The sequence below is a fragment of the Trachurus japonicus genome, chromosome 4, assembly GCF_045865225.1.
Source record: "Trachurus japonicus isolate A0001 chromosome 4, Traja_1.0".
In the NCBI taxonomy this organism is placed as follows: Eukaryota; Metazoa; Chordata; class Actinopteri; order Carangiformes; family Carangidae; genus Trachurus; species Trachurus japonicus.
The window spans coordinates 11,693,798-11,765,886 of record NC_140910.1 but is presented as its reverse complement, the minus strand read 5'-3'; the positions used below and the strand labels follow the sequence as shown (position 1 = coordinate 11,765,886).

At 42.1% G+C, this 72,089-nt stretch overlaps 2 protein-coding genes and 1 long non-coding RNA gene across 6 annotated transcripts; 2 read left to right on the top strand and 1 right to left on the bottom strand.

Annotated features, from left to right (window-relative positions):
• Positions 1–719: 719 nt before the first annotated feature.
• Positions 720–5,164, top strand: LOC146988517 (uncharacterized). Its single transcript, XR_015035761.1, has 3 exons — positions 720–839; positions 1,160–1,227; positions 5,088–5,164. It is a non-coding gene; the product is annotated as an uncharacterized LOC146988517 (long non-coding RNA).
• Positions 5,165–27,300: 22,136 nt separating this feature from the next.
• cbarpb (CACN subunit beta associated regulatory protein b) lies at positions 27,301–46,310 on the bottom strand. 4 transcript variants are annotated; one of them, XM_085773920.1, is made up of 11 exons: positions 46,183–46,251; positions 45,024–45,226; positions 44,008–44,080; positions 41,218–41,357; positions 37,016–37,077; positions 35,204–35,366; positions 34,608–34,779; positions 34,033–34,185; positions 32,263–32,500; positions 30,817–31,006; positions 27,301–29,649 (listed from the first exon to the last, which is right to left on the bottom strand). In XM_085773920.1, the coding sequence occupies exons 3-11, from the start codon at positions 44,053–44,055 to the stop codon at positions 28,137–28,139; spliced, it is 2,679 nt and encodes an 892-aa protein (XP_085630046.1). In that variant the 5' UTR covers positions 44,056–44,080; positions 45,024–45,226; positions 46,183–46,251; the 3' UTR covers positions 27,301–28,136. The 4 variants fall into 4 exon arrangements, with proteins under 4 accessions (XP_085630046.1, XP_085630047.1, XP_085630050.1 ...); XM_085773921.1 differs by lacking the exon at positions 45,024–45,226 and having other exon boundaries at positions 46,183–46,310; XM_085773924.1 differs by lacking the exon at positions 45,024–45,226 and having other exon boundaries at positions 41,218–41,354; positions 44,004–44,080; positions 46,183–46,259.
• A 5,091-nt stretch (positions 46,311–51,401) lies between these two features.
• atp5f1d (ATP synthase F1 subunit delta) lies at positions 51,402–58,326 on the top strand. The gene is made up of 5 exons (XM_085773935.1): positions 51,402–51,601; positions 52,283–52,443; positions 53,689–53,777; positions 57,887–58,016; positions 58,192–58,326. Exons 1-4 carry the CDS (start codon positions 51,492–51,494, stop codon positions 58,007–58,009), a joined length of 483 nt encoding a protein of 160 aa, XP_085630061.1. The 5' UTR covers positions 51,402–51,491; the 3' UTR covers positions 58,010–58,016; positions 58,192–58,326.
• The last annotated feature ends 13,763 nt before the right edge of the window (positions 58,327–72,089 follow it).

The following is a 72,089-nucleotide window of genomic DNA, read 5'->3' as shown; positions in this document are numbered from 1 at the left end:
TCGAATCAAGGATTGAAAAGCAACATTTGCAATTTTACATGAAGAAATATGCGTTTACATGCTTGTGATTGTGAATCATATGCCAGCAACCATCTGCCGTCTTTACACTCTAACTTGCCTTATGTTGCCTTGACATCTTATTATACAAACAGTGATTGTCAGACCTCATTGAAAGCTGCCACATTCTGTACTGCTAATTGGTATTCAACTGGTTATGAGTCACTTTCTGTAGGCAGCAGCCACCACTTTCTGTAGTTGTTCCCTGGTTTGCTGGCACATCAGTCGCAGACACTGCAAAATTATGTAATGTGGCAAGGTAAGAAGACTTGAAAGTCACGGTGATGTATAACAAACACAGAAAAGTGTATCGGAAGATCATGGATCACAAATAGACTTTTTGGCTCTTTCCCAACACTGACTGAAGGATACTTTGTAGAAGATGTAGTTTCAACAGCACAAACTTTTTGTTTGACACCACAGGCAGTTTGAAGAGAGAAACTTGAGCTTGATCTTCTTGAGATACTGTAAAAGTTGAAGTTTGCCCACTCCTTGGAAAAGTTAGTCAAAGTCAATTAAACGTATGAATGTATGGCGTGCTGCTGTTTTATGAGATGTCCTTCAGGTATTCATAAAAGTCAGATGTGCAGTATAATAGCATTATATAGTGGTATTAAAAATCTATGTATGTGCTGTGTTTTTATTTTATTTTCAGATACATCACAACCAGTTTGGACCCTTTGAAGCTATAACATTCACAACCGCCATGGTCAAGTTCAACCTCCTTCTAAATCCATCCATGGTGATAGTGGCGTGTCATACCCTTATCAGTCAGCATCTTGGTGAGAATAAAAAAAATCTATCTTAGCACATATGTAATGCATTTTGAATGTTGTTGTGAATGGAGTCAGCCAAAGTCACCCCAGGATGCCATCAGGATATGAGTCACAGCTGTAAAACAAGACAAGTGCCTTCCAGTCGTTCTGGTGTGAAGGCTTCACTTTCGCTTATGTTGCATTATTTCATCACCAAAGGATTGTATATCAGTACATTTTGAGATTTGTCTTTCCCTTGGGTGTGTGTATCAGGTATTAAAGAAAACCAAATAACTGCAAACAAATGTTTGTTGCTTGAATTACATTAGAAACTGTTACCCCTCCAGGCGTGACGTTGCTTTAGGATGGCCATGTGGAGAAGTTCTTCATACAGCACATCACACAACGTACGTAGGTAGGTAATGATTCTCCTGTTTGCCTGTGTGTATGTGTTTGTGTGTGAACATGAGCTCTTGTTTTGTCACTTGAAAGTATACGCAGTACATTTTGGGATCTTTTTTTTGGTCTCTGTTAAAGTGAAGTAGATTTGTTTTGAGCCTTTCATCATCATCTGATGCGTTTGTCTTACCTGTTTTGTCCGATTCATTGCACTGGCAGCACGGATTGAATTGCTGTCAGACTTGTTCTCATCAGACCTCATGCAGAGCTTACACCCTGTAAAACGGGACATAACGTGCAAGATCATGTAGAGAACAACATAAAAAAAAATGACACTATGTAGTTGGTAATACCTACTGTTATAAAATAAAAAAAATAGTAAAAAGAAAACAAACAGAGAACATTACTTTTATTTACCTTACTAGTTTGTTCATGCATGCATACAGTTGTTTAAAGTTTGTAGATGCTACAGTGAAACTTGAACTCTGAAAATAATTTTTCTCAGACTTGTTGGACCTAAAAAAAACCCACCTTCGTACTGTTTAGCCTCCTCCAACTTCCCAGTCTGTCTCACTGCAAGCTAGCCCTTTAAAGACTCTTGACTGCACAAGCACGGATGCTCATGCTGGCAGCAGTTGCCACGGCAACAAATGACTGAAGTGTATCTGTTGCCACTGTTGCGTTGAAAGCTGTCACAAACAGACAAATATAACGAAACAGAGGAGGGAAAGTTTTGATTCTGTCTTTCAAAATTGAGGGCCATGTGACAGCTGTGAAACCGTCTGACTCTGATTCACTGCATTCAGGCTAAAAATGAATCAGTCAGACATTGAAACAGGCTCAAGTATGCATTGACTAACATAACTATTGATTACTGTCAGTGTCACTGTGGTTTTTACAATGCCACTCTTGATATTTGCAGCTTTTTTGTTGTTGTTGCATAATGTTTTCTAGTTGATTAATGCGCTTCCTTGCCTATATCTCTCTGATCATCAAGACTGATGAATTATAGCAGAGAAATAAATCAATCCCTCTGCCATATATGGGAGCTGTTCTCTTGCAATGCCAGGCAAAACAGGCAACAGTGGATGGGAATAAATGGTGACTGAAAAAAGACTGACTGCTGTATAAATATTTAAACAAGCAAAAGGGCAGATGGGTCTTTAGAATTAATTACCCCGCTCAGTGTAAATATGAACATTAGGGGTGACTTACAATGAGTAGAGGCATCACGCTGGAGTCTATGCAGTATTAATGACCAACAGCAAAAGGCTCCTCAGCTCTTAAAGTGGAATATGCCTACTGGACTACAGACTTAGGCCTTGCAAGGTGATTGTTGCTATCCAGAGAAATGCAACATGCAAAACAACAAGACTCAAGGGGTCTTTATTATAAGTCCTTATAATGTTGTGAAGAGCCTTATGCCATTTTATCAGCCCTCTTAGGCCATGCCTATGTACAGTGGTGGTTTAAACTAAATGTACTAACATGCTCACAGTGACATATACAGTAGCCTAATATTCCTGCAGTTATAACTAAGGCTTACCATGTAGTCTTACCATGTGTACCATCTTATCTGAGCATTTTACCATGCTTATTTACTAATTAGCAATAAGTGCAAAGTAAAACCCAGTACAGTGTCAGTGGCATAAACTTTGCAGATATTTGGTCACAAAACAAAGTCCTGTTCTGGACAAAGTGAAAGTTTAACAACAGAGGAGCGCTACAAGAAAGGTCAAACTACATATGTGTAATAGTGTAATTCATCCTCTGGGGGACTTGAATGTGTGTATACTGTAAGTTGTATGGAAGATTGTCATTGGTGGCACCAAAACTTCATGGCCAACCATCAAATTGTTGTTGAGAGTAAAGATCTGCAAAATACTCCATTATCTGATTAAAATGTGAAATTATGAAATATATCAGGTTACAATCAATAATACAAATACATGTAAAAAAGTATGCACTTAATTGAAAAGAAAGGTGCAAACAGTATAAATGGAGAAAATAAATAACCTATTCAAAATCAGCATTCTTACATATATTAATACACAAAAATTATATCAGTTGAGTTTGATTCATTATTGTCAGAATGTAATCCAATATTGTAACAATAATACAACTTGACAACTCTAGCTGGTGGCGTCGTGCAATTTTGAACATAAAATGCACCGGAAAAGATAGAGGAACAAGGTTATATATAGTCAAAGACCTCTAAACCCTGAAGTCGTAGGTACAGCATGACATAAGTCCAAAAACCACTCTGCTAAAAACCCTTTCTATTCATTGTTGAACTTGTTGAAAGTTGCACATAATTGCCCCTTTTAATGTTTTTTTATATAACCGCAGTGGTGGAGGTGGCAGGGTAAGAGCTGTTAAATGTTGGAGACGTTAGGAGTGGGTAGAAGAGCTTTCAGTAGCAAAAGGGAAGAAAAAGTAATTTCTGGAAATAATGGATATCGATGATTACAGGAAGAAATGAAGCGCAGACAGTAACAAGGTAAGCAAACATGGACTGTCCATGTGACAAAAGCACAAAGCAACCAATATTTCCCTGTGTGTGTCTCTATCTACAATGCAGGAAAGTACACACATACCTCCCACACATCACACACTCTTCACTACACACACACCCTCCACACTTGTGCCCACACATCCACACATTCTAGTTCATGCAGTTAGGTTATAAAAACGCTCTCTCTACACACACACACACACACACACACACACACACACACACACACACACACACACACACACACACACACACACACACACATAGCAGTCACAGTCACAGCTACCTACCTCATGCCCCTGTGGCTCAGCTGGCATCACTCATGCTCTGTGAGCTGTTACAAAACAAAAGGTCTTCATCCCCCCATTGCCAAACATTACTCACTGCTCTCACAGAGAGAGGATGCTGTGTGTTACATGTAGTGGGCCGCTCTATTCAGTATTTCTGGAAATAGGAAGGACATGTGGGCCATTTTGTCTCCTGGACGATACGTAATCTTAACAGAGAAGAAAGCCACCTACTGAGGACACTGAGAATTTTAGTGACAGCGAATACAACTATTTTGAAACAGTCTATTATAAACTCCCCCTCTTTCTTTTGTGTGAGATCTTGTCTTTTTTGTATTGGGTGAGGGCAAGTAGTTTTTTAACCACATTTTTCTTACATAGTGTGTTTCCTGTGTGTTGTCACATATAGCTCTAGGGGTTGTGAGGGAAAATCACATCAATATTTGTCCAAATGACAATTTTGTGCTCACTGTGTCATATTACTGTAGAGTAATATTTGATGCAGGGAATGAAACTATCTTGTGCTGCAGCGATGAAGTTCCACCATTGTTCAGATTTTAAAATGTATTTTTATGTTAATGAATGACGAGCTTAATATTCATACTAATGGGGAGGGTGAATCTGAATGGGTGCCAATTGTTTCCACCAGGCCCTAATTACAGTAAGAAGACCAGAGAAGCTCCATTACTGTGTGTGTGTGTGTGTGTGTGTGTCATGAGTGGACTGATTGAAATGTGTGAAAGGGAAAGGGCACACTCCATAATGAGATTACACTTGTCACGACCACCCCCTGCCCCCCCCCCCCCTTTTTTGTATGTAACAGCATCCCCCACAATACACATATACACACGTACACCCTCGCACTCATGCACATCTTCACCTCATGTTTATAAGTATGTGCTTTGTAGAACTGTGGGCTTATTACTTATCTTCTAACAAGCTGTCAGAGGGTTGACGTATTGTCTTTGTCCATGTTGATCTAAAAAAAAAAAAAAAAATGACAGGGTGGCACTTTATACTGTTTAAAATATGTCATTTTTTCCCCAATTTGTTTTGTTGTGTGCTTTCCCTCAGGATGTTTGCTTGCGGTTTGGATGAGGAAGAGGAGGAAGATGAGCCCGTCTCTTGGGAGACAGATGTCATCTACCCCCCAGGTAAGCATGTGCTATATAAAGCCTATCCTGGAGAGTAACGAGAGGATAAGGCCAGAGGGGGCTGAAAGACCTCAGATTGACACAACAGATGTTATGTTAGCATGAGACTGGAAATACACACCACTACTAAATGATTAACAACCACTATTTATCAAAATCAGGGAGAAAATAATGTGCACATTAAGTTTTTATGACCCATCACTACATGCATGTTCATACTGGTGACTAAGATTGCCCCTCTTCAGTTTACATAACAAAATATGTTATATAAAACAATAATATATATAACAAATTGATTTTTTTCTTTTTTTACTTTCTGTCTGGGATTCTTTGTCTTACATCAGTTACAGTATCTTCAAACATGTAAATAATGCTGAGAGAGTATTCGGTAGCAGTTCACAGTGAAATGGGATATATTATATATTAACACAAAATCAAATGTGCCTGTTATACAACATGACCTTATTTTTGCTGAATGCTGTCTAGACCTGCTGTTTGTACCAAACATGTTTCTGGGATAAATTAAGTGTGTCTGCTGCCCATATTCAGCTCCCACATTCATCTTTCACTCAGCTAGCCTGTGACACACACAGTAATACACCTCCTCAGTCCCTTTTCAGTCTTGCCTGACTCCACTGCTCAGTCTCATCGCTTTTTGCTCGAGTCTTTTTACTCTCTTCTCTTGGCTGTACTCTCTTACCTCGGCCCTTATTTAGCCACCTTTTGTCCTTGTCACAGACTCCTTTAGGAAAATAGCCTTTCTCCCCCGTGTGATGAGGTACTTCACCATGGCAGGGTTGGGTGGTAGAGGATGATGATCATTACCTTGTAATGATGGTCTGTTCCATTTGTAATCATGGGGGTTTTGTGGTCTGTATGTCTCCCTCTTTATTACAGTATTTTCCTGTTCAATTTGATGCGGCTACATTAGACAACACAGGTTAGAAATAACAAGAGGCATAATGTGTTACGGGTTACTCAAAAGCTTTGCGTCTACAGGTTGTGCTGGTTTCAAGACATACAAAACAAACAGGAACAAAACACAGTGGATATGTGACAGTAAGATTACACCTGATTCAAAGAAAATTTTGGGTAGTTTGAATGTGATAGTGACCATTGTTGTCAGTATACAAATATGTCTCTGTAATCTGTGAATCCTGATTGTTAAAGGTTAAAGAATTGGACTGAGAAATATGGAGTTACATGGGTTGTCTGTAATTATGTCTGTGCTGGGATGCTGTTGTAACGGCATAATGGCTGATACTGAATTTTATAGGTGTTTGTTGGTGGAAGCTTATTAGGGATTGTGTTCTTGTTGCAGCTGTAGCAAGTTCAACTATGGTCAAATCTTAAGTACAAGCAGGGATGAAATAGCTTGAAGCTCATCATGATGAATGAGTACATGACTATGCTTTCAAAGGTACAAATGATAGGGAATATGGAAAGTAATTTACTCCTATGACTATGATATTGGAATTCAACACATTTTCCTCCACTTATCTGAGTTTGGGTCACAGTAGCAGCAGGTCCAGATGTCACTACCTCCAGCAATGTTCCAGCTCTTCCCGGGGATCCTGAGGCATTACAAGGCCAGATAAGATACACTGTTTATCTCTCCAGCATGTCGTGGGTCCACCCCAAGGCCTCCTGCCTGCTAAACATGCCTGAAACTTGGGTTCACTTGGGTTAGAAACTCCAAACCTGTTAAGAGCAAGCAACTAAGCAAGAGAGCAGAGAAGCATGGCCTCAGACTCTCATAAAGTGGCAGAGTGCATGCTGGAGGCTCTGGTGACGAGGTCAACACAACTACAATCTCTGCAAATTGCAGGAAGGGAATTCTGAGGTTCTCAAACCCGACACATTCCCCTTTACTTGGCTGCACCTTCAGACTGATGACCAAGGACAACCCTGGCAGAAATCAACACTTCCCGGGCCGGGACTTTAACGCATTCATTACGATTAATTAATTACACAAAAATTAACGCGTTAAAAAAATTAACGCATTTTAATCGCACTCATAAATTTTTTTTTTTTTTTTTTTTCTCACGTGTGTCTACGTGCGGTGCGCCCGCACGCGAGAGAGGTGGCAGTTTGAGAGGCTGACTGGCAGGGATGAGAGCTGGTGAAACGCTAGCATGGTTATTTAAAACACCATCTCTGATCTCTGCCTGCACATAGATACACAGACACGGGCGCACGCTAAATGCGCTATATAGCGCTGATTGCTCAGCTGCAGCGCTATATCTATGACCTGTCCCTGTCACAGGTGCATCTCATCTCATTATGATAGGACTTCACCCTCAGAGCTGTCTGTCTTCAGACTGTCCTGACCTGTCCCTGAACATCACACAGGGACAACATGGAGCTGTTTTATTAATGTTTACATCAGGCTGAGTTCAACAAATTAGTTTATGCTACTGTGATTTAAGTAGCCTAGTTAAATACTGCAGTAATCATCATAGTGTGTTGGAAGGAAAGACCATTTAATCTGTATGTATCAAATATCGATTAATCAATTAATCGATAATTTGCATCCCTAGTCTGTTGGTCTTGGTTAAGTACCACCTTGAATGTATTCAGTCATTCAATGGTATACTACAATCCATGTGAAAAAAAAATGCTTCTCACTGTTCTCAGGTCAAATATTTATATGCGATTAAAATGTGATTAATTGCGATTAATTAATTACAAAGCCTCTAATTAATTCGATTAATTTTTTTAATCGAGTCCCGGCCCTACTTTCTGCGAATAACATGGATACAATTCTCACTTAAAGGGATAGTTCACCCAAAATTCAAATTTCACTCATTATCTACTCACCCTCATGTCAACTAAGAGCTGTGAGAATTTTCAGAGTCCTCCGTCCCTTCTCTGAGTTATGGGGGGGTCCGTGCAGCAGTATTTGTCCATATAATGGTTGTCAATGGATACCAACTTTCTTCGTCCAAAAAGACACACCAAAAAACATCCAAATATCTCCATACTGCTCGTCTGTAATGTCCCTCTTGTATTGAAGCCCCAACATGAGAAATTGTTCCGAAAAAAATTAAATAAGTATTATGTTTTAAGCTTGTTTGTAGCGGAAGCTCCCAGTGTCTCAGTTCACTGCTCTTCCTGTGTCAGTGCAAATCACCGGCGGAACAATTTCTCATGTCGAGGCTTCAATACCAGAGGGACATTACAGACGAGCAGTATGGAGGTATTTGGATGTTTTTTGGTGTGTCTTTTTGGACGAAGAAAGTTGGTATCCATTGACAACCATTATATGGACAAATACTGCTGCGCGGACCCCACCGTAACTCAGAGAAGGCACGGAGGACTCTGAAAATTCTCACAGCTCTTAGTCGACATGAGGGTGAGTAGATAATGAGTGAAATTTGAATTTAGGGTGAACTATCCCTTTAAGTTATTCAGGCACCGGATAAGTTGTAGCAATGACCCCAGCACCCTGTATGCCAAATGTCCACACAATATCCCTTGAGGGACAATGGATACAAAGCACATGTAGACTGTTAGGACACACTCCCATAACTTATCAAGTAACCCTGTCAGGTTGATGAGGTGGCCCACTGTTGAATGTTCCATTTTGAGTGTTGAATCCGAGGCTCCTTTGACCTTTACGTTCCAAAAAATGAACCTCGACCCAGGTCTGCCAGTCCACAGACCCTGTCTCCAAGTCTCCATGCAACATTGAGGCGGTGCGGCAACAAAGGGAAATCTCATCTAATTGAGGAGGTTCTTGATCGCCTCAGCAACCTCTGCCAAAGAAATGGCAAGGTCTTCCCAGAGTCATCAGACTTCGGCCTTCTCCTCAGAAAACATGTTGGTTAGTTGCAGGAATTCCAACACAGTGCTTCCTCTACTGGCTGGCATCCCTGGTTTCTCTGTAATTAGTACCAAATCACATACTTCTTTCTTCTTCCTCAGACATTCCCTTGAAATGATTTGAAAAGTCAAAATGCCTTTGCAGTGGGGGGTCACGCCAGCCATTACATGCCCAAGAATGTATGAACTTTCTTTTTTTTTAATTATGACATACAGCAACATGAAATAGTGTGTGATGCTGCTCAGGATGATACTGTTGTTGTGTCAGCAGTTATGGCCTGAAGAGGGATTTGCAGGCTGACTAACAGAAGGTGCTAGCAGCGCTCAATATGTCATTGTCTCTTGTTTGGCTAATTGCAGCATGGTCCTGGTGTCAGCCCTCTAGCAAGCCAACACTAACACACACACACACACACACACACACACACACTCTCTCACAGACACACACACGATCAATGTACGATGGACATTAATTTGTGGAGGCTCAAATTCTAATTCATGTTAGGAAATTAAATAGTTGTGACACTGACAGTAAATCATAAAAATAATATAATTTTTTTTTAAAAGTATGGTTTAGAAAAGATGTCCTTTTTTTGAAAAATGCCTCAAAACAAATGTTGGTTGTGATTTGGTGCTATATAAATAATATTACTTGACTTGACTTGACTCTACTATTATCTTGTGCGCAAGTTGTTTTTTTGCTTCAAAATAATAATCCGTTTTGACATTTACATTTAATTATATGCAAATTGTCATTAGACATTAGTGTCTTCACTAAAACCCTCTCCACTGTAATGGCTCTTCAGCATTTTAGAGTGAAAGTTTTTGTTTTGACATAAAGGGATAGTTCAATATTTTGGCAAATCGCCTTGCCATAATCCCTGTAGTCATAGGGGTAGGTTAATTACGTTTAATTATCAGTGCATGTTGTTTTGAGATCTGCAGGACAGATACACAAGCTGCTCAGCAAACACAATGGAGGTGAACGGTACAAGGTCCCCTGTCCCTCATCAAACTCATCAAATACACAATCCAACAACTCCAAAATGCTCTTGTTGAGAAGTTTTGACCTGCACATTCACCACGCTATGAAATAATCATGTATAATTATGTAACATTACGACACACAAAGAAAATACTCTAAACTACTTGCGCTTTTGAAATCACTCCACCCAGCAGCCATGTCTGAAATATAATTCCAGCTATGCATTTGCCCCGAAAAACAACTCTGTCTTGTAATGTTACATGATAATTTCATAGCACGGCAAATGTGCAGGTTGCAACTTCTCCACAAAAAGCTTTTGGAGATGTTGGACTGTGTATTTGATGAGTTTGATGAGGGACGGGGGACCCTGTACCGTTCACCTCCATTGTGTTCACTGAGCAGCTCAAAACAACATGCACTGATAATTAAAGATAATGAACCTACTCCAATGACTATAGGGATTATGGCAATTGGCGAATTTGCCAAACTGTTGAACTATCCTTTTAAGTTGCACTCTCGTCCGTTGTCATTCATATTAAACAACTTTTTTTGTTGTGACACTTTTATTGCAAGGGCTTCCTGGTGAGTCAAACAATGTATCAAAAGGCTACAGCTCAGCAGCCTCGTTGGAGCTGTAATAACCAAGCCCCTCAGTCACAGGCTGCCTGTTCCTGTGGCAAACAGTCGTATGTTAGAAGAGAAGAGTTTTCATTTTCTGTTATTACATGTTTGTCTGACTGCTGTACAGTATACCATCTACTTCTCTCAAAGTTAAACCTGTCTCTGGGGTCACAGGGGAAATTATATCTATTTATCAGCCTACTGTACCTTGTTTTATTGTGTTAGTCTTCGAATTGGAACATTTAGTTTTACATAGTGGAGCTTAATGAGCTGCCTGCAACTGTGACTGTGTCCACAAAGGACCCAATTAAATTAAACATGAGGACCATCATTCTTCCATCCCTTCTCTTGCTTGTGTGTTTTGTGATTCTCCCACCTCTACAATGGTAGGACGTGGAGAGGGGAATGGTCTGATTCATTCTCTGTTTGCCAATTAATTGTGGGTTAATTATGTCAGACCAGGCTCTTGTTTGTGTGTTGTAGGAAATTAGATTACTTCCTCTTAACTGAGACATATTATTTTAGCACAACTTAGTGACTGTACACAAATTATTTAGGGGGGAGGGTAGGTCAAAAAATGCGGAGGGTTTTAACTAAGAGCAGGGCAACGTGACATCTTCTGGATAATGGAGAATCCTTTATATTTCAGCAGGGTCTTGTGAGATTAATAAAATAAAACAGATTCTTGAGCACACAAAATGCACTTTGAGATAGAAAGAGGACAACAATCCTGTCTCACTTTTATTTCTCAGTCTACATGAAGTTCCCTACTAACTTCTTCTGCATCAGTACAATAAGTTTGAAATGTTAATAGCCTATTATAAATAACATTGACATATATTATAATTCCAATTCACCCATTTGAACCGGTCTGTATTTTGAACCATTTGGAAGAGGAAGTTGCAGTGAAGGGTTGGGCAAAATGAAATGCTGATAATCCTTTGAAGCATTGTGCAGTTTAAAAAAAAACATAAGCTTGAACCTGCCTCGCCACAATTAGAATTCTAGTTGTTATCTCAGCATTTCTGCTGTCTGTGATCTGTGTTCAATATTCATTATAATCATTTTGTTACCATCACTTATTATTTCCCAATTCCCTATCCACTATTCGAGCACCCTCAAATTATGTTTGCCATCAGATAAGTGAGAGATCAGAGGGTTTTCATTTATATTTCTGTCGTTTTTATGCAATATTTGCACTTGGACATGACTATAATTGAGGACGGGAAATGTAAGATGTAATCACAGGAGGACCATGAGTAACTGGAACAATCACAACTTTGGCTTATAATGAATCCTAAAGGGCTTTTGTTTTAGTTTTGTGGTGGGAGGCCAGACTTTCTCCTACATGGCTTTTACTTACCAAGGGCATTTGTGCCTAACACCCACACATCAGTCCACTACGGTGGAGAAGAAGAAGCCGCTGGGTATACCGCAGTGTAGAGAGAGAGAGAGAGAGAGAGAGGGAGAGAGGTGCGGTGGTAGTGGAGTATTGTGTCTCTGTTTTTGTTAATGCCTCTGTTTTCTTGTTAAATGCTCACCTTGTGCACCCGTACACTGCCCTCTGCCTGCCCCGTTCCCTCAGTCATTTCCAGAAACATACGTTTCATCCCCTTATGCCGCCGCTCCACCGGCAGTTGAAATTGCACATCAGAGTGGAGCGGTTTCTTTAGGTTGCCATAGCAACAGGGTGAGTCATTCTGCTGCAGTCAGTTTAGTCATACTCGCACTGAGTGTATGTTTCCCTCTCTCTTCCACACACACACACACACACACACACACAAGCAGAGAGAGAGCGAGAGAGAGGGAGAGAGAGAAACTGTGTCTGAGTTTGTTGTAAAACACACAAAGAGTGCTTGTAGAGTTTTTGTGAAGTAGTCTATTAATAACAGGCCTTCGTTCAACTTTCGGCTCCAGATTTGATTGGCAGTGATATAGGCTAAACACAACTCTCTTTTCCATGCTGTGAAGACTTTCAGATTACTACAAACTCTGTCAACAGACCTGTTACCTGCCCAGCACAGTGCTGTTAAACAAGAAGCCCCGACGTTAGTTTTAAAAACACCTAATCAGTGAAGGGCACCAGCACGGATCCATTTTACCACTGCATGACAGCAAGCATCCAGCTCTTTTCATCTTGGTCACTGGCAACCAGTTTAGAGCTTGTGTAGTCTATAAAAATGAAAATCTAAATGCTTAAGATCTTGTTGTTGATGTTGATGGCCCATATCATCATCTCTGATAGTTTCTCAGAAACCATGACTAATGAAATATATTAAATTAAGATTTAACTGGCTTTGAAAGTCAGCAAGTTCTTTGATCTGCATTCTTAAACAGCTTAAACTATCTCATGAGATAGTTCTGGCCTCGAACCTTCAGGAAGCCCCAAGGCAATGAAATGTGGTCCCATTTAGTATAAATTAAAATATTATTGGTTCATTTAGATGTCCCTTCTAAAATAACAATGCTTCTGGTCTGCTGTCCCAGTTAATCCAAATCCAAACCAATGAGTGAGTCAGGTAAAACCTTTTGTCTGGCTAGGCAACAAAAAGGAAAGTCGATTTTCTTGGTCTTTCTTGGTCAAAACCAAAATTAAAAATTACATTAGATGTAACATTTAAAATGCTTATATGTTCTCTGAAGGACTAAAGCCCTCAGGGTTCTCCACTAGTGTGTGCATTTGTGATGTGCATGTGTGTGTGTGTGTGTGTGTGTGTGTGTGTGTGTGTGTGTGTGTGTGTGTGTGTGTGAGCGATAGAGCAGGCTGATAATAAGGGCGAGCGGAATGTCGCTGCTCTCGCTTTGATTACTTATTTATGGATCAGGCTAATCAGTAAACCCACAGCTGAGAAGCAAACTGTGAGGAAGAGATGAGAGAACCACGAAGAGGAAGTCGCCACCTAACACTCATTTTCATCCAAAAACAATCTTGTTTTGATTAAATCAGCACAATTTACTGCTGGTAGACTTTTTTTCTTTTATGGCCATCACACGAAGATGTTTCCTGTTTTCCAATAATAAGCCTCTGCAAGTGTACAGCTGTGTCTCTCCAGCATTAGCAGTTTGCCCATGCTTTAGAAATGAATCATCACACACATGATTGTCTATGAGTAGCCTACATAAGTGTTTGAAAACCATATAAATATGGTTGCACTGCCTTAAGGGGCGTTCACACCGGACGCGATAGACGCGAATGGAGCGGCAACTCTACATTGAAAATCAATATAAATGGCGCGATGACACGCGATTCAGGCGGAGGCGGCGCGAATGGAGCGTCTGGCGCGATGAGACGCGGCGCGAATGAAGCGGCGCGTCTGAAGCGTCTGGAGCGGCGCGAATAAAGTTGAAAATATTGAACTTTTCAGGCGGCATCGCGCCACGACATCCAATCAGCGACGAGTTCAAGCCGACGACGTCACTTCTCTGTACGGTTGTTTACACTGAACAACACATGAAGGAGAAGCTAATTGTATATGAGCTGTGTGTGGGCACCGCTGCCGTCTTCTACACAGAGTGAACAAAAAACCCCCCAAAAAAACCACACACACACACAGTGAACCCAGGCACTACGGCGGGTGGTTTTCCGGTGTTTCTGAGACTTGTACAGCAAGTACAGTGCAGCAACGGTGGTGATATCACCCACGATCGACGTGGAAAGAGAGCAGGTTGAGTACCGGTTTTCAAATGAACGGGCGGAGCGTCTAGAGCATCTAGTGCGAATGACGCGATGGACGCGAATGATCCAAAATGACCAAGCGGCGCGAATGAAGCGTCTGGCGCGATTGTATTCGCGTCTATCGCGTCCGGTGTGAACGCCGCTTTAAAGGTACAGTATATTGTGTAAGAATTCCTCTCATCTAGCGTTGCGGTTGTAGATCGCAAGCAAGTCGTATTTTTCATGCTGCATTCACGTGAAATCGGTTAGATGGCAGATGGACAACAGCTGCTGCAGGTAACGGCTTAAACAAGCCTCTATGTAAACAAGTGGTCCGTCAGCACCAGGCAATACAATACACGTGACAATATGTTGTCATGGCGATGCCGTATTGTTGACCTGACCCACGTTTTACCGGCTTTCTCTCCACTTCTGTGACTAAAATGACATCTGGTTTGTTACCGATGGCCGTTCTTCCGACTGCACCTGAATGCAGCATTCACGTGCAGTCCTCAGAGTCCTCACTGCGTTACCGTGGTGACTTTTCACAGACGCCACCTCGACCTGAGCCGACAGCTCCGGTGTCTCCACTGAGTTTCCGTGGTTTCCTACCGTCACGCTGCCACTGAAGGTAAAAACATGGAGACACCACATGGCAGCAGCACCGAGCTTACCCGCTCCATGTAGATATGAATGATATGAACGGCTAATTCAGAGCTGAAAGGAACACTTCACTTTGTTGATGGGGGGAATTATTATTAAAGCAGAAGTAAGTGGTCCGGTCGTTTTCGCTAATGCTGCGTTCCACGCAAATTACAGCTTCAAGTCACGACTTACGACTTTGTAGCGTTCCAGGCAACCCACTCGTGTTTTTCCGACCTGTTTTACCGGTGAAAGTCACTATAACGGCCACTCGTAACTTCCGACCGGTGAACTCGTACCAGATCGAACTGGTACGACTTCACGGTCGGAAAAATACGAGTTTCCTTGAACGCACCATAACAGTCCTCGTCCCTACGTCGCCACATTCACGGCGTCCCTTGGCTGCACACACAGCCCTGCATGCCGTTCTCTCTCCTCATTGGATAAAAACTGTAGGATACGATAAATGTTTTCTCCTCGGCTCAGAGCAGAGCAGAGGGACTGACAGACCCGTGTTTCGGTCCAAACACTCTATGTAAGTGATTGCTGTCGGAAGATATAACTATTTAAGTCTTATATTAACACAAATATATCACTTACTTCTGCTTTAATAAAAAAACATACTTTTGAATGAAATAATTGATTTTCATGAATAGATAACAGGAGAACTTACACAATGTCCCTTTAACTAAAGACTTATTGACCTGTTATTGTATAGTCAAGTCAAGTCAAGTCATTTTTATTTCTAGAGCACATTTAAAAACAACAGATGTTGACCAAAGTGTTTTATATACAAGATTAGTTCAAACAAAGACAGGACAGACACAAAGAAACATTAAAACAACAAGTGAGTGGGGATGATGGTCGGCCTATGGGAGGTTCTCATGAGACTGAATAAAAGCCAGAGAGAAGAGATAAGTTTTTAGCTGAGTTTTAAAGATGTCTATGGAGGGTGAAGATCTGATTGTTTGTGGGAGACTATCCCATAGTTTGGGACCAATAGCTGAAAAGGCTCTGTCACCTCTTGTTTTTAGTTTTGTAGGTGGGATGAACAGCAGTGACTTGTCAGTGGATCTGAGCAGACGAGAAGTGGAATAGGGGGTGAGGAGTTCTGTGATGTAATCAGGTGCTAATCCATGCAATGCTTTAAAAACAAATAAAAGTATCTTAAACTGAATTCTATATTTAACTGGTAACCAGTGAAGAGTGGCCAATACAGGTGAGATGTGGTCGATCTTTCTGGTACCAGTAATAAGTCTTGCTGCTGCATTTTGAATTAGCTGTAAATAGGGCTGCCACAAACGATTATTTTGATAGTCGACTAGTCACCGACTATTTTTTTCGATTAGTCGACTAATCGGATCATACGTAAATTGAATGTAAAACATACAGCTTATCGCACCAGCATGCAGCTGCTCTTATATACCATCATTAGCTTTCAGCTTGAAGTGTTTAAGGTATATGCTAACTAAAAATAAAGACAATTAAGATGATAGTTCATTAAACTTTTAATGAAATATGCAGCTTTAACTGTAGCATAAAGTGCAAACAGCTGAGTAAAATAAGGATAAGGCACTGGCCTAAACAACACCAAAATAAATACTTAAAGGTTTTTTGTCTTTCCTTCATTTGTCTCTGGCATCAAACATAGCTACATTTAAATAAAATGAGGTGGACACCTGAAACTAAGGAATTGTTCACAATAATAAAGTTTTGGTAGGCCTATCAATCAAATATAACTTGTGCTCATTGTAAATAATAGGAGTCGTTCTGTTAAAAAAAATCAAATAGTTTATAAGACAATCGTCTTGTCTGAAAAAATGTAAATGTCCTTTTTACTGTCACAGAAGGAGAAACATGAGCCGTGTTTCCACTGCAGGAGTTCCTGGTAAAGGGAGGGGGTAGGAACTTCTACAGGAACCGTCCTCTCACTCGGCCCTCTCACTGGCCGTGTTTCCACTGCAGAGTAGGACCCCGCGGCGACGTCATGAGTTTCGATCGACGCTTAATCGCTGTGCAACAGTTTTGACCGTGACGTCACCCAAGCAGGTCACAAGCACATGCACACAAATCATAACAACAACGGAGAAGGATGGAAGGAGCTGAGGTGGTAGCCGCGTTTCTGGTTTGTGTGTTTGTGCGCATGGCGGTTGATTGTAATCCTGCTTGAGTTTTTTTATTTTTTTTAAACTGACCCCTAACCCACTTGTTTTGGTGCTTTCTGGTAGCGTCAGAGCCTGCTCTAGCTTTAGCCAATCAGTGCCGGGTTAACCTCGAGCCCCACCCAGGAGCTTTTCAGGGCCCTGGAGTAGGTACTCCGTTGGCCCCCGTAAAAGTTCCTGTAAATGGCCCTGTGGGGGAGGTTCCTGCAGTGGAAACACGCACCAACGGGGCTGGCCCCGTAATATTACCCCGAAGTTCCTGCAGTGGAAACGCGCCTATGGAAAGACTCCACCAGAAAGTTCTGTGTGAAACTGTCAAATGAAAACAAGTGAAACTGAGGAGGGTTTCACCGGTGCCGCTTGATGAGGGACAAGACAGGTAGAGAGAGAAAAGAGAGAGACCACCTGTAAACTCACCTTGAGTGAGTGAGTGCACGTGTGTGGTGGGCGGCTGCAGCGGCGGGTGCGTGTGTGAAAGGTGCCCCAGCAGTTTTGAGAGAAAAACAAAGTTAAAAAAAAAAAACGACGCATCGACTATTAAATTAGTTGTCGACGATTTTAATAGTCGACGTAGTCGTGACTAGTCGACTAATCGTGGCAGCCCTAGCTGTAAATGAGATAGGGCTGATTGGGTGATTCCAGAGTAGAGAGAATTACAGTAGTCTAGTCGGGAGGAAATGAAACCAGGAACCAAGGTTTCTAAATCTTTGGGTAACAGGAATGATTTGAGTTTTCACCTGGGCTAGCACGGCGGTGGCCCTACTCGTCATGGCACAGCCCTCGCCCAGCTCCCGTTGTCGGAGACGGTCAGATATTGACTGTATTTTCTTTTCTTCGCTGGTAAGTGTGTATCTGTCATTTCTCCCAGCTTGACACAGACCAGTCACTATCTTGGAGGTAGTTTTTATGCAAGCCCACAGAGCACTGCAGGCCCAACTTCACCTGCACCCTGTCATTGGCTGGGGAAGACACAGAAACGTCCCGACTACACCAAAACATCAAAACACAGGCAGAGGGATGGAGCTCTGCAAGCACAGTCACCACCACATCTTAGTGGAAGCCCATAGGTGATGTTTAAGCATCATTTTAGCATCTTCTATATACGCCTGTATTTCGTTTTTAAAGAAAATCGTACAGACTCTACCTTTAAGGTAACTTTTTGTAATCATTCAGCAGTGAACAGCAGTGAATCTTAACTGTACTGTCACATGACAAGCCACGCACCTCAGCTCTGCTCTGTCCAATCTGTGTTGAGATTTTACTGTATGCTGCTACTGTTTATATTGTTAGGCTTAATCCAGTAGTCTGAGTATTGCTTTATGGTTATAGAGTCCTTTTTGTGAAACAACCTCTTAGCCCCTTACACTTAATGCTAATATCATGCTAACATGCTGCAGATTCAATGTTAAACATCTTTACCATTCTAGTTTAGCATTTTCACATGATTTGCAACTTCAAACCTAACAGGATGAAAAAGATATTTCATCATGAATGGACATTCATGACGTTACAATGACGGTCATGACGGACAGCGTTTCATGCACACAAACCTAAAATCTAGTTAAAGCAGAAGTAAGCGATCCAGTGGTTTTGTCTAACTTCCTGTCAGCAGATGGAGTTAGCAGTCCCCGCCCTCGTCCCTACGTCACCACATTCACGTGCATCCCTTGGCTGCACACACAGAGAGGACCGCTCCTTTATGCCGTTCTCTCTCCTCATTGGATAAAGGTTGTAGGATACAAGGAAAGTTTTCTCCTCGGCTTACAGCAGAGCAGAGTGACTGACAGACCCGTGTTTCAGACCAAACACTCTATAGAAGTGATTGCTGTCGGAAGATAGAACTATTTAAGACTTATATTAACACAAACATTCCGCTTACTTCTGCTTTAACACCCATGTACAATACTTCTCAAATCAACTCTCAGCTTTTTCACCATCTTTCCTCTATGTCTCAGTTGTTTCTCTGCTTCTCTTTCTGCATGGATATCACACTGTGATGACAAGCAGAATGTAAATGAGAACAGAAAGCCAGCCAATTTCCTCAGCAACTTTACTTGTCTCCTTCAGTTCCTTAAGCCCTGCGTGACCTGGACAAGTATTGATATTTTGATGAGGAGGATAATTTGAGTCATAACCCTCCCGTGATAGTGCTGACATCAGTGTCGATTTGTTGGATTGCATGTTTCAAGATGTAGTGAGTCACTCTCGTCTTGAATTGACGTCAGCGTTGACCGACGTCGGTCCCCAGGTTGTCTTAAGGAGGATTGGAGTGAGATCAGAGCAGTCACTGGGGCTGGCTTAGCACCGGCTGTTGATGTGATGGAGAATCTGCATCATCATAATTTTTTTAACCTCCAGTTGTGAGCACAGTGCCAACAAAAGTTTGAATATCGTCACAATTACACTATTTTATATACAAATATGCCTCTGTTTGATTCCTCTTAAACCTAGTTTCTGTCAGGTGGCAGTTAAATGCATTGAACACAGAGATGAATCGAAATCCTTGAGCATCTAAAAGCCTGGGTGTGATCTCTCACCGAGCTTAATGAAACGTATTGCTACAGTTAAAGAGGTTTTACAACACGGTTGATGAATAAATGATAACTCTCTGGTGTGTGGAATAATGTCTGCATGGGCGTGGGTGTGTGTTTGTCCTTCAACTCATCGTGAAGCGAAGCCCCATGTAACAAACACCCCCAAAAAGCTCCAGTCGGCATGTGACAACAAAGCTGAGCAGAGGAGAGTTCTCCTCCATCCCCAGGAGAGGTGGGAGGAGGTTGGGGGCGCGCACACAATGAAGAGCTGGATGACGCAGCTGAGAAAGGGAAGGCAGGGAGGGAGGGAGGAATGGATAGAGCAGAATCCTGAACAAGGAGAAGAGGAGGAGGTGGAGAGGCAGCGTAGGCAGACTGCGTGGGAAGGAGATGCTGCATAATCAGCTTTCTAGGGTTTTCTCCTGCTCCTTTTTTAAGTCTTTTTATTTCTGAGTGATGCCATTCATTTTTGTCAGTCCTATAGATGTGCCTCCTCACTCTCTTGCTTTTCACATTATTATTATTATTGCATCTATCAGTCATAGTTCCCCTCCTTTTCTCTCTCAAGTTGAGATGCTTTAATTGACTCTTGTTTGGTGAAGGAGTGAAAAATCATGTCTTTGATATCCGCAGTCAGAAGCGACACATATTTGAACTAGTACAAAAAAATACAATCATTTTCCTGTGCAATTCACAAAACAATTCCCTAGTAGTGAGGCCCATTTTTGGCTCTTTGGCTTTGTAGATGTCTAATACTAAGGCCTGTTGAGTCAATGTTATTTCACACTTATCAGCTTTTAGCGGCGTATTTATTATAGCGTATAATAAGTGAGAAACAGAACAGCCGGCAAATCGTGAGCAAAGAGGAACCCAGTCATCGGCACCTCTTGCACGTTTTCTACAGCACCTGGAGCTGATCTCTTAAAAGGCAATCTGCTGAGAGAGAGAGTGAGAGCGCGTGAGCCGGGAGAGGAGGGGAGTGTGTGGGCGGAGGGGGAACAGAGGAGCAGGTGGTGGTGGTGGTGAATGGAGGGGAGGGGAGCGATGGGGTTTTCCTCTCAGAAACATCCCTGAATACTGAGCATCTCTCTCACAGCCGTATGACGTCGGAGACAGAGCAGGAGGGGGGGGGGGGGTGGAGGAGAGGCGCAGGGGGATTGCGGAGGCAAATGTGTGTTCATTCATGTGTGTAAGGTAGACCTGAAATGTGCAACGTGTGGGCGGGCGTGTGAAGCAAGGCCATAAAACAGGGAACACCGTCGCCATCACTGTTTGTGGTTCTAGACAGTATGAGTAACAGTGAAGTTATGAATGGAGCAGCCTGAATAAGTTAGTGTTTACTTAAGTGGAGTGATGTAACGGCGCCAAACTAACAAGCCGCGACAGCTGAAGTGCTTAATAATTCATATGAATTTGTGTTTTTTTTGTGGCTTGTCTGCCTGTCTGAATGGATATTGGTTAAAGGGAGTTCCTGTACACACAAGGTTACAAGTTCAGCCCCCACAGCGGTGGTATAGAGATCCCTGTGCTGATGTTGTATGGGCTATAGCAGCTGTTCCACAACAAATTCTAATCTCTTTTAGCCTTATATTTCATCCTTGGAAAAGAAAAATCAATCACTAACTAACTTCAAGTAAAACGATTAATGTCAGCAAACAAAAAAATAAAAATAAAAAATACAATACAGTTCTCATGAGAATTCACCAACACATTACTCATTCACCAACAGTCTTATCTCACCTTTTTCCATCTAACACTGTTGTTATTAAAAACATGTCTGTGCTTGCCACAGTCCCTTGAGTCGCTCATGGCTCTGTTTTGTCAGGGCCATGACTTTTCATCTACGCTGGACTGGGGTTATGGGAAATCGTGTATATTTATAGAAGAATTAGATTAGAAAATTTCCACTTCAATGCAACAATATGTGAATGGAACTTGAATTTGATTTTGATGTGGAGACCCTCTACAAGACAGAACTACCGGTACGTAATAATGCATAATCTAATTCATATTGAGATTTAATGCCGCATTTAACCCTCTTTCCAATCACCCGACTGGCTGACTGTCGTGGTGTCTGGCCCAGCGATTGGCTGACAGACAACAAAGAGTCATGAGGTTAAGGCTGAGGGTGATGCAAAAGAGTGAAACACAGTAGACAGAGAGGCAGTCTGAAGCCATGGCTGCCCCCCTCTCTTCCAAAAAAAAAAAAGAAAACCTCACTGTCAGATTCCCTAAAGCCACCACCTTAGCTACTCTGAAGAAATGTAATTTGTTCTGACTGTAGTATAAAGTGCAAAGTGACGTGTACTGAAGCAATAGACATAGGCAGTTATTTCACAGTGCATGTACATTTGCTATAATGAAACCTGTATTTTCACAAGTGAATAAATGAGACAATACAGCTCAAGGCAGAGAGACACACACTGTTACTGTCAAGTCTTTGTTTTTACATAAGCACTTTTCTCATCGCTTGTCTGATTACATTTTCTTCTGCATTGATTTTAAGAATATTAAATTATCTTTCAATGACTATTCTACTGTAATTACGATGCATTTTAATAAACAACAGCTGCAATATTTTGGTCACAAGAATATGATTATAAGGCACTACCATGTCGCCCTTACATATTTTCACGTTGGTTATTGTTCTATGTGCTCGTGACTTTCCTCTCTGCAGCAGCAGCAGCAGCAGCAGCAGCAGCAGCAGCAGCAGCAGCAGCAGCAGCAGCAGCAGCAGCAGCAGTCCCTGCTCTCCTCCCTGCAGTCTCCTCCATTTCATCCACCAGCACTCTGCAGTTCGCTTCACCTTGACTTTGATGTATCGTTTTGATTGGTGGCTTGGCTTTATTGCAGACTTTGATTTGGCAGTCTGTGGCCTCTACTGTGACAAGTCTGTTCCATCACAGGAGGAGTGGAGCTTTGTATTAATCAGAATCAATCTGTTGTCATCACTTTCTCTCATATTGGTTAAACAGGGATGTAGTGGAGATTGATGCAAAGGATTCTTCTCTTACTGTACACAGTGCTCAAACCCACGCATTTCTTCACAGCTGCGCCTCCAGTAGTTTGTCACTGCAACCTCTGGTAGTGTGTTATCTTGTTGATTAGATGATAGAGGTGAATCCCTTTTCCTTTCTACCATTTGAGAAATGTCTTAAGGGTATTTGAAGGTAACTAAAGATTCATAAAATAGTTTGTAGGGCACTAACAAGGGGACAGTGTGACTCAGTGGGTGGCAGCTCTGGCTGGTTGCTCCACCACACTGGTCCAAACTATTGTATTCACAGTTATCAGAGCATGAATCCCCAATCCCTCAACTTCTCAACTATAGCACAATCATCCTGCCAGATTTTTACTTCCTCCAATTATTTGATTCATTCTTTCAGTTCAGTTCAGTTCTTTGCAAAATGCTGTTTCAAATTATTCTGGTCTGTCAATAGATTTAACAAGGCGATATAGTATGTTCCATCAAATCTGCTTGATAGATGTTGAATAACTTCAGACACCCCCTTTTCTCACATCTATTAGACTTGAAGTGGTGGGTGTCTGTATGGACTTCTCTTTGGCTTCTTTTTTTACACAACTATTTTGATCTTTTCTGATGTGAACACGACGTCATGAAGGTTTCAGTCCAAGGAGAGTCTGACTGTGTCCGTAAAACTGTAGCCATTCAACAATAATCAGTAACACTTGATTTCTGACAACATGCCTTGCAAACCCATAACCTACTTAACACATCTTAATTGCTAGTTCCAATAGTTTTCATCACCTGGTGTGATAAATTAGCATTTCACCATTGCCTGTTTTTCTAAACTGTTTCTAAACCCTGCAAGGCACAGATCAGGGGCTAGATTAACAAGTATGAAGAGGAAAGTAGTGGTGTGAGATGTTTCCTTTGTAGATCACAGGCTTGATTTGTCTCTCGTCTCCAATTAGTTTATTTAGAGGACATGATAAGGAGAGGCAAGAAATCAATATATGCCTAAGTAAAAGAGAAAAATGAAATGAGATTCATGAGAGGTAAGATTACCTGCACTTCATTACCACACCTTGATTAACAACCATTTACTTGGAGTAAGGCGAGTTAGAAACTTTTTGCTTCATTCATTTATTCACAGATTGAAAAACAACCCTAAAATAACACATTTTTTTCATGATTTGGTCCCTCAAGGCTCAATAGATTTGGATCAACAAAGCAAAGTTTAAGAAAGCTCACCTTTTTTTCTTTGAGAAATTACGCAGTTTACTAACAAGCAAGGAATACAGAAATACTTCTACTTTCAAAGAGATAAATCCCACAAAATCTCATCAGTTACAGCATCCTAGCATGACTCTTAAAAGTGGATTCCATAAAATACAAAATCTCTAGTCATACCAATATTTCAACTTCTGCCTTGAACAAATGAGCATTAACTATGGACTTGATCATTTTGTACTGTAAGTCTGAGAAAACATGAAAATTTGTACTAAAATGTTAACTCTCGTGCAGACCTACACACAGCGATGCATCAATGCATTTGACAGGCTACTGGTTATACAAACACCATTTACCACAGTGTCCCCAGTGATACAGTATCTGTCTAAGCCTAATGAAGGATATTGATTTAGTCTAGCTCCTGTGACGTTGTGCTTTCATACACAGTTGAATCTCTGTACAAATGTACTGATTGATAATCAACCTTTATGGCCATTTTTTCTTTGAATTGCTGTGGTTGCTGTACTGTTGTCATCGCGCATTGACTCAGCTCTGAGAAATTTTGACTTTTGATCTGTGGGAAACGCAGCTGTCTTCCTCTTTCCCCCAGAACTGTCAGAATTTGCTGAGTATTTATTACCATCAAGGACACATCCGCTCCATATAACTAAGAGGGGGGATTACAAGTATTTTACTTCCTGCTGATTAGCACCAACATAAAAAGAATCTAATTGCACAAAATTGTGCTGATATACACTGTGTTTCTTCATGGTGACATAATGGTTCAGCGTGTGTCAGAGGGGCAACATGAAAGAGACCAAAAAAAGAAAAGACTATCCTCTGTACTCCTCATTTGAGCTCACCTCTTTTCATCTCAGTGTTTGCTCCTCTAATGAGGGATGCAGCCTCTGCCTCAGAGTCCACTGAGCCACAAGAGGAGACTACTGCCACACAGCAGTGGAAAGATCTAATCTGGCTGGAAAGAGCATCATCATTGTGCCCAAACAAAGTGAGGAGGATAATGTTTTTTTTTTCCCTCCATGATTTTCTATTTACCCCGTCAATTTAACGCACAGTAAATGCCTCAAAGAACACAAAAATGGAGAGAGGATGAAAAGAAGACTTCCCTTCTCTTGTTATTATTAATATTCAACACCATCATTCCGCAGTGGCTTCCCGCACTGCACAAGAGAGAAACGGAAAAGCCCGACAGCCCCTCTGAGAATAAGATTTCATGAGCAAAACTGGGTTACAATCAACCTCTCGCTGCTGCTGAGGATGTTCTTTCCCCACTCTACATAATGTGCTGATTTCATTTGAATGGCAGGACCACTTTGTTATAATCGCGCAGAGGAAGCCAAACAAGAGAAAAAATAAAGTGGATTTAACTACAAATAACGTCTTTGTTCAGTTTGGTTTTATAAGCTGGCAGGAAGTGAAGTCCTCAGCCCCCGAGGGAGGCATCTACTACACTGTCAACTTTCTCAGGAGAAGAGAGGAAGAGGAGGGGAAAACAAGAATGTCATATGTGGACAAATAAACCCTGTTCTGGGAGCCCCATGCACGAGAAAGCATGCCTTTTCTTATAAATTCAATAAACACCAAAGGTTTGTGAGGGCAGCCATCCTGTCTAATGGCTTTAATGTAACTGCCCACCCCATGGCTGTAGACTCAGACTGAGTTTACTTTAGTGTCAGTGATGCCCAGAGCTACTTTTAGAGTAAGAGTACTGTAAGAGTAGCTCATGATGTCATATATCATCACATCTGCGACTAATAAAGAGCCACCATGCCAGAGAGCTAGTGGCTGTCTGGTTTGCTAGTTTCTGTCTGTTGGCGAAGAGTGCTGTCCTTTTCAAACCCGCCATGCTGTCAGTTTTCATTCAAGCAATGCAGACAATACAAAAATATATTACAACTCATTAAACCAATGAATAAAAAACCCCACAATTGTCACATAGAGAAGCAGTTTAGGTCAAAGACAGCATGACCAGTTGGTAAGGAGAATCAAAAGATTTCAAAATTAATCACACTTGGAGAAACCTTTTTGGTGTTCCGTGTTGTGGTTCCCAACCTGTTTGGCTTGTAGCCCCTTAAAAATGAAGCAATGTCTTCGCTTTGACATTCAGTTCTTCTTCGGACCTTGACCTTGACACAACTGACTGGTTGGAGGTGGGATGATGATGTCACTGTCCTACATTGCCAGCTAGATCCTTAGCTCAAAGTCCAAAAATAAGTAACAATCATGGATGACACTGACCTAACAGTACAGTTAAGTTAAATGCTTCGAGCAACCGCTACAATAGCTTGTATGTTGAGTGAAAAATAATGTTGGCGGGAAATCTATGTCACTTGCTCCTGATTGGGTAAGGACATCATTTATAGCCTTATTCATATCTGATCGATCAGTGGCGCCGCCAGGATTCAATTTCAATGTACGCACAGAAACGGCAAATAGGCTGCAACAATTTTTTTTTCGGGGGGGGGGGTCGCTGTGCCCATCATGCCACGTAGCAATGGGACTTGTCATAATATACTGCACAACTGAAAATATTGTTGCGACCCCGCAGTAATGTTGTTGTGATGTTTAAGTTGTGTGATTCCTGACTGACTGTGAATGTGTACGGGCAGGTAGGGTATGGTTGGATGAGAAGCTGAGGGGCCGGGGTGAGTGTGAGGAAGACAGTGTGTGTAGGTGAGTGAGGAGGAGCAGAGGAAAAAGTGAGAGAGCTGTCAGATAAGTTTGTGTTATGTTGTTGTAGTTACGTCGGGTCGGACGCTACAATATCAATAACAACATGTGCTTAACATAGACGTCGGACGCGAAATAGCCGCGGAGCGGAGCCAGTTTCCTTTCGGTGCCGTTAACCGACTGTGCCAGATGCGCCAGAGCGCGCACCTCTGTGCCAGGCTCGCGCTCTGCAGCGGTTTGTGTTGATTCATCTTAACAGAGCGCGTGAGAGATTAACACACACAGGCTACACACATACGGGTTACACATACCCACAGACACACAGCTGATGGGCCGAGGCTCCCCCAGTGGGGGCTCAACCTGGAATCGGCACTTATGAGTCCATAATCGCGGTGCAGACGAGTGAGTTTGGAGCTAGAGAGGAGAGACCTTCATTATCGCTGCTCTGCTGCGTGTTTGTGATCGTGGGTTTGGATCTCTCTTTTTTTTTTTTAAATGCCTGGAAAAGGCTCAACTGTCTTTTTGACATTTCTATACTGGACCGGGCGTAATCATCACATAGCGGTAGTGTAATAGGCGCCAGAAATCAAAAAGAGACAGATGACATGATGTAAACGACAATCACTGGCTTTTACGTTAGGCTTCCACTGATTGGTTTAACAATCAATGAACTCAGCACGTTTAGCCTGTTACAAACAACAAGCGTCTTTATCACACCCGCTCAAAATAAACAAAATTGCTTCTTTTTTTTTCCACCTATGAAAAAAATTGTACGCACAGTGCGTACAGGATTCCGGCTGGCGGCGCCACTGTGATCGATGACTGATGACCGATGACCCTTCAGATCTTTTCTGTGACTTATTGGGGGATACTGACCCCCAGGTTTGGACCCACTGATCTAAATAACTGGTCTGAACAGCTCTGTGGAAGTAACCCGCTCCATATTTTGGAATCTCGTCGAAGCCACATATTGTTCTGGATAGGTCTGTATAATCCAGGAAGCCTACATCCAGGTAAAATTGGACTCCTAGCTTTGATTTATTATAACATCTCAACGAATCTCTTAGCTCATCAGTACGATAAAAGACTTATCTTCCAGTAACGTATGATCACAGGGCTGATAGGTACCAGATCTGTAGCTTTCTTCATTTTCTAATAGCACCTGGTTTCACAGTGGATCAGCAAGTACAGAGGCCAGACTGGCTCTCAGCTTCACCTACTCTTACTGGAGAGCAGAGACAGGAATGACAGCAGTAGAGACATGAAAACTGAGACAAGAAAAATTACAGACACTGAAAAAAAAACAATGGACAAACAGTTATTACCGAAACCATTAGCTTTGATATGTTAGCTCATCTATTGTTTTGATTTCTTCACTTTAAAATGGCAACACTGAACAGTTTTGTAATGCTCACGGGCATAAAGAGAGACTGTCTGAATTTCTAACTGTATAACAACTGTATCTAAAATCTGAGAATAAATGTTTAATTGTGGACTGATTTAAAGCATATGTTCCATTGTTTCTAAATGGGTCTGGATCACACCATTCAAGCTGTATACAGAGAGACATTAAAACCGAGGCAAGACAAATCAAACAGGAAAAAAAAAAAGTGTGTATCAGCAGGAGTGAGGCTGACGAGGAGGACGACTGGAGCCCTGCTACACTGGGCTGTGGTCTGGAGAAGCATGTGTTGCCGTCACCGTCACACATTCAGTGGCTGTGTCCCTGGTCCTGCGAAGGCCCATGTACAGTCTTTCATCCAGGCTAGCGGTCATTTTGTCTGTGAGCTCTGCCGTGATGGTTTGCGGGCCGTAGCCCGAGGAGTCGGGCAGCTGAGGGGGCGAGCGCTCCGGAGGCTCTGGGGGGAGTCCTGACTGTTTGGTGTCCTCCTGAAGGTCAGGGTGCTCGCCTAGCCCTTCATCTCTCTCTGACCTGGTCGGATGAGGAGGTGGATGGTCCTCCGTGTCCCTGACTGTGATGCCCTGCTCCCTGTCCTTACCTCCATCCTCAACGGCTGTAAGCTCTAGCTTTGGAGTGTCAGGAGCACTGCCGGTCCCGTCGCTGGTCTCCTCGTCTGGAGCGCTGACAATGCGTGGCAGAGTGCTGTGGTAGCTTGTGTCCAGTGGGTAGTTTACACTGTCACCCCTTCGTAGCGGGGTCCGTTGTCTCTCAAAGGAGGAATGGAAGTGTCTGACACCGGGGTCACTCCACTGCTTGTGCCGCTGCCACTGCTTGCGGAGGTGGATTCGAGACCGGTGTTTCCGTAGCGGCGACTCCTGCTGATCGAACTGAGGGTCATGGCGGAGGAACTCGTGGAACAATGCGTCTGTCTTCTCGTCGATGCTGTAGTCTCGCCGGTGCAGCGTCGGTGGTTGAGGCGAAGGCTGCGCAGCCTCTCGAGGTGTGAGCATCTGGCCGTATGGGAACCAACTTAGTGAACCAGCATCTGTTTCTACGGGAACTCCTCCGCTGGCCCCCAGCAACGACTCATCCTCTGGCTCCTCCTCGAAGAGATGAGACTCAAAGCTGTCACCGATCGTGCCGCTTCGCCCTGCGTTGGTGAAGTGGTGCCTTTTCTCGTGGGCTGTCCTGTCTTTGGGACTGCCATTGATGCTGCTGCTCCCAAACAGCCGCAGGTCTTCCGGACCTCGAGATGGAACCTCTATCGATGCATAGCCGCTGTCCATCTGCAGGAGTTTACGAGTCCCTGACTCTCCCTCGCCGCTCCCTCGCTCTGATTCTGTGCTTTCCTGTTTCCTCTTTTTGCCCTCCTTCATCCCCGGCCCCTCATCCGCATACAACAAAAATCCCTTGCCATCCTCTCCACCATCTGGCTCATCCTTTAAATCCTGCGATGGGTAGCTGGGGAGCCCTCCTCTTTCTGTCTCTGTGCGTCCACCCAGCGAGCAAACACTGTCGGCATCACTGCAGACCGAGTTCCTGTCGTTGTTGCTGCTCTGATCGGAGGCGGCGTACTGTTCCAGTGATGCACGGAGGGTCCAGATGTCTCTGTAAAGTGACTGGGGATCTAAGGGGTCTGAGGGGTCTGAGGGGTCAGCACCTTCCCTTCTTGCCAGGCTCAGTGCTTCATCTTGGGGATCAGGGGATAAGCCAATCACCCCTGGTCCTCCATGGTTGCTGTGGGGCTCCACCATCACCTCTACCTCTACCCTGTAGTGTGCACACAGGGACGGAGAGACGAGATAAAATGAAAGAAATAAGGAGGGAAGGAAGAGGAGAAACACAGACATGTACAACAAGTGTCAGTGTTAGAGAATCCACTCCGATACATTCATCAGTGACATGGCTGTATTGACAGTGCACAGAATGATTTTCATGACTAGCAATGGCTGCTGTTGCATGTCCTTAAACTGGGGTCAGTAAAAGCTGAATAATGAAAACAATTGTGCTTGAAAATTCTCAGAAATCCCCTTGCTTTAACTGGGGACAGCAAATTTAAAGAATGCATACCGCATGGAGCGTCACTGGAGAGAGAGCAGTAGCAATAAACTGTGAATAAGCACCAGGATCATCAAATTTCTTAGCTCATGGCAGCTTCCCAGACAGTGCTTGTATTTTCAACAACAAACAACTGGACCAGGAAATATGTGGGAATACAGATTTAACATAATCTAATTATCAGAGAAAGAAAATAAATAGTTATATAAGAAGATACGTAGTGAAGTTATTTGTGTTGTATAACATAATAATCTGCATTACTGTAATTGCACACTTAAAATAACAAAATCACAGTGACCCCTGCACTTTTGCGGACATCTTGACCTTATCAGACCATGTCAGCGATGGAATGGTTTCCTATGCCAGATATAAACCCTGTGTCCCAATTCTCCACTCCACTCCCCTAGAAAAAGTGGACTTTGGGAATCCCCTCCATCTGGCTTCAAAACATGAAATTGGTTTTGAAAGGACTCTTGTTTAAAAGGATCACAGCATACAAATCATAGTTGAATAGTATTTACAGTTAGCCAGCATGGACTGTTTTAATCTAATTAAATGTCATAACAAAACAATTAATCTAGCAACAATGAGAGGGCAGTTTCAACCATAATGTTTTATATTACTATCTATCTATATTTTTCAGTGTGAGAGTTTATCTGACTGTGTGTTTATCACACAGACATTTTTCATTGGACTAACATTTCGAGACACAAATTTTTGCAACGTGCTTTCATAAAAGCCCACTTTTTAAACGAAGGCAAAGTGGTGGAGAATGGTTTCTTGTCTGTCATCATCACTACATTTTCTGGCTGCTGTAAAGAAATGAGTGCAAGGCAGCAAAGCAGTGGACAGGATGAATGGCAAGGGAATTAAAGATACCTGCCGAGGGAGGGGGGTGGTGTAGAGGGAGGGGAGAGGAGGCGTGTGGTGGGTTGGCTGGGCCGGTAGGTGACGTCCTGGGTGCGGGCGATGTACTGGATGAGGTCTATGTGATGTGCGTCATTGTCGTCCTGGTCCATGCTCTCGCTGGCCGCTCGCTGGCGCTGGAACTGCCTTCTCTTGGGAGAGCCTGGCTCGCACCAAACATGGGGAGAGAGCAGCGCGTTATACAGGTTGTGTAACAGCAGGCACGAGTGAAGTGAGACTTAAAGGGATAGTTCACCCAAAATTCAAATTTCACTCATTATCTACTCACCCTCATGTCAACTAAGAGCTGTGAGAATTTTCAGTGCCCTCCGTTCCTTCTCTGAGTTACGGGGGGGTCCACGCAGCAGTATTTGTCCATATAATGGTTGTCAATGGATACCAACTTTCTTTGTCCAAAAAGACACACCAAAAAACATCCAAATACCTCCATACTGCTCGTCTGTAATGTCCCTCTTGTATTGAAGCCCCGACATGAGAAATTGTTCAGAAAAAAATTTAATAAGTCTATATTTTAAGCTTGTTTGTAGCGGAAGCTCCCAGTGTCTCAGTTCACTGCTCTGCCTGTGTCAGTGCAAATCTCGCGTGATTTGCACTGATGTCTCATGTCGGGGCTTCAATACAAGAGGGACATTACAGACGAGCAGCATGGAGGTATTTGGATGTTTTTTGGTGTGTCTTTTTGGACAAAGAAAGTTGGTATCCATTGACAACCATTATATGGACAAAAACTGCTGCGCGGACCCCCCCGTAACTGAGTGAAATTTGAATTTTGGGTGAACTATCCCTTTAATTCACAAGAAAGCCTCCATCAACTGTTGAGGTCTCAGGGGGGGATTTGGTGATCTTTTTTTTTTTTTTGGTCCGCTAGCATGATAGAATACTTGAGTCTAAAGAGGAGCAGTAGAGAAGTGTGTGTGTATATAGGATGAAGGGGATCGGCAGGGAGGATTCACTCAGGGGCTTCAATTTATTTGGAAAGACCAGTCCTTGCGTCACTGAGCCATCTGTCCTGTATGTGTGTGTCTGAGTGTATATCCGACTCCTCGCAGCCAAGAGGCATCTCACAGTTGGTTGCTGGAGCCCCCCGCTTAACCACTATCTATTTACCACGAGATGATACTGCCAAAAATACTAAGTTTAATTTATTTTATTCATATAGCACCTTTAAAAGCAAAGAGCATTTGCACCAATGTGCTTCACAGTCAACAGGTCACAGCATAAAACAACATCATACTAAACGCACAAATACATAGAAAGGTATTATGAACAGAATAACTTTATTTTCCCGGGTATGATGATGGAAAGGAAACAAAAGGGAATTGTTTCACTTCTGTGCTGCATTGGTACAGATTGTTCCTTAAAATAATACGACAGAAATACACTTCAAGGATCCATTACCTCTGGTGTCCAGACTCGAGGCTCTCTGGCTGCTGTCCAGCTTCCATTTCTTGATCTTGAAGTAAGGACTCGCCCCCTCCAGACTAGCATGGCGCCGCAGTTTAGTGAAGAACTGCAACATGGGCCCCTGGCTTCCCGCACCGGCACAAGCTGGAGGGGCGCCGCTACCCACCACGGCCCCCTCTCCAACACTGACACTGCTGCCTCTGCCCTGGGGCCCCGCTCCCATCACCTCAATCTGGGCAGACAGAGAGAGAGAGACATGGTCAGAACGAAAACCTGCCAAGACTAGTGGCCTGTGTGTAATCCTCCCTGACAGTGATGCTCCACACAGGCTTTCTTGTTTACCCATCAGCCATCACTCTTGATGGTCCTCCCTCGGGCTCTGTGACCCTCTAATATCCATGACTCAGTGCTTGGCTGGCACTTGGCGCACTGACTGGCTGACTTAAGAAAATGTATCAATTGGGGCGGTGCGTGGCGCAGTGGTTAAAGCGGCCGCCATGTAAGGCAAGGCAAGGCAAGGCAAGGCAAGGCAAGGCAAGGCAAGGCAAGGCAAGGCAAGGCAAGGCAAGGCAATTTTATTTGTATAGCCCATTTTTACAAACAGTTTGTCTCAAAGGGCTTTACATGACATCACAACAACATCCTCTGTCCTTAGACCCTCACATCCACTGAGGAAAAACTCCATGGAAAACCCTTTTAACAGGGAAAAATTGGAGAAACCTCAGGGTGAGCAACAGAGGAGGCTACAGTCCTCAACGCAGACGTCCCCGGTTCGAATCCCGCATCGGGCAGACCTTTCCTGCATGTCATTCCTCCTCTCTCTGCCTCCCCCTTTCCTGTCTATCTCACTGTGCTATCAAATAAAGGCAAAAAAAAAAGCCAAAGAAAATGTATCAATTTACAAATGATTAAAGGGATATTCCGGCGTAAGTCTAACCCATGGTCCAACGCACCTTAACACAGAGTTAGACCCCCCCTCGAGAGATGTAGTCTGCTAACTTCTAGCTTCTCCAGTTGTAGCAACTTTAGCAATGACCGCACCATAACAAACAGCGCAGTATACGGATCCACTAGCCACTGATCAAAAAGCCACTTATAGCCACAAATAATGCTCAGAACAGCAACAAACGTCATAGACAGTACAAACAGGGTCCCAGCACATAATACAAGGCATCAAACATCTGTTAGCTTAGCCTGGTTTCTATTGAAAAGAGACGAAAACAACTCACCCACTCTCTTCCAGTTATACGCCACGCAGCAACTTTCCGTTAAACTTCATGTTAACCTCGATGCTACTCTTGTGTAGTACCACTGATGTCAACATGAACCTTTTACAGGAGATCTTCGTCAACTCTTGTTAACATTTGCATGTTTTGCATATTCTATGCTATAAAACTGATTTCTTGTCTGTAACAACATCTATTGCGCATCTGCCCGCCCTGGGTGAGGGATCCCTCCTCTGTTGCTCACCCTGAGGTTTCTCCAATTTTTCCCTGTTAAAAGGGTTTTCCATGGAGTTTTTCCTCAGTGAGGGTCTAAGGGCAGAGGATGTTGTTATGATGTCATGTAAAGTCCTTTGAGACAAACTGTTTGTAAAAATGGGCTATGCAAATAAAATTGCCTTGCCTTGCCTTTAGGCACTCTCAGTATATAGTGCTCTTTTTGCACTCATGTTTTTTAATGCCTTGCTTTTCAAGAAAATCCCAATCATTGTGAAAACTTTAAAAAATATTGTTTGTTTTGCAGTAACTGGAGATTGCTTACCGAGCTGGAGCTAGGCTCTTTAGTGCCGAGCGCTTTAGTGTTCTCGCTGAAGCTGGTGTCCACCACAGAGTTGAGAGCATCTCCAGGGAGGGCACAGCTGGGATTGACACTCAGGCTGGTCAATGCTGTTTGTGGCAGGGGACACAGCATTGGCTGTAAGAAAGAACACACAAAGCTTCACTTTTACCCCTTGTGAATCATTTATCGAGCGTGCTTGTTTTCTGCAAATCCTTGGTAATAATTCCAATTAGGTATCACGCAATCACAGTGTACTGCAGTCTGTATGCTACACTTGTAAAGTATGTTTTCACATTAAGGTGCAGTATTCAGGTAAGTTTTTCCAGTCCAGATTCCCTGTTCAGCTGACAGTACCAGTGATTAAATAGCCTCACTTAAATGTGAAATCAATATGCAGGCTCTGTTGAAATGAGCACATAAAGGGAACCCCCGATCGCTGTGTTTGGGTACATTAGGTTGGTACATTTTCTTGACCCGACCCGAGTGATTGATGTTCTAATTGGCCCCCGATCGAGGCTAATGATGCATCAGGACAAATGGCAGGTCGAGGCCGTCACCTGGAAGATGGAAAGTGCTGACTTAGCGACAGGGCGTGTTGTCATGGTGATGGTGTTCTCGGCTGAGTCGCACTCATGGATGGTGACGATCTTCAGGGCCGGGGGAGGGATGTGGAGGTGTGTGAGGCGGGCATTCTTCAGGTGGTGGAAGTCGCCCTCGGTCAGAGTGTACCTGGGATGGAGCACACAAAGAACAAAGAGATGCTGTAAAATTTGCGCGAGTTGAGACATTGGTTTCATAGCTTCTCCTTGCATAAGAGACAAAAAGCCAAGGGGAAATATCCAACTTCAAACTCATCACAATTACTCTGGATTCTGCATCGAGCCCTGGAGAATAATTGCTTCGGAAGAATTTGCGAATCAGGCTCAGGGCAGTGAAATAATGAGAAAGGGTGAGAGCTCTTTGTATCCACATCCATGTAGCCATAATGCATTATGAATTAATCCCTAGCCCTAAACTAACATACAAGTGGATTGGACACAGTCAGATATGTACAACGTTTGATCACAGAAAGCAGTAAAGTTGGAGTGTATGGACATTAATGAGAGCTGAAAACGTAAAAAGTCGGCCTCGGTGTATGAGGTGGCTTTCTAACCTGCGGCCCTTCTCCTGGGTCTTCTTGCCATGATCGAACAGTGCAGCCTCATTGAAGGAGACACGACGGCCTGTAGTGCCGGTGGAGAGGAAGCGCTCCGTCTCTTGGTCGTGAGAGCTGGCCATTGACAGGCAGTCTGACTCATCCACCCTGATGGTGATTTCTGCTCAGTGAAATAGGAAAAAAAATAACAGAAGACAAGAGATGGGCAATTAAGTAGAGAATTAAGAGGTGATAGCATAGAAAAACTGGAGTGCACTTAGAGTTTACTTGTATTGTACTTGTATTGTAATGTATTTAAAGTAGGTGTGTTCAGAATTATCATTATGCTAACTCTGTGGTTTTGGAGTGCAATGATTCTCCACATTCACCTCAAAATTCGAACAATGGTTCTCTTTATACCTTGTTTTTTTGCTGTATAATGAACATATTTAATATCTTTAAAAATGCCCTGGAGGTCTGCAATCTCAGGGTTATAATCCATCTTGAACTAATTGTACCAGCCAAACTTTTACTTCAAATTTGATCACTCAATCATGATTGGTTCCATTTGGAGTGGTTACGAACCCTAGTTGGTTAGTTTCCCTCGAAAAGTCTTAAAAACAGTCATGGTCCATAGAGGATGAATCCTGCTAATACGTGTTCTCTTATCTTAACATTAAAAAAAATGGTTTGGCACCAAATTTCATACAGATATTCATAATTACTAGATAAGAAAACCTACTGACTTTGGTGGTCCCTTGACTTTTTGTCTACCATCCCCATGAGGTTGATATTTGTGGTTTTCTGTAAAAAATCTCAATAACCATAGTGTAGCTTACCTGTAGCAACACACATTCCTATTACCCTTTTTCTATCTTGCTAATACTTTGGTTTATGTACAAATACCCCAAAACTAATAAGTGTAAGCATGCTTACATGGTTCAATAATGCAGTGAAGATAACTGACTTGCCTCTTGTGCGTAGTTATGGTTGCTAACGTAGGATTGGACAGTAGCCGTTTGTAGGAGGGGCTTAGCAAAGGGTCAATTATTGCTAAACATCTGCATGTTAGCCCCATAGATGTATATATGTCTATGGTTAGCCCTGCCATTATGAGCATGGTAGCATGTTAATGTAGCACTAGCACCTAGCTTAAAGTACTTGCAGCTTGCAATATTTGTCTGGTTTTGACAGTACTGTGGCTCGAGGTAACATGTTTCTCTAAAATATTATAGGATTACTATAGCCCAATCAATGGTCTGTCATAAGCCCTTTTAATAGTGACTCTGGGTACTGACCATAATGTCCCAAGTCCAAGTTTGTCAGTACAGTTTCAACTCAATCTTTCAACTGCACAGTGTGGACTAAAATGTCCCAGAATAATTCATAGTCCATCTAAAGTGAAGCCTCATACTGTAAAATACAGTCTGCATCACTAACTATAATAAAAGTCAAACTTCAATGTTTAGTCCCCTTTGTGAAAAATATGGAAACTGCTGACAGGAACAATTAAAAAAAAAAAAGACCTACAAAAGCAGTTGCATGCCAAACTGATGCTGCCTTTCAATAAATAGGTTTCAGTGGGGAAGTACAAACACTGGTCCCAAAATATCAAACTGTGTTCCAGGAGTGTTATGGCTACTTAAACTAATTGGATTGAGGTCACAATACAGTAATGGAATAGACATTACACATTTGTGCTGATGCTATAAAAATATCCCTGCTTCCATCAATCCAGTCCCTCTCAGCCTCCCTGTCTCCATTACTCCTCCCCTCTTTCTCTGTTCCTCTAACCCCACGTCTCTTTCACTTTGTCCAGTTTTCTCTTACCATGGGTGGGCTGAGACTCCTCCACGTAGATGGTGTTGGTTTTCTCGGGGTCATCGCTGGCCCTGGGGCACACGGAAACATTCAGATCAATACTCTGACATGATTACCCCTGAAGTCTGTCTTTCATCCGGCAGGACCTGCTGATTCGGACAGCCACACCGGCGACCGCAGCGATCAGCTGCACTGCTGTTTGACCTTTCTGTTCGGCAGGAGTTAACATACACACACAGGTCAACAGGCAACAGACAAGGCCATCGGGACTGATTATCCACTGTGCCGTTTGTCTAAATAGCTGCCTGGCTGTGTCATCAGTGAGTGCCTAAATCATTGCCAGTAACGAGATAACCTTCAGGGCCATAGGGGACCTCGTGAACCGTGCTGTTGTGTGGTGGATAAAGCATGGTGCTTTATTGGACTACATGTTTCTCTTGCATGCACAGAGAGAAATATACAATAATGGTCATAGCTATTGCTTAAAGGGATAGTTCACCCAAAATTCAAATTTCACTCATTATCTACTCACCCTCATGTCAACTAAGAGCTGTGAGAATTTTCAGAGTCCTCCGTGCCTTCTCTGAGTTACGGGGGGGGTCCGTGCAGCAGCTTGTTTGTAGCGGAAGCTCCCAGTGTCTCAGTTCACTCGGCGGAACAATTTCTCATGTCGGGGCTTCAATACAAGAGGGACATTACAGACGAGCAGTATGGAGGTATTTGGATGTTTTTTGGTGTGTCTTTTTGGACGAAGAAAGTTGGTATCCATTCACAACCATTATATGGACAAATACTGCTGCACGGACCCCCCCGTAACTCAGAGAAGGAACGGAGGAATTCTCACAGCTCTTAGTTGACATGAGGGTGAGTAGATAATGGGTGAAATTTGAATTTTGGGTGAACTATCCCTTTAAGGGATGGAGTGTATATTATTCTTTTAGTGACTGATCCCCCCCCCCCCCCAACCCTCCTGTTAAAACATCTTTAATAGCTGTCGATCCTCCACACTGCTTCTTAAAATCCCATGCCCAGGATTTGCTTGATGAAGCAGAAGAAAGAAACTGAAAGCTCTTTCTCCATCTGATTTCTTTGTGCAGGGCTGAGTTTTGTGTGTGTGTGTGTGTGTGTGTGTGTGTGTGTGTGTGTGTGTGGGGGTGGGTGTTAAGTGACTTGAGGGATTTCTCCATCCTCTCAGATCTGTGCTTCTTCTTGTCTTTCATTTCCTCTGTTGCTCCTCGCTTCCCCAGCTTGTATGTGAGTGTATGTGTATGTGTGAGTGTGTGTGTGTGTATTCAGCGTCTGTGTGTGTATTCGGCGTGTGCACACGGGGCTGGGTTGAGACGCTAGATTAATCACCGCCGATGGCTGCTATGAAATCTCATTACACTCATCATTTGTACCAGTCTGCCCGATTCTCCTCCTGCTCTCCCCCGGCAAAGCCTCGCCTTTTCACGGCTCAGCCTCTGCTCTCTCTGTTTATCTGCATCCAGCTGGCGCAATCTCCTACATCCAAGTGTACAAGCTTGTGTGTGCTGCTGTGGAGAGGGACGGAGCAACTTGAGGGATGCCATGTTACTGCTGAATGAACACGGATGAATGACAAATAAATAGGTCTGGGTTTGAACCCCGGGCTTGGGGCACAAAGAGCAGGTTACATGCTCTTTGTGCCTGTGAGGGTTCTCTCCTCAGGCACGGTCCAAAAGACATACTCGTTAGGTTAAAGGGATAGTTCACCCAAAATTGAAATTATCTACTCCCCCTCATGTGGACTAAGGGCTGGGAGAAGTTTCAGAGTCCTCCGTGGCTTCTCTGAGTTACAGGGGGTCTCGGCATAGCAGTGCATGTCCATATAACAGTTCCAAATGGATACCAACTGTCTTCGTAACAAAAAGACACACCAAAAAACATCCAAATACCTCCATGCTGCTCGTATGTAATGTCCGTCTTGTATTGAAGCCCCGAAATACGAAATTTGTCCCGAAAAAAATGAAATAAGTCTATTTTTCAAATATGTTTGTAGCGGGAGCTCCTCTTCCCGGTTTGTCAAATTTGACGAACTGGGAAGAGGAGCTTTGAGAAGCTTCCGCTACAAAACAAGCTTGAAATATAGATTTATTTAATTTTTTTCAGGACAATTTCGCATTTCGGGGCTTCAATACAAGACGGACATTACATACGAGCAGCATGGAGGTATTTGGATGTTTTTTGGTGTGTCTTTTTGTTACGAAGACAGTTGGTATACATACAATAATTATTATTATTATCTCTGTTATATTGACATGCACACTGCTACGCCGAGACCCCCTGTAACTCAGAGAAGCCACGGAGGACTCTGAAACTTCTCCCAGCCCTTAGTCCACATGAGGGTGAGTAGATAATAAGTGAAATTTCAATTTTGGGTGAACTATCCCTTTAACGGGAGACTCTGAAGTGGCCACAGGTGTGAATGTGAGTGTCTCTATGACCTGTCACGACACGCAGCCCGCCTTTGCCCACTGTCAGCTAGGATTAGCTCCACCCCCCCACACACCAGCCCCACACTACACCACCCCAATGAATGGAGCATTGAATGTGCTGCCATCAAGTTGTAATATCATAACAGCCCCCCCGAGAGTTCTGACACTCAGGTCGCTGACACTTTTAATGAGTGAATGGTCCATGTTGTGCTGCATTCAAATGCTTTCATAAGGAGAGTTGCATTTTTTTTTTCACCGAGCATTTACTTCAACTACACTGTTCTCTCTTTCATTGTAAAGGTGGTTTAATTTGTTTAATGCATCACTGGACCTGGAGTAAACAGGAGCAGGTTAGAGTCATTTACAACTAGAATGAGCCCTATTATGTAAGAGTACACATTCAATCGGCTGGACCGGTTTATCTTCAAATGACAGCAGCACGTGAGCTCAGGAAAAGATGCCTCTGGGCGTTAACAAACTAGGGTAACACTTTACTTGAATAGGTGTTCATAAGATTGACATATCACTGTCATAACCATGACATAACAGCTGTCATAAACATCAATGAATACTTATGACAGCTGTCGTTAAGTGTCATTCGGTAAGTTATGTCACTTTTGATGCAAAGTTGACATTATTTGAGATGTTTTTGTTCTGACAACTTGACATAAAGACAATTTAAACTGTCATAGCAGACCTAATTGCCAAACTTTAAAAATTATGTCAAGTTCTCATAACAAGGACATCTCAAATAATGTCAACTTTGCATCAAAAGTGACATAACTTACTGAATGACACTTAACGACAGCTGTCATAAGTATTCATTGATGTTTATGACCTATTCAAGTAAAGTGTTACCAAACTAGCAGTGTTGGGCACATTACTTTAAAAAAGTAATTAGTTATACTTTCCCCTAAAAAGTAACTAAGATAGTAACTGAATTACTACATTATAAAAGTAACTAATTACCAGGAAAAGTAACCATCACATTATTTTTTTATAATATGGCTTGGACTAGCCCCCCTTAACCCCCTAACCATCACCCTAAGCTCCCATTTATTGGGAACTAACCAACTAACCGCCTGTGCGGAGGAATACTGAGTGAGTTGGTTAGTTCCAGATAAAAAGGCCCTTTTCTAGCAAGTTGATGGAAAAAAAGAATGTGTATAACGTACACTTAAACAGCTGTATTATTTTGTGACGGGACTTCTTGAGTCAAGTAACGGCACATGTTCTTGTCTGTAATGGTAATGGCATTATAATGAGGGAAACAGTAACTCTTTGGTTTACTCGTTACTGAAAAAAGTATAGCGCCGTTATTCCCATCACTGCAAACTAGCACATGTGTGTGTGTTTGTTTGGTATGTACACAGGCTGCTGTGAAACTCTGCATCAGTATCTGCAGACTGGAACATATTCAGTTTTGGTTGAACCCTCGTGGGAGTAGTGTTAATTTAAGTGTGTGCAAATTTTCAGGGTTGTCGAGTTTGTTTTTATTGTGTTTTTTTTAACGCCATCATTGGAGAATTGCAGGGACCACCAGGAATTATACAGTTTATATTATAATGAAATCCAATACAACAATGCAACACATTTTACAGCATTGAAATTGCCATAGAGTTAAATGAACCAGCTTTGAGGCACAGAACTAATCATTACAGTAACAATTCATGACAGGGCTTTTGTGATGTAACTGTGCAGCCTTCATCAGCCCTGAGTTGCCAAAATGCCTAACACACCATTTTTGCCTCTCACCTGTCACAGCATTGCCCTCCTCGACGGCACGCGATGAGGAGGACAGAGATGAAGATCAGAGCTCCTACCAGGAGGATGGAGAGGATCACCAGGAGGAGCACATAGCCATCTTGCTGCTCCTCTGCCTCAAATGGGATCTCCTGAGGTAAAATATATATCATTAGAGATAGATAGATAGATAGATAGATAGATAGATAGATAGATAGATAGATAGATAGATAGATAGATAGATAGATAGATAGATAGATAGATAGATAGATAGATAGCAGTGGTGGACAGTGATGGAGTAAATTTACTTGAGTACTGTACTTATTGTTACTTATAGTACATATCCAGAGGATTTGTACTTTACTTGAGTATTAGATTTCTTTGGTACTTATTACTCTTACTTGAATACATTTCCAAGACAAATATTTTTACTTTTACTCAAGTTAATTTCTAGGAAGGCTGAAAAGTACTCAGGTCTGCTCTTTTTTTTTTTTTTCTAAAATCCTATTGGACACAAGCTGTGTTTGTCAAAGAAGGAAACCCGAACCCATGGTTTCAAATAGTGAATTCTCAGAAACAAGAGTTAAAAGCACCTTAAATTAATTTAGAAAAAAATATAGTAATTCATTGATGTGAAAAATAAGAAATTTACTCTTACTCTTATTTTTACTTACAGTAAAGTAAATTTAAAAGCATGTACTTTTGGATACTTAAGTACCTTTTTTACTCTTACTCGAGTAACATGTCGACTGAGCTACTTTTACTTGTAACGGAGTAAATTTTGACCAGTAGTATTTGTACTCTTACTCAAGTACCGGAGTTGAGTACTCTGTCCATCTCTGATAGATAGATAGATAGATAGATAGATAGATAGATAGATAGATAGATAGATAGATAGATAGATAGATAGATAGATAGATAGATAGATAGATAGAATTATGAAATTATTATTTCTAAATTTGTGCATAGGCAGTGAGGGGAAGTGAAGTAGATAACAGGGGGTGAGGTAGGTGTGCTTCCTGTTCTGCATTTGGACAATACATACTGTATACTGGTTTAAGAGTGAGAGGGCAAGAAAGAAGAGCTTCCCACGCAAACATCAAAGCACTGACATCACTCACTGCTGATTAATGCAGCTCCTTTCTCAGCTCATGGCTCACTCAAAATGTTCACCTCTCACTCTTATTCTGGCTAACAAGCCTGCATATGAAACGTGGAAAGTTTGATTTCTCTTCAGAACCCGAGGTAAAAAAATAAAATAAAAAAAAGTCATCGCAGCAAATCATACCTGTTAATGGAAACTGCTCCAAAATGCATAATTGCGCATGAGAATGCACTTTGCAGATTCAGTGTACGAGATTCACAGACGTTGGGTTTGTGACATGAAATGCCTGGCACCTCAACGGTGGACTAGACCTGCAGATCTCTTACTCTTCCAGTAACACCACACAGCTCAAAAGATTGATTTAGCCCCACTGGTTGGTTGCCCTGCCTAAAATGAATCTATAAATGCAACAGTGCAATTAATCAATAAGTGCCAGGGCTATTAAACTGTCTACAGTGTACCTTAAGCTATGGGAGGTGTCTCAGTGGGAGGACTGCAGCTGGGTGGGTTAACCACACAAAGAGCACCAGCACTTAACATCTAATATTTCTATTATTTCCATCTCAATAGACAGTACTCAATAGTTACCATTGCATAATAATAATAATAATAATAATAATAATAATAATAATAATAATAACATACATGTTATTTTTCATCAAAAGCAGATAAGTCATCTTAAAATCTCCCTCTCCGGTAACACTTTACTTGAATAGGTGTTCATAAGATTGACATAACACTGTCATAACCATGACATAACAGCTGTCATAAACATCAATGAATACTTATGACAGCTGTCGTTAAGTGTCATTCAGTAAGTTATGTCACTTTTGATGCAAAGTTGACATTATTTGAGATGTCCTTGTTATGAGAACTTGACATAATTTTTAAAGTTTGGCAATTAGGTCTACTATGACAGTTTAAATTGTCTTTATGTCAAGTTGTCAGATCAAAAACATCCTTAAACAATGTCAACTTTGCATTAAAAGTGACATAACTTACCGAATGACACTTAACGACAGCTGTCATAACTATTCATTGATGTTTATGACAGCTGTTATGTCATGGTTATGAGGGTTACCAAATCTCCTAAATCCACAAAATGCAGACAGACAGCTATCACTACAAACATTCACATGAATGTAACTTGCTGCATAAATGACCTGCTACCAAACCAGAGACGTATTTCTATTGATAATATAGTCTATCTACCCTTATACATTTTCAAAATGAGTCCTTGATGACAGTACAGACTACAGTAAGTGGCTCACTGATAGCTATGCCAAACTTAATCATCAGGGAATAAATAATAAATAACTAAATTGATAAAATGGTCAAGTCAGTTCTACAAAGAAATGGTAAAGATATCAGACAGTGAATATGACAGTAAGGATCTTAAAGGTCGGTTGTTTTGCTGAATTCTACGATGGAGAACGCACAGCAAGTGTTAATGAGCGCTGGAGTCTGACGTCACACTGTAATTTCTCTGCGAGGGGAAATTAAAGCTGAGATTAGATCAGAGATTTAATTATTTCAGGTCCAGGTCAGGATGTTCTCTATTAGCCAGTCAATCGGCCTGAAAAGAAAATGAAGCAAAGTATGGTTCTGGTGGTGAGCTGGATACACACAAACACACACACACACACACACACACACAGGAAGTTGGGGAATAAGACAGTGGTGAAAGGCAGACTTACTGTGGAGTTTTTTGGTAGGATGTTCCAGACGGTAGACTCATTGCTCATGGTCCAGGCCGACTAGAGAGTCCCCCTGAGAGATAACACATGCACACACACACACACAAACACAGAGGAAATGACTGTTACTGGTGCTGTTAATCAAATCACAGAGTTAACCACCAAAGATACTGCGGATTATCTGTGTTAGGAAATCCAGACATACTGCGCATCTTAACATAAAACAAAACTTCTCTTTATACCCAGAATAATGCATTTCAGTGCAGCCCACTAATACGTAGCAAATGGACACTTATATAATATCTTAGAAAATGCACATTGCAGCAGAAAAACCTTATTGCATCTTAAACAGCCCAGAAAGACTGCAAGAAGAGGCAGAAACATAATGTGCGTGTGTACGGCGTGTGCTTGGACGCATGCGCCGGCTGAATCCCACAGAAGATGCAAATGTGAGCATCTTGCCTGTAAATCATCAGCCATAATTCCTCATCAGCCCATTTATCTTCCACACAGTACGCACAAGTAGCTACACACACATGAACACACACACACACACACACACACACAGAGAGAACAAGGAGAAACACCAGCTCTTACTAAACAGCAACTGAGTTCCACTACGTCTGCTGATATGATGCTTTCGCTCTTACAGATCATAGCCATTAATACTGCTGCTGCTGCTGCACCAAACGCCTACACACACATACGCACACACACACACACACACACGGACCCTGGATAGATCTACTCACCCATCAGGGGAGAAGCAACATGCCAGCAGCACTCAGCACTGCTTGCTTGCCTGCCAGCCACTGCAGCAGTCAACTTCAGCAGCACTACAACCTGTAAGCTACTGCTGAGCTCTTCGCTGCCAGCCCGTCTAAAATTCCCTGCATCTACCGTTTCGAGCATGAAAACTATTACAGGAAACACCATCAGGCGCTGACCAGAATGCTTTCCTTTGCATCACTGTCTATACCCACATCCTGCTTTCTACCAGCACCGAGTAGCCTTACCCAGACGGAGGGCAGTGCGCAGCAGCAGCTGGATGTGTGTGTCTGTGTGTGTCTGTCAGGCTGTGGCTCTCCTCAGCTCCCTTGCTGCATCCTCAGCACTGTCTCCAGCCCACCCAGCCGACTGAGCCCGAGCAGCAGTGTGTCTCCCCCTCAGGGCTGGCCCACTGGCCTGGGAGCAACAGGGCGGCGGTGCTGCTGCATGGCTGGTAACAAACGTACATACAGCAGAATGATTGTTTAATTATTCAGTTGTTTGTGTGGATAAGTTTTACATTACATAAGGGCCTGCAGTCAACAGAGTGCACATCAAAGACACACAGGGTACCCTATACAGTCTGTTCCCATGACGATGATCAAAGTAAATATGGAATGATATAGAATGACACAGAATTTCAAGCATCAGGATCTCACTGTGTTCATTAAAGGAAGACATGATCACACATAACTATGGTAAGCATAAAAAACAGAGGGAAAAATAAACATATTTATGAAAGCATGCTATAGAAATCTAGTCAGCCAATCATTTGCTTACTTGTGTGGTGTTGCAATCCCTGAAGATTGCTGTATTGATTAGTAGCCTGAGCAGATGGTGAGACATGGGTGTCCCAATAATGCCGTATCCAGTCATATGCTTAACAAAATTTCGTAGCATGCCAGCTGCATTAGTGTCATCACACATACGCTATGGCTGCGTTTTACACTTCATCCTATAGGCTACAATCATTACCTCAATGATGGTCCATTGTTTGTTGAACGCGGTATCATGACTTGTTTATTATGGTAACACAAAAGAACCATTCTTCTTATTGCTCGCTACCGCAACAAATGATGAGCACAGCTACTGGCAGCTGTTTCCTTACGGTTTAGCTCATAGTACATTTTTCTTTCCTTTTTTCTTTTTTTTTTTGAAAGACTAGATCACATCACACAGCGTGGTGAAATGAAGCCGGTTGCAAACTTAAAAGCTGATGGATGAAAAGCAGCTGTGCTGTAGCCTGCTCCGATCAGCGCGGCGAGGTTAATAAATATACCATCTTGATAATTCACAGGCGCTCATGATTTTCATCAGTCCGGTGACACCGACACAGAGGGAAGCTCACGATTTGAATTGGCTGCACAAGCAGGCAGGCAGCAGGCATGAGGCGACGGAAACACTCACCTACTCAACCAGCCCGGTCCAGGAAGGGGTGGAGGGGCAAAGCCAATAACGGGAAACTCTTCCGTGAACACTTTAATGTGGATTTTTAAAGCTAAAAGTATTTATGAATGAAACCCCACTGTTTAAGACACGCCCACCACCCCAGTCAGAGGCACACCACGTGACGCAACGAGTGAGGCAGAGCTGATTGACTGGAAGGGGCTTTCTCAACATGATCCAGATGCTCGGGGTCAGCCCCCACAGCTGCACAGTGTCAAGTCAACACAATCAATACGAACTGAAATTTATCACTCTTTTCAACTAGCCACTGTTTGATGTAGGCCTATTTCCCTATTATAGAATAAAATACATTAAACTTTTTTTATTATTATTTTTATTATTTGTTTTACCTTTTTAAAACCACATATGGAGCTGGAGAAAATAAGCGGTGCAGCCTCAGGAGTGAGTTCTGTTTCAAAGTGCGGGTTCTGGGTTCTCTGACATGAAGTGGAGCGACAAAAAAACATGACAATGCTTTTTGCGCCATCTAGTGTCGGTCCATATGCAGTAACTTTCTTCTCGAGCAGTCAGTAAATGTATGGAATAAAGATTTTGTTAAATGGACTACTACTCCCTTGTTGTTGTGTGAACCATAGGTGTGAACACAGCTGTTTTCGATTTTTTTTCTTCTTTTTTTAACCCATAAGGACCCACGACATGGGTGTCACACCGCCTTCAAGTGTCCTGGAAAGCCCCTTACACATATTGATGCTGAACTTTTAACTCATGAAGTCCCTAAGTGACATCTACTCAACATCCTGGTGCAGTCACATGACTCTCTGTGAATCTCTCTATCCATGACAACATTTCCAAGATGGTGGCCAGCAGAGTTGGCACATTTCACAGAGGCCGCTACTTTTAAAAAGCTTGCTTTCTGTCAATAAAATAAGCCACCACCCATTTCACAATGCAAATCCTTTTATAACATGTCCCTTGTTGTATTGAACCTGTTCTGACCTCATTTTTTGAAGAAACTCATATAAAACAACTTAAGAAAATATTGCTGTGACATATACCTACGTCACATCGGGCCTTAGCCTTAAAAAAGTCAGGAAAAATACCATGTGACGCCTATGTCACAATGAGAAAAATGGGAAAGAACTGCTCAATTAAATTAGGTGATTCAGGTATTTTGAATTAATATACTCTATGTTGTTCAATTTAAAACATAATTTAAAAATGTTAACATAAAAATAATGTCAAATTCAATCAATATTTAATAAAATGATATATCAGTCCGGAAATTGAACCACAGATTTAGCAGAGACACTCTTCTCAGTAAATGAACAAGATTTTAGTATCCCATGCTGGTCCCATATTAATGTAATTATGCTTTTTTGCTGTATTTTTTGTAACAAAATAGGATACAGTGTTCAGGATGTACTGACGACCATCAGACGTGCAATAGATGTTGTATACAGAACAACAAATACAGCAAAGAAGAATGAGAGTTTACATAAGGAAATATTAGGAAACAAATAAGAAAAGTTAACACAGTAAAACAGTCATGAACCAGGTTTGAGACAAGGGTTCTGGACTGCTGTACTGATGGGAGAGAGGGTCCCATGTGGTGCATTGTGAGAGATGGACGTTTTACCCAGCTCACTTCTGACGAATGGAATATGACCCAACAATCAGTTCTGTGAGTGGGTACCAATGTTTTGTGATTTCATAGTTAACAGAGATGATAAATAAGGAGACAATAACTGTGACAGGGCTTTAAAAATGGATAAAAACCAATGCTGTTTTCCCCTTACTGTCAGAAATGACCAGCCGACATTTTGATAAAGAGTGCCGTGATGAGTATTATATGAATCATTGGAAATTAAATGTAAGGCTGAGTGGTAAACAGCATCCAGTGGAATCAAAGTGGAACTAGCAGCTCTTCCATAGATGTCATCTCCATACTCTAAAACAGAGAAAAAATAGTGTCTCCAATTTTTTTCCTGTGGTGAGTAGGGAAACGGTGCTTATTTCTGTATAGAAAGCCAAGTATTGTTCTTAGTTTAGCAATGAGGGTGGTGATATGGTGCTTAAAATTAAGACAACTGTCCATCCAGATGCCAAGGTATTTGTAGTTGGAAAGAAAATTGTGGTTGCACAGCTTTTAAGGCTTCAGTAACTGGTTAAAGCCTTCAATATGAGGCAATATTCGCATTTCTATAGTGTTTGCCCTTTTTTGTTGTGAAACTTGTCTTAAAAAGGTGTTAATAGTAACCAGCAAATTTGTAATTTTGATATATGTTATGGAAATGCAAATAAAAGGTCAAATTTCTGTTACAGAGCAAAATAAAATGTCAAGCCCATTTATTTTCAAGTGAAAATTTAAGTTACCAAAAACGCCCGATGTGACATATATGCAACATTCCAGATCTCTGACAATAGGTGGCGCTATTTCAAAAAAAACTTCAAAAATGTGTTCCATGCATTCCACTTGGTCTGTGATTCACCCCACTTAATTTTCCTTCAAGGATAAATGGGTCTGGGTTCTTATGGGTTAATAGCAAAATAGAAGGGAGGTTAAGCGACTTTTGACTTCAAGTCATGATGCAAAGGTCCCCTTTGGCATGGAAGTACCTTAGGGTCATAAAAAGAAATCTATCCAAAGACACAAGTGAGATCACACTTTGTATCCGAAATAAACACGTTTTTAAAATGCCTTTTTTTAATTGAGAAAACGCATGTTAAAAGCACATTCCATTTAGAATGTCCATATAAACTACAATGTTTTCAGCTCCTGGATGTTATCTACAGCTTATTTGTGACATGATTGCAATATTTCAGGATTGTTTCTCAATTTGAATGATGAACAGGGATCTAATGCCTTTCAATCTGTAGTGCAGACTGACATAGGAAGCATAAAGTCCAGTCATGACATTCCATTATGGCTAATTTGAAATAAGAAATAAAGATACTGTAACATCAAGAGATAGATAAGATGAGCATTAACAAGCATTCACAAAAATAAAAATCTACCAAAATAATGAAGCTTACCAGTTTCTTAGCATTACTCTGAGAGAGGATCTTAGCCAGCTATACTGCGCAGGTGAAATAAGTCAGTCCTAATCATATGCTTTATGTGGGAGCTGCGAACCTAAACTTCCCTATATGTATATAAAAGCTGAACATTGCTTATTAAGGGTGCTCTACACAAAAATTTGTTAGTTTACTTTAGGAGCACAATGTAAAATGTATTCAGTATCAGGTTATATAAGCGTTAAATAATGTACAGGGTCCAATGTGACCCATTTTTACATTTGAGAACAGTAAAAACATTTTTCCTTTGACCTTAAGTTGATGTATAATATGACCCAGAATGGGTCATAGATGTAAATTCAACTTTTTTAAATCAACATACACAAGCAGTAACTAGTCATAGGTAGGCCTATATTTTGACCAACACAATATTTGGCTAATTGGCCTGACACTACTGTGGTATGAATTACATCTTATTATTTAACTACTTGTAGGCTATATTTGTTGCACTCCGTCTGATGTTCAACAAATCAGTATCAGTATAGTTTTATTAATGTTTTTACATTAATAAAACCCAATATCCTGTCACACAAGCAGCTGCATGTTGTCTCAGAAGCTGTAGCCAGTGGCGCCGCCAGCCGGAATCCTGTACGCACTGTGCGTACAATTTTTTTCATAGGTGGAAAAAAAAAGAAGCAATTTTGTTTATTTTGAGCGGGTGTGATAAAGACGCTTGTTGTTTGTAACAGGCTAAACGTGCTGAGTTCATTGATTGTTAAACCAATCAGTGGAAGCCTAACGTAAAAGCCAGTGATTGTCGTTTACATCATGTCATCTGTCTCTTTTTGATTTCTGGCGCCTATTACACTACCGCTATGTGATGATTACGCCCGGTCCAGTATAGAAATGTCAAAAAGACAGTTGAGCCTTTTCCAGGCATTTAAAAAAAAAAGAGAGATCCAAACCCACGATCACAAACACGCAGCAGAGCAGCGATAATGAAGGTCTCTCCTCTCTAGCTCCAAACTCACTCGTCTGCACCGCGATTATGGACTCATAAGTGCCGATTCCAGGTTGAGCCCCCACTGGGGGAGCCTCGGCCCATCAGCTGTGTGTCTGTGGGTATGTGTAACCCGTATGTGTGTAGCCTGTGTGTGTTAATCTCTCACGCGCTCTGTTACTGTAAGATGAATCAACACAAACCGCTGCAGAGCGCGAGCCTGGCACAGAGGTGCGCGCTCTGGCGCATCTGGCACAGTCGGTTAACGGCACCGAAAGGAAACTGGCTCCGCTCCGCGGCTATTTCGCGTCCGACGTCTATGTTAAGCACATGTTGTTATTGATATTGTAGCGTCCGACCCGACGTAATTACAACAACATAACACAAACTTATCTGACAGCTCTCTCACTTTTTCCTCTGCTCCTCCTCACTCACCTACACACACTGTCTTCCTCACACTCACCCCGGCCCCTCAGCTTCTCATCCAACCATACCCTACCTGCCCGTACACATTCACAGTCAGTCAGGAATCACACAACTTAAACATCACAACAACATTACTGCGGGGTCGCAACAATATTTTCAGTTGTGCAGTATATTATGACAAGTCCCATTGCTATACGTGGCATGATGGGCACAGCGACCCCCCCCCCCCGAAAAAAAAATTGTTGCAGCCTATTTGCCGTTTCTGTGCGTACATTGAAATTGAATCCTGGCGGCGCCACTGGCTGTAGCCTAGATCTCATCCAGGAGCTGAAGGCATTAGGTGATCTGCATGAGTTTATATGGACATTCTAAATGGAATGTGCTTTTAACATGCGTTTTCTCAATTAAAAAAAGGCATTTTAAAAACGTGTTTATTTCGGATACAAAGTGTGATCTCACTTGTGTCTTTGGATAGATTTATTTGTATGATATTTGTACTTCCATGCCAAAGGGGACCTTTGCATCATGACTTGAAGTCAAAGGCCTATTTTTTGGGCTTAACCTCCCTACTAAAAATGAAAAGAGGTTTTCTATTTAACAGCCACGGTTTCAACAAGCAAAAAGTTATATTACCACTAAATTGCTAACATGATGGCAGATGGCACACAGTAATAAACGCCTGCACGCATCGGCGTCGATGAGTGTTTATTAAAAGACTACACTTCCCTGCATCCTTTGCGTCGCCGTAAAGCCTTGTGGGTAGGTTACCAACGTCCTTGTCCTACCGAGCGCACACTGACTACCTTCACGCAAGGGCTTGGTGGTCTCTGTCATTCACTTGTACTTGAATTAAAACCGATTTTCAGACATGATGGCAGCAAGGTTCCTCCGCCGTGCTCTCCCCGTGGTGAGGCACGCTCGCTCCTACGCCGAGGCCGCCTCCGGTGCCCCGCAGATGTCCTTCACTTTCGCCTCCCGACACAGGTAACGTTAACTTACCCAGCTACATGTTAACGTCTCCGTCCAGGCTCCGAGGGCCCAGCTAGCTCCTCGGCTAGCTGAGTGAGCTAGCAGCTCCTCGGCTAGCTGAGTGAGTTAGCAGTCGTCATAGTTCAAGAAAACTCTGTCCTCCAGGTCGTTTAGCAAGTTTGTACCAATGCACGGGTTTACTGTCATTACTACTGTTGTTATTATAGATGATGCATGCTGTGTGGACGTTGTCAGATTCAGCAGTGCAGGGAGTTAGCTTAGCTTAGCTAGCTAACCTAAACATGCCTAGCTGTCATTCACTGTCTTTGAACACTGGATCAGTTTGCACTTGTGAAACGGCACTATTAAAAGATTTACTCAACTGGCATCATGCCATTTAAGCTAGTATTTATAGTTTATGTATGTTTTCAGACGTGTGTGATTATGAAACCGCCGTGAAACCAATGTGTGTACTGTAAGGATCTCTAACCTTGAAGTCCATGTCAGTGATTATCCTCCCACCAAGTGAGCTCCTGTCGTTATATCATACTAAAGACTCCAATCTGCTGTGTGTATAGTCTAATTGCTTTAAAGTTTTCTTTAATGTCATTTCTTGTTAACGTTGAACTGTAGCAGGGCTGTCAATTAGTCATTAAATGCAACTCGTCATCACCTGTCCATTTCTCTGTTCACCCAGGTGTTTTTCAAAGAGGCCAGTGTGAAACAGGTTGATGTGCCCACACTGACCGGAGCCTTCGGTATCCTCCCTGCCCACGTGCCCACCCTGCAGGTGCTCCGGCCAGGTGTTGTCACAGTCTTCAGTGACGACGGCTCTGCTGCCAAATACTTTGGTAAGACTTTCTGTAAGAACCAGGTACCAGGTTACAGTGGCATCTTTGTGTCTGTTTGCATTAGAGCAAGTTTTATTTTACAGACGTTCTAAATGTAATGTCAAAGGGGAATATTAAAGGGATAGTTCACCCAAAATTGAAACTTCACTCATTATCTACTCACCCTCATGTCGACTAAGGGCTGGGAGAAGTTTCAGAGTCCTCCGTGCCTTCTCTGAGTTACAGGGGGTCTCCGTGCAGCATTGCATGTCCAATGAGGGCACGAACTGATCGCCTGAGAAACAGCTTCTTCCCTAGGGCAGTGAAAGCCCTGCTGGAAGCCTGAGGTGGACTGTGGCAACACACCGACACACTGCACTTTATATTATATATGTTTTCTTGTTTTTTTTGTTGTTATTATTTATGCTTAGGCTTATTAGTATTATTATTAACATTATTTTAAATGCTGCTATGGGTGTCTGGGAATGCCTCAAATGGAAATTTCGTTGTATGATATACAATGGCAATAAAAGCATCTTAATCTTAATGATGGTTGCAAATGGATACCAACTGTCTTCGTAACAAAAAGACACACCAAAAAACATCCAAATACCTCCATGCTGCTCGTATGTAATGTCTGTCTTGAAGCCCCGAAAAATTAAATAAGTCTATTTTTCAAGCTTGTTTGTGGCGGAAGCTCCTCTTCCCAGTTCGTCCAAATTTGACGAACCGGGAAGAGGAGCTTCGAGAAGCTTCCGCTACAAAACAAGCTTGAAATGTCGACTTATTAAATTTTTTTCGGGACACCATTTGCAACCGTTATATGGACATGCACTGCTATGCTGAGACCCCCTGTAACTCAGAGAAGCCACAGAGGACTCTGAAACTTCTCACAGCTCTTAGTTGACATGAGGGGGAGGAGATAATGAGTGAAATTTCAATTTTGGGTGAACTATCCCTTTAAAACCTTCTTTGTTTATTATGGCTATTTGTCATGGTATTAAGTTCAGTATAAGCTTTACTAATTCTTAAGACGCTTCTCAGGTAAATTCCTCCCCTCTTTTCAGAGCAAGCAATGAGCATAGTACCTGCAGTGTACCATCTTTGTAAAGTGTTTGATGCCACACTGGAACACAAGCTGCTCTTGAGAGTGTGGCAGGATGTTGGCTGACTATAATATTTTTATCATTAGTTTCACAACTCAGTGAAGGTAGTTAACACTCTTTGTGTGTGTGTGTGTGTGTGTGTGTGTGTGTACATGTGCAGTCAGCAGTGGTTCAGTAACAGTCAACGCTGATTCTTCAGTGCAACTGCTCGCTGAGGAGGCCGTCCCCTTGGACCAGCTGGATGTTGCAGTGAGTATAACGGCTTCATGTCACCGTCATACATGCATACACTATATTATCATGCATTTTCATCACTACTTTGGTTAGAATAAACAAACTTAGAAATGGATGTCTCTTTCTACCATTTACAATGTAGATGCAGTTTCTCTTTCTTCTCGATATTTATTCAATCAAGACAGTTGTATGCATTTTAACTGCTGCATGCATTTCATCCATATTGCTATCCAGTGTATTGCATTACTCAATTATGTTTATTTTGAGTATTCTACTTTTATCCAGAAAAGTGATAGAAGTTGAGAGTAGTTTTCTACTAAAAAAGAGCAGCCATGGGTTAAGCAGGCGCCCCATGTGTTGAGGCTATAGTCCTCGTGCAGGCGGCCCCGGTTCAAATCCCTCATCAGACGGCCCTTTCCTGCGTGTCATTCCCTCTCTCTCTGCCTCCCCATTTCCTGTCTCTCTCAACTGTACTGTCAAATAAAGGCATGAAAAAGCCCAAATATACTTTAAAAAAAAAAAAAAAGAGCAGCCATGTCTTGAAAGGTTAATAGGAAAAAAGCATCCGTGAAATGCCATTTGAGACAAATAGGTTTGAAAGGAACTATAAGAACATGCTGTACTAGAACGTCACAACAAAAAGACTTCAGTCTTTTCGTCTTGCGGTCACAGCCGTAGCATATATTGATCATAGATTCCACAAAGATAGCATCTAATGCAGGGTCAGTTGATCATATTGGGATATATCCTTCAGGTTATCCTGTAATTGCATGAACTTGGCCTGTATAATGATTTAGAGAGCTAATAGTGAAATTGATCTTTTATCTATAAAGTGTCTAATGGTTTTCAATGATCTTTATTGTAGCTATTCTTGATGAGATATAAATGCCAGAGGTCATTGTTTAGAACCTGTCTGAACACTTTGACCTTGATAACCAACCGCCTCAATACTGCAACATAAGGGATCCCTCTGTCAGAAAAAACTCTACTCCTCTTGCTTCCTCTGTATGTTTATTTGTTGGTTATAGTCAATGTAAGTTGTGAAATAGTTTTTACCTATTGAATTGCACCCATCCTCACAGTTCATTCACTTTGATCCTTTGCATTTAAATTACTCACTCTGAGACGCTTATTGTTTTTGTCATCTCTCCCCTTTATTTAAAAACCCACTGTGGGTGATATTAGTTTTACATTTTGCTTTAGAAGCAATTCCCTTTGAACCTCAGGTGTCCTCGAGTGTTTAAACCTTGAGCAGCTCCGTCATCCTACAGTATTTACTTCATTGTGGAGGTGGGCAAGCAAATATGAACTTCTCTTTTTGGTGTTATTAGGTGTCTGTGTGTATGTGTAAAACAAGGCTGATCCCATTCTGTATTAGCTCAAAAGGTTAGAGTTAATGTCTCATCTTCAAAGTACATCATGCAAAGTATGTTTTTTGCCATGAAATTCTTACCAGTCGTGTCTAAGTATCTCTATTTTTTTTTAGCACAAATTTAAGGTCTAATTTTTATTTATTTTTTACCTTTTTGTTGTTGGTTCTAAGAGTCAACCTGTGAGGTTACTGGATCTGTAGTCTTTTACTTTAAACTTTTGAACGTCAAGTATGGACAACTCAGAGTTGACAAATTATATCTTCAGAATGTCAGACTAGTATGGGTTTGTCAATTCTTTATGGATCTGTGATGTTTGAATGAGATTTGCGTGATGGGTGTCCACATCCAATTTGTTGAGCCATGCATAATTACTGATTGTTCACCGTGGCGTTTCTCCCAGCAGGGACATGATCTCTGACAGCGGAGAATATACTTGAAACCAGGGTACGAAATTAAGAAAATATTTTGGGGGCAATTTTGGCCCCCACAGTCCAAAAAGTGGGGGCATTTTCAAAATACTTGGGGGCCATTTCATATATATAGCTATATATATATATATAACAAACTATAAGCTATATAAACGCCTATCATAGTCTATAAACGATATAAATAATGGGTTATATAAAGTTATGGTTGGTCAATATTAGATATTAGATATTACCAGTAATATGAGAATATCACTGGTAGGTAGGGCTGGGCGATGTGGGGGGGCTGTTGTGAACTCAACAGTCGTTCTGGGGTGAGCAGCCAGGGCCGTTGTATAGGGGAGAAAGGTGATGATAATTCTAGTGGCCCATGCAGCGCCCAGTAGGGCCCACAAAAAACCCCAGTAGTCTAATCTTTGTATAACTGAATTATTCTGCATAAGACCCTGACTAATACTCATAGTAATGCTGCATTAGCATCAAAACAAAGTAGGCTAAATAAAAAAATGATAATACATACGTAGTCTAAGCAAAAAAGTGGAAACGTGAGGGGGCAGGGGCCCACTTTAGTATTCTTTCAGGGGGCCCAGAATTCCTAGTAACGGCCCTGTGAGCAGCAGAGCGGCCGCACCGTGACCACGGTCCACTCCAACTGCCTGGTGTCCCCATTGCGCACCATGCGTCTTTTCAGTCACTCGTCCGAGTTCTCCTTACTTTTTCTTTTGAGACAACATTCATTCTCTCTCTTTCTTTTATTTTTTATTTTACCGGCGGTGTCAGCTGATGTGCCCGTCCGCAGCAACCCAAACAAATACACGTGTTGACTGGCTCTATTCCAGCCACATGATTGGTTCGGCACGGCGCAACTCTCAATATCATTGGCTATTTGTATTGTTTGCCAAAACATGGATGAATGAAACCTATCGACCATGTTCTCATATTTCTATTGAGGAAAAGTTATTTCACAATTTCTACCGTTTTATCACCCAGCCCTAAGTGGGCTATTGTCCCCCTCCTACCTGGGAAACAGGAGGGAGACACAGCTCTAACTACACAACACCGACAAGGACTGAGAGCCGCATGTTGCAGTGACGTTATAAGATTATTATTTTTTTTAAACCCTGCAAATAATAAGCCGACGAAAAGGTGCAACTTGCCTTAACTTTTTGTCGATGTAGGCTATTATTTGCTGGGGCTTTCGGGGGATTCACTGTGGGCCACCGCCAGTCTGATCAGGTCCATCGCAGCACAGCAGCTGCAGCACTGCCCCGCTGTCACATGACTCTCACGTATCAGCGCAATCTCGTTTACATCAGGAGAATAATGAGGCGCGACGGTAAATTAATGAAAATAAATTTATGATAATGTATAGATATAAATATATTTGTTTTGAAAATTTGGGGGCAATTTTGGCCCCAGGATCATGATTTTTGGGGGCATTCTTGGTAAAATTTGGGGCCAAATGGCCCATGGCCCCCGCTAATTTCCGACGCTGCTTGAAACCCACACTAGATTTCTTCCCCCTCTCATTTTGACTCATTTTGATGTGCTGAGCAGATGAGCACCTCCCAGCCGATGATTATCCATCTGATCAGTGTTGCAGTTGGACCTCACCATCCAGTCCTTGTTTAAATGTCAGTCTTGTTAATACTGGGCTGCGTTATTATGCACTTGCCGTGGAGGTGTCTGTCTTTGACCTTGGGCAGTGCCAGTGTCACTGTCAAGTTGACTTCATAGCAGTAAATGAGTTGCCCCCCCTCACACCCACACCCCCCCGCCCCTCTTGTCGCCTTCCACTCTGCAGTAACAATGCACATGGGCCCACGCTGTTAATAAGGAGGGAAAGGTCAGTCACTGTTGAGTTATAGCAGATGTGTCAAATCCCTGCTGGGAGACCTTTAACTTCCAGCTATGTTTGGCATTTCTCTTTTCTAATCGCTACTGTGACAAATGGAGCTTTCAGAGCAAAGAGGCAGAGAGGATTTTCTCTACTCGTCTTTCTACCCACTTTTGACTCATTCTTTTTCAGCCTCACTCAGCCTGCTGCTTACATTTCAGTTAGCTGCAGAGCATTTTTGGCATCACAGGAGTTGGGCTTTTTTTTTTCTCCGGTTTCTGCTGGGACAGTGAGGGGCCATGTGTGTTTTTAGTGATGATACTTCTAATGTAGCGATTCCTCAAGTCTCACATTGCTCTCTGTCTCAGCTTCATCACGGGAAATGATCATATTCCATTGAAACTAAATCTGAATCATGAGCGTTATCAATCACATTCCCTTATTGTATCCCCTTGTTATACATTGTTTTTTTTTTCTGTCTGTCTTTAGGCTGCCAAGGCCAACCTGGAGAAGGCCCAGTCTGAACTGGCAGGCGCATCTGACGAGGCAGCAAGGGCAGCAGTTCAGATCAGCATAGAAGCCAATGAGGCCATCGTCAAGGCTCTGGAGTAGACCTGTGGTACGGCACCTCAGCTTCTGCACCATGTTCACATCCACCTGTCTTGTTAATGCGTTTTATCCAGCACTAGAGTATTGATGGAGGACCGTTCTTAGTTGATAACATTATAGAAAATAGAAACATCGACAACATTTTGTTCTGTGTATATCAAACAGTTATTTTTTCCCCCCTCCAGGTAATCTTTTCTGTTTCTTTGATGGAAGTCAATGGTCCATCTATGTCTCCAGTCTCAGTCACATCAGTGTCCAGAAGACTCCATGCTTCTTTGTACAGTGGATAAAAGAAAAAATAATAAATTTATTTGGAATTACCTGATTGTGAAATGTGTGTTTTCTTTCAGTCTTTGCTGCTGTGATGAATGACATCGATTTGACTGATTTCCATTAGATTTGATCATTTGTTTGGAGTCATCAGAAGAACATGCATCAAGTGGGGTTTTTTTGTGTTTTTTTTTTTTTTTACATCAAGATAAGATATATTGTATTATTAGGCTGGGTTATTACTGTGTTGCCACAGAACAAGAGAAATAATAGAATTATTTGAATAAGCAAATATAACATGAGTGGAAAAGTCTGGGGACATGTCAGTCTTTTTTGTGGTATATACTTCTGCCACTTGGGGGCAGCACATATCAGCTAGTTTCCAACAAAGCATTTCAGACATTCAGATTTTTAGTGAACTTCATACCAAACCACAGTTAAAGAGAAGGAATTTGTCACTACCTCTGCTGCTCAGCTGTTTCCTTACAATGAGGATCCTCTTCTGAATTACGGAGCAGTGTGTCAGCTTCTCCAACTATTCAGAACTTAGTCATGTTTACTGTAACAGCGCTGAAGTTACTTGAATCTCTCGGTCACTGCCGTGGTTTTGTGCTGGCAGTGCTTATTTGTTATGAATGATGATGACCTCAGGATTGTGTGACCAGGCCAGGAAAAGTCCTCTGCTGCCCATCCTGTGGAAAACTGGGCCTTTTTTTCCTTGTTTCATAACCGCAGGTCACAGCTTAGACTCGCTCCAGAAGGCGCTGACCTCATTCACGTGCCCTCTTGAAGCTTTTTAGGAGCACAGACCGCAACCTGTTTATTTTGAATGTCAAAACTCTTGAGGACCTGTAACAAGTGGAAGCACCGGTGTTTAAACAGAAATGCTCTTTGATGTGCACAGTGAAACTGCTGCTCATAGGTTTTTATAGCAGCATCATCTACAGCAAGGGCTGACTTTTCATGCTAGAAGAGGAAATTTAATCTTATTTCTATCATTACAGTGAGCAGATCCACCTCTATAATCAGTGAACCCAGATAACAGCATGTTTTAGAAATGTCAAAAGTGTTTAAATTTTTTTTTTTTTCCACCGGAAAAAAGTGCTGTGTGCAGACTTACAGGCTGTGACTGAGGCCAGAAGCCATTAATAAAAAAAAATGGTTCTCAACACCCTGCACACATCCTGCTCTCTGTTCTCCTGTCCAATCCGTCTGTCTGTTTGATCAAAACCTTCTCATCGTCGCTGTGCACACACTCACACACTTGTTGACAATCCACACTCACACTCACTCATCAGTCAGCCTCAGAGCCTCAGAGCCTGGAGACATGCAAGTGAGTAACACTTCAGACAGACTAGATGAAACAAGTCATGTCAAAACCACCACTTCATTAATTCAGATTTATTATAGGCAATGTTGAAACTGAGCTTTAATATTCTCCTCTGCTCTGCGCTGAGATGCCACTCTCCTCATGAGGTATAGCAGAAAATGACCATGTGCTTTCCATGTGCACGCTCTGTTCACTCTACGTGTGTGTGCAGTCATGTAGAGAGGGCAGGATGTTCCAGTCCTTTCTGAAAAAGAAGATACTGTAATTGAGGAACTAGACTTTTTGTCTGTGACATGTACAGTTTTAGATTTGCTGGATTTAAACTGGCACCATAAGCATTTTTAGTCAAAAGTCACTACATTCAGAAATAAATGAACTGCTTGGCCTGAGCACCGAGGGGCTGAACATTGATATGAATGCGGTGAAGTGCTGTACATTGATATAAGTGCTGTGAATTGATGGATGATGAGTATCCAGTGAGAGCCCTTACTCAAGAGCCACTCGGTTGCAGGGCTGATGAGGCCTGTGATAATAAGTAACAGTCGACATGATCTCCTATGGATGTCCCTGTGCTGTAATTAAAAGATTGTCCTGTCTACTGCACCTGGGAGAGAATAACATGATACACACTATGACAGTCCATGGTGTCATCTTTGAGTGGTGCACTTAGCACAGCTCCCAGCTTTGTGAGGACTCACGGCTATACAGTCTCTACTGAGTCAACCGGGGCGAGAATAAAGGAGACAAGCCCATGTGAGTCATCTTATATAAATGATGCCAGCTCCGAAATGATAGTAGAGGCGTGTATTCTTCTGTGAGATTTCGGTTTGAAAAGAAGCCACAGCTATGAGTGCCTTTGGTGTTGCCGGCAGCTGAGTAATTTTAAGCGCTTGGAACGGCATAGCATGAAAACAATTCGTTGAGCTACACAAAAATGAATCATCAGCAATTATGATGTTCAATTTAATGGTTGTGCCATTTATCAATTTTGGGTGTGATAGTTGGTTAGACAAACTCCAAGGCTGCAATTAACATATGCCACTATAAATTATCTTAAAGATCATTCATATAGGTAAATAGGCCATTACTGTGTCTCAACTTGCATATTTTCATAATCACACTTGGTATTTTGTGAGTAAAGTACATGTAGTGTATACAGCAGTATAAGTATTCAGATGGGGCACTCAAAACCTCTGAGCCTAAATGATTGCCAACGTGGCCATGTAGGGGGAGAGGAGACACCAAAAATTATATCATATATTCTTTTATTATTAATAATCATAAAAGACAGATATAATCATTTATTATATATTATAATATCATATGACATGAAGTCAATATTTTAGGTCTAAAAAAAGGATTCTGAATATTTTCTTTTTGATTGCTCCTGTTTTGCAGTAATTCTTTCTGTCCCTGCATCGATCTTACCTGTTCAGGCTGTTTACATCCCTCAAAACCACTTTTTTTCTCTTTTTTACAGACAACATCAAATGGCTATTCAAACATACACCAAGGGATTTGTTTGCTTCAAGCAAGCGGACATGTTTGTAAACGGAGTTGTAATACAAAGTCTCGCAAAATCTCACGTGAACTCGCGAAGACTCGCGGTTGACATTGCTGTGTCCGAAATCACTCACTCATTCACTATTCCCTACTCACTATAGGGAGTTCAGTATAGTGGACTATATAGTGAGCTCACTGGTTAAATGAAAAAACACTTTGGGACACTAGGCTACTCCGTCGTACAGTTTGTTACGTATTACATCACATAATTAAAATGTTCCAGATCAATGCCGACTGCCATGGATCTATTATAAGACCATGACTGCGATCCGTGACCGCAATGCATGATGGGATATCTTGCTTTGGTTAATGTCTATGGTTAATGACCATGGGATGTCCACACTATTTCACAGTGAATTGTGGAATACAATGAGTGCACTATATAGTGAACATTAACAAAATGGCGTAGTCACTAGCTATATAGTCTTTGTAGCAGTGAGAGTAAAGTCTGGCTGTTGTTTAAAAAAAAGTGGTTTTGTGGGATGTAAACAGCCTAAACAGCGTAAGAATCTTAAGATTCCTTCTTTTAGACCTAAAATATTAGGAAATTATTAGGAATTAGGAAAGGCTCCAGGTTGAATTTGCCTGGAATTGTCCTTGAATCTACTACCATGTTAAGACACACACAGGAAAGTCAAACCTTGATTTTGAAATGGAGCGAGCCAAACAGCTGGCAGGCGCTCACCTGTTGGGATCATCATTTCCGTTGAGTGCACAACAGCAGTGTTTGATTTGGGACACAACACTATGTTGAAATTCGGGCTCTATTCCAAGAACACTGAGTACTATATGTGTGTACTGACTGAGGTATTGATTTGAACCTTATCCAAAAATCCACGGATGCTGTGCATTCTGGCTGCACCATTTACACCTGTGTAACTGATGATATCGCTTGCAGCCTCAGCTGTACTTTATGTCGAGGGCTAATTAGCTAATGAGCTAATGGCTTTAGACTACATCAACATGTTAGCATTCAGCACATTCTCTGGGCTGCTAGCATGGCTTACAACATGATAAATCACTTTGACAATTCATTCATTATTAAAATCGATTGCTACTCTGATGATCTAATTATTGACAAGTTGAATAATTGTTTCGTCTCTAATAAAAAAAAATATCCAATACTGTCACGTTGTGCTACTAGACCTATATTAATATATAATTTACTAAATGTTCAGATAGCCCAGAATAGTTTAGAAGACACACAGAATAAAACATAATTCAAATCAACTAGAGAACTGAGCTTGCATCTATAGGGCGTAGCTCGGCTTGTGCCCAAGCATCTGTCAGAGTGAGGGCAAGACCTCACAGTCAAGTGGTGGGCAGTAAAATTAATCATGCGGCCAATGGAAAGAATGGAGGCACACGATTTTCTTTATGTAGCCTATTGGCAGAGGATCCAACATGACACACACTGGCTGTGAGGCAGCGTGATATTTTCCTGTGTGGCTTCAGAGTGTCTTGATACAGGCTTAGTCACCGGCTATGGGCAGGGATATGGAGTGACTTTAGCCTCATCAGACTTGAAACACAGATGAGAGTCTCTCAGTGGATACTGAAACTGAAACGCTCTTCATCTCTTTAATATCAATGCTCTTATTAGCCTCGTGAAATCATGGGACATACTTCACATGCACCCCCATTGACATTTCGCTCCTCATGTTAATGATAATTCATGCCGCTGACAGCATTGGGGAACCTGTTAATTTATCACGGCTATGAAAAAATAAAACAGTGTAATAGGTGAATAATAAGAGAGTTACGCATAAAACGGGGGAGTGACAGATGACACATTATGAGAGAGTAATCAGGTTTTTAGCCAGGTTCCGTGACTCACGAAAAAAAACGCATCAAGATACACATACTTTTGTTTTAAACAAATGACACAAGATTACACTACAGATTACTCATTCACCTGAAGTAACGTAATGTTTTGATTTGATAACTCTGGGGAAAAACAATCACTGCGCCCAATCTGTTTGTCTTGTTTGTCCTGTTTTTTGCCCGTGCTGTTGCCTACTGTCTTGTTACGTTAAACAATATTTGATTGATCAAAGAATATTTTCCAGTGGCAGGTGGTAGGCTGCAGGATATCGAGAGTGTGAAGTTGTGTGTGTGAAGGTAAATTAGAGACCTGAAAAGAAACTGAGGGGGTCCCTACATTTTTTTTTTTTTATGCTTCGAGTTCAGAGCCAGCAATGATTTTTGGGGATGGCAATTTTCCATACACCAAAGTGCAGCAAGAATTACAGATCATCCAGCAGGGACCCGAGGTACAGTATACAATAAATTCTAGGATCCCCCTCCTCCTCCATCCATGTTGTTGCCGTTTATTTTTTTTATTTTTTATTTTTCCCCCATTTATTTATTTATTCATTTATTTGTTATTTTTATTTTTATTTATTTATTTTTTTCTACCTACCAACCTTATCATCTTCGTCTCTTCTCATAATAGTGTTTTTGGCATATTTTGCAATTTTGTCTACTCATTTCTATGATTATTTATTCATTTATTATCTGTTTTTATTCAAGGCCACTAGTCAACCCCCCCACACACACACAAACACACACACACACACACACAAACACAAAACCACAAACCGTAGTTGTTGTTTTTATTTGCTGTTTGTTTTGTCTGTTGTCTGTCCTGTATTGTAAAAAAAAAAAAAACATCATCCAGCGTGCATAATCATCTGTCGTGGAATTTTACTGTAATGTAGATGTTCTGTGGTACAGATACACAGAGGTGTTCTGGGGGCCGCTTTCTTGTGTGTGAAGACTACATTTCCCCCCTGTGAGATATGGTCAAGCACGGCTAAGTGTGCATCAAGGGGGACGAACGGAGGCTCTGCAGTGGTACGAGCGAAAGAGCGGCATCCAGAGAGCTGAGCTGATTGAAGTACTGACCTTTTGGTGGGACTGTGTAAAGAGGGGGCCTGCAGACTCTCAGTCAGCTGTCAGATACTGCATCCAGCCTGATAGTGGGAGTAGGGCCCTGACACCAGCCTCCCACCACTCTGCCCTGTTTGTGTCATCCATCCCTCCATTCTTACAGCCTTCCATTCCACACAAAACACCCACCCACCTGTCAAACACACACACCGCACACACTGCACACACACACACACACACACACACAACGCCAGGCACCGCCGCAAACACTCAACCAGACGCAAACATCCACACAAACACAAACATATTTCAGCCTGTGCCAGCTAGGTAACATTTCTACAAATAGCAGTGTGGGCATTTGGGAGAAAATCGCAAAGCTGCAAATACAGCCTGCTGTAGGGGTGAGATAATCAGCTTTGTGGTAAGAGCAAATGGCCCCTGAGTGGCAAGGCAGGTAATCATTGCAGTGTTTTTGTGGGAGAGGGGAAGAGTGCTTTTCCGTCCTTGTGTGTCTATGCATATTCACTTACAAATGAGCAGCTGATTCAAGGGCATGCAGGTACACAAAAATGGCCACAAAAGGCACCTATGGCTGCATCTACCACCAACTGTCTACATCCACATAACAACCCCATATGTGTATATTTTTATGTTTATGCAGCCATGAAATCGTAAGCTGTCCTTGTTTGTGACATCTTCTTGTAAACATAGGTCATAATGGAAAAACACCAAAGAGCTACAAAAAGCTCAGTGTAGTCTTCAGTGTTGCTCTTTTATTTCCTAGAAGCAGCACAGGTGGGGCACATTTACATAAGCAGCAACAAAACACGCTGCAGATTTGCTTAAATTGAGTTTGGAGTTATTCCATATCCCCGATCGGTTTCCAGTTTTGCATGTGCTTTGATAATCTTCACTCAATTACAAATCACCAAAGAAAAACATCCACTCTTCATTCTTATTGTAAATTCAGGGCCTTAATTAGCAGATCTGAATGGTTTCATGCACATTTTGACAGCAGGATGGGTAAATGTAATCTAAAGGATGCAATAGCTGTCGACATAAAGCGATGCGAGCAGAATTAAATCTTCCCTTCAAGAAAAACTGTAAGAAGAAAATGAGTGAAGGCTGTGCATGTGATTGTGAAAGAATATGAGGATAATGTGCAGCTTGGTTTGGCTGGGACAGATGTGTAAAATATCCATCTCTCCCCCAGTAGCTGCTGACAATGGGATTTGTGGCTGTTTGGCATTCTAGCTGGAGGTGTCACATGCTCCAGGGTTCAAATGAGTGCAATGCAGTAACAGGGTGGGACCCAACCTGTGTGTACACAACAACATGGGTAGGTGTGAGTGCCTGTGAAAGGGAGGAGATTTGGAAACAAAGATGGTATTGACAGATTGAAGATTTGAAAGAACACGGTATAAGGTAAGACAATGTAGAGCCACGTCAGGGCACTGGTGCCGTTCAAGGAAGTGTGATGAGAGCAGCACGGCTTTTCATAGCCGTGTTGACAATATGTACAGATAAGAAGCCAGTGAGCCGGCTCAACTTCAGTCTAGCTTTACATTTCTTTACAAGCTTGTTTCTCAGAAGTACAATTCTGCCTAAAAAAATAGCACAAGAGCAGCATAAATCTGTTGCTACACAACAAGGATTTACAACCAGAGGTTACCCAGGGGGGGGCTTTTAAAGGGATAGTTCACCCAAAATTCAAATTTCACTCATTATCTACTCACCCTCGTGTCAACTAAGAGCTGTGAGAATTTTCAGAGTCCTCCGTTCCTTCTCTGAGTTACGGGGGGGTCCGTGCAGCAGTAGGTTGTGAATGGATACCAACTTTCTTTGTCCAAAAAGACACACCAAAAAACATCCAAATACCTCCATACTGCTCGTCTGTAATGTCCCTCTTGTATTGAAGCCCCAACATGAGAAATTGTTCCAAAAAAAATTAAATAAGTCTATATTTCAAGCTTGTTTGCAGCGGAAGCTCCCAGTGTCTCGGTTCGCTGCTCTTCCTGTGTCAGTGCAAATCACGCGAGATTTGCACTGACTGGCGGAACAATTTCTCATGTCGGGCCTTCAATACCAGAGGGACATTACAGAGGAGCAGTATGGAGGTATTTGGATGTTTTGGATGAAGAAAGTTGGTATCCATTGACAACCATTATATGGACAAATACTGCTGCGCGGACCCCCCCCCCCCCCCCGTAACTCAGAGAAAGCACGGAGGACTCTGAAAATTCTCACAGCTCTTAGTCGACATGAGGGTGAGTAGATAATGAGTGAAATTTGAATTATGGGTGAACTATCCCTTTAAGATGTTGTGGGTATATGTGTGTAAAAAAAATGCAGGAAATTACATTTTGAATAATAACAAAATAATAATATTCCAGCAACATTTCTGCCTGAGAGTGTAGTCAGCAAGGATGTAGGGTAGTTAAAAGTGATTAGCTGGTGGACAAATAACAGTTCACAGTAAAAAAAGAAAGAAACAGAAATTGATGAAAGAAATGGATCAGTGCTGGTGGAGTCAGTGTCATCATTCCTGTTTGCGATCTAGCAGCCTAATTGTCCCACAGTGATTCATTGCCATGGCAGACAGGTGGTACACTTGCCACCTGTGTAATAGTTCATGTAAGAGCCATGATATGGGGGGGGGGGGTCGCCATCTGAGCTGACAACTGTGAACCAGAGCTAACAGTACTGTATGCACGCCACTAATCCCGGTACAGACACTTGACTCGTTCCAAACAAGGGAGCGAACACTGATCCCTCAGTGCGGATGACGTCTGATTCGCTCCACTATCCGTTTGCAGTGTTAGTCATCCCTGGGATGATTGCAATTTTCCTGTCCCACAGATCGCACACTCTTTCCCCTCGCAGATCAGACGGTCCCATGTGATCTGTCTTTAAGGCCCAGGGGTTTTTTCTGCCTCCTGGTACTTTTTTATGGCATATGTTTTCCTGTAGTCTGTCTTTAGCTGAGTTAAGCTGCTGTGTCCTTTTTTTCCCCAAAACAACTCGTGGATCTACAGGCACGTGATGACACATTCACACTTGAGAGGACACAAACACACACACACACTCATCTTGAAAGTGCAGTTGGTTATTTGTTGCCCTTTTAATTGCATGTTTTGAACAGGTGAGGGCCTTGTTATATGCCCGTGCATGCATGTGTGTCTGTACCTCTCTCTCTCTGTGCGTGTGCATAACCACATCGTGCCAAAAGAGGAATTGAGGCCGAGTGTAAATAGCACCATAGGAGCACCTCAGGGTTTCCTTCGCTTCCTCTAAAGCTGTGTAGAAACCTTCGTGTCATTGTTTCGGTTCTGCCACCTGTGCTGTTTTGAAACTTTCCAACTGAAACAGAATTTCTTCAAATCGACTTTCTTCAAATGATGATGTCACATTTCCTGACAAAATGATTAAGTAGGAAAGAAACTATGTCTATTTTGAAGTCACTTCGAAAGATAACTTCTTTCTGGTAAACTCAGCAGTGACACAGTCCGATGTTAACACGCTGTTAACATGTGAAGAACTGGTGCTCTGCTGAGTCATAGGTTAAAAGGAATGCATCATTTTGATTGATATCTTTGATCAATACATTGATACTTTGCCATACATTTACATTTATTTGCCTGCACATTTGTTGCATAATACATGTTACGGCTTGTGCATTGAGAAATTCACCACTTTTCAGATTGTTTGAATAAAAAAACAACATCCTTAGAAACGTCCATTCTTGGTCCCTCACTGTAAACATGAAACCCGTATATTTTTGTCAAATTATAGTATGTTGCTAAGTGATCCACTTTCTTATTCTTGCATTATATATATATATATTTTTTTTTTTAAGTATATTTTTCGGCTTTTTTGCCTTTATTTGATAGTGATGACAGTAGAGATAGACAGGAAATGGGGAGGCAGAGAGAGGGGGAATGACACGCAGGAAAGGTCTGCCCGACGCGGGATTCGAACCGGCGAGGTTCGAATCCCGCGAGGACTGTAGCCTCTACATGGGGCGGCCGCTCTACCAACTGCGCCACGCACCGACCCTTATTCTTGCATTATACAGTATGTACTGTCACACCAGAAAAAGGAATTGGGGAAGCGAAACGTATCACCTTCAAACACCTTCCAAACTGTTCATGTCAGCGTGAACTTTAAATTAGAGAAACAACAAGAAAGCAAATTACAGAAATGAAACTGCATGTGGCATGCTTTCCGAGATGACTGGTGTAAACGTGCTCCCCTTGAACCTTCACCAGTCCAGCTAATCCTGCTGCGCTGGGTGACGCTCACTTACCCACAGTGACTGACAACTCATTGTGCTTTCATAGTCACAAGACTCTCCGCTGAAGCGCTGTAGGAAAATATGCCAACAAGCTACCGTAGTTTCCACTTAGGAGGCATAAATAACTCCCATGCATGTATGGGCCGGCTCAGGCAAGTCTGAGGTCCTGGTGTTGATGGTCCTCAGCAGCATCTACTGTATGTCTGGTGGGTGTAGGGTCCAACAATTGAGCTAATAATGATGATGATGATGTACAAATAGATATTTTTAAAGTGTGCATGGCTCCTGTTAAGAAGATGAGTGATAAATCAGATGTTCAGAGGCATTGCACACAAGGCCCTTTATATTGCAGAGCTCCATTTGACCATGTTGCCCTGCCTTTGATTGTTGTAGTCCTTGTAGCCGATGGCTCTTACTGCATGAGCTGGTGTTTTGCCCAGGCCAGACATCCCCTGAATGCAGCTACTGACTGATTCCTCACGTGGAAGCTGAGGAGGTGGGATTGTTCCATGACTCCAAATAGAAGGCCAGAGTACTTTGAAATGACTCTGAAAAGGTCAGATAGATGGATTTCACTATAGAAGCACTATAGGCTACAGGAATTGGTCAGTGGTCCTAATGTTTAATCAACATGCAGCAGTATAATTAAGCAAAAATTCAAGTAACTGCACCAAGACAAGAAATATGGCATCAGCACATTTGACAACTAAGCAGGTGGGATGTGGTGGATGGAGCCGAACTGTTGTGATATGATCAAAATGTAACTAAACACCCCACAAATATTAATGAGTAGCATGGCTGTGCTGTACACTATGTTGATGTAATAACACATTATGTGCTGGGCAATCTAGTTAATTATTAATCTACTCAGTGGCAACAATTCACAGGTCAAGAATCATATTCACTGTTATTGGCGTCACAGTGAACATTGACAGTAAAAATGTCAGGGAGGAGGAGGGAGAGAAGCCACAAAATATATTTATAACCACAGTGCCACAGAGTCAAAGTCTTGGAAAATGTGAATGATCTCAGTCATGGTTTCACAAAGATCATAAAAGTCCTTTATGAAGGGTCTGTAATGATACTGAATAACTTTATTATATCTGGACTCACACAGACTTTTCACACCCACAAAGATCAAAGTGAATTAACCTGATCTGTTGATGATACTGTCTGACAAAATATTCAAAATTATCATGATATACGAGCGAGTACCAGGGAATTACTTCCTCCACACCCATTTGTAGTCTCAAATTAGCCTTTAAACTCCCTCTGAACTTGGCACTTTACAGCCAGCCCACTGAGAAATGTGTCTGATTGTATAATTCTTTTTTTTTTTTTTTTTACCATCCACATTCTTAATTTTGTGCAACACTGATGAATACTGGATAAACACATCTTTAAAAAGCAGTCAACACCAGACATGTCAGCAAGTATAAATAGACACAACTGACTAATTAACCATGAACTCATAGTGGGCCGACTGGCTGTATCAAGTAACATCAAATAGAGAGAATAGACATGACTAAACATAGACAGGGCTAGAGCCTGTTGGAGCAAGCAAGGTGAGGTTAGTTATCATCTGGTTTATAATTCAGAGCTTCAGGCATGTTGATGAAGGTTATGACCAGCATGACGTTGAGAGACAGGAGGAGGATGACAAACAACTGCAGTCAGTCGAGAATAAGATTATGAGTTTGTTGTTTGTTGTCGTGTCTGTTTTTAAAGCCCAAGTGTCAGCCAACTATTATAGAGAGTAAGCAAAAATAAATGATTGATATTGATAATTTAGGTAATCCTCCTTTGGCACACTGTTGCTATTAAAGCTATTAATATGGCAATTTCAACATGCCTAATCTTTGGATATTTATCACTCTATGACACTGCCACTCCTAAAGCCATGCATGACTAAAAACACCAAAATATATGCACACATCTCATGTGTTCTGCTGCTCTTTCCTGTTCTCTTCCAAAGGTCTGCATGCAGAAATCGGATCACAAGAAGTTGCCGCACTGATAGTATTGTGTCTTGTGCACTGGTATAACTGTTGTTATGTCGGTATTTAAATGAGTTTTTGTATTAATTTAAACTTTTTTCATAAATAATACAAAGTATTTTTAAAGTTGAATAATTCATAAAATTGTTGCTGGTGGGTAACTGTCACAGGGAGACTGTAATTGTAGCTTTACAGTAAAAACGTACAGTAATGTATCCTGATTTACTGACGTAATAGAAGAAGGTGGTAAATGACAGTCATGCAGAGATGGTGTCAGGCTCTCCGAAGAAAAGGCTTGCCTTTAGAAACATGGCATGACAAGTTGCTGCACTGATATTATCAGGCACTTTAAGCAGCAGCAGCAGCTGAGGGCTACTACCGCGTAACACCATGACGTACATTCTGTCGACAGTCATTCTTCTGTAGTAATTGGACTGCTATGGTACTAGGAAGTGTCCAAATACAATCTACGTCATCACACTGAAGCTGTCCGTTCAACTGTCGCTGCCTTAAGTTTCAAGTGGGTTACGCAAGGTTAGAGTAAACCCCAGGTCTCGTTCCTTATCATCCACCAACACAACCCAGAGAAAAATGTATATGTCAGTTACCCTGGCCTACATCTGGGAAGAAGAACAACACTTGTATCAAAAAATATGTGCTTAGTCATCTTTTTATAACTGCTGCGTCATAAGTTTATTTGTCTCAGTGAAACTCTCAACATTTGTGGGTTTTTACAGCTTTTGAGATCACTTCCTAGTTTCATGTGCACAGGATAATGACAGTTTCCGCTCTGTGTCGGAGTGCAACAGGATCCCTCGCTGCGTGACCGCTGGAGCTGTCACAGCGGAACAAATACTGCTCTGCTCGTGGACTGGGTTCAATTAAAGCCTCGCCTTTGATCATTAGTTATATAGATACAGAGGGTCAGCGAGCCTTCCCTTTGTGACTCACTTTGGATTCATGGTATTCCACCCATACACAGTAAATATTTAACCACACGTCATCGGTGGCATTCTCTTTTCAGCATCCAAGTGCTCCTCTTCTCAGAAATGACGGTGGCATGTCATTGATTTTGATGAAATTCTTGACTGTTTTTTGCTGGGGAAGCGGCTGTGTTCATTTGCATTATATTGTTAATTATTTTTCAGAAGAAACCCTGGTAGTTTTCCTTATTGGACATGCTACATTACTAGAAAGAGCTATTTGCTTGAGAGCAATCTGCATAAAGTAAAGTACAATGAACTCTCTTTTGTGACATAACTGCTGATATCGCGAACTGCAAACACAGGGATGGCAGAGACAGTGGGGAAAAGGCTGGCCTGGCCGGAAAGTTAGGAGAGGAGAGGAGGAGGGGGTGGAAAAAGGAGAGCAAAGGGGGAAAAGGGGAGAGCGGGGCCAGAGGGAGACGGGAATGGATGACGTCGTCAGTGGGGACAGGGCGCTATTTTAAGAATATGATAGGGAGAAGGCCGCTGCGCACTTCTCTGGGCCGACGTCACAGATGAGATCAACTCTCTGCACAGCCGGCCAACCCAGTCATGTGACCTGTAATGACCTTCGCTATCAGTGATTAGATTACTGCATGTCAACTGTAGAGCAAAGACCTGCTGTAAGGAGCAAATAAGCTGCTGCAAAGAAGACAACGGGAGAGAGTGAAAGCAAGCAAAAGAAAAAGTTAAAAAAAAGAAGATTCAACAGTCCTTCTGTTGAGCAAAGAAGTGGGGGCTAAAAGCAGAA

Bases quoted from the DNA above. Each gene is read 5' to 3' on its own strand.
- cbarpb (XM_085773921.1), bottom strand. From the start codon at position 44,055: ATGAGCAATGAGTCTACCGTCTGGAACATCCTACCAAAAAACTCCACA. The intron at 41,358-44,007 runs GTAAGTCTGCCT...ATTTTACCTCAG, and splicing joins TCCTACCAAAAAACTCCACA to GAGATCCCATTTGAGGCAGA. The intron at 34,780-35,203 runs GTTAGAAAGCCA...GCTCCATCCCAG, and splicing joins ACCCAGGAGAAGGGCCGCAG to GTACACTCTGACCGAGGGCG.
- atp5f1d (XM_085773935.1), top strand. From the start codon at position 51,492: ATGATGGCAGCAAGGTTCCTCCGCCGTGCTCTCCCCGTGGTGAGGCAC. The intron at 52,444-53,688 runs GTAAGACTTTCT...GTACATGTGCAG, and splicing joins CTCTGCTGCCAAATACTTTG to TCAGCAGTGGTTCAGTAACA. The intron at 53,778-57,886 runs GTGAGTATAACG...GTCTGTCTTTAG, and splicing joins TGGACCAGCTGGATGTTGCA to GCTGCCAAGGCCAACCTGGA.